At 48.7% G+C, this 70,875-nt stretch overlaps 1 protein-coding gene and 2 pseudogenes across 7 annotated transcripts; 2 read left to right on the forward strand and 1 right to left on the reverse strand.

The window, feature by feature from the left end:
* The first annotated feature begins 2,487 nt into the window (after positions 1-2,487).
* HNF1B (HNF1 homeobox B) lies at positions 2,488-58,324 on the forward strand. 7 transcript variants are annotated; one of them, XM_072779574.1, is made up of 9 exons: positions 2,518-3,655; positions 8,172-8,371; positions 13,150-13,336; positions 15,280-15,515; positions 35,041-35,201; positions 41,890-42,022; positions 45,860-46,054; positions 48,765-48,883; positions 57,372-58,324. In XM_072779574.1, the coding sequence occupies exons 1-9, from the start codon at positions 3,312-3,314 to the stop codon at positions 57,390-57,392; spliced, it is 1,596 nt and encodes a 531-aa protein (XP_072635675.1). In that variant the 5' UTR covers positions 2,518-3,311; the 3' UTR covers positions 57,393-58,324. The 7 variants fall into 7 exon arrangements, 6 of the variants coding, with proteins under 6 accessions (XP_072635677.1, XP_072635676.1, XP_072635675.1 ...); XM_072779572.1 differs by having other exon boundaries at positions 2,520-3,655; positions 13,072-13,336; XM_072779573.1 differs by having other exon boundaries at positions 2,522-3,655; positions 41,887-42,022.
* Positions 58,325-61,592: 3,268 nt separating this feature from the next.
* Positions 61,593-62,110, forward strand: LOC140607467 (prefoldin subunit 1 pseudogene; annotated as a pseudogene).
* A 4,887-nt stretch (positions 62,111-66,997) lies between these two features.
* The window catches only part of LOC140605651 (protein LZIC-like), a 22,922-nt pseudogene continuing 19,044 nt past the window's right edge, over positions 66,998-70,875 (reverse strand).

Here is a 70,875-nt window from a genome sequence, read left to right on the forward strand (position 1 = left end):
AGGCTCCCTGTGGGGAGCCTGATGTAGGACTAGATCCCAGGACCCCGGGATCATGGCCTGAGCCAAAGGCAGACGCTCAAAGACTGAGCTACCCAGGTGTCCCCTCAAAGTGTCCTCTGTTTTATTTTCCGACCTTTAAAGGGAGGCGACTATATCAGTTCATCACCATTTTATCCCGGGGGGGGGGGGGAGCATAAACCCAGAGTATTTCAACTGTACTCGTTTCCCTATTTGGGAGAAATTTAACCAAAGGGTTTGAGGAGAGGAGAGAATTCATTTAATTAGCATTTATGACCCACATCCTGAATGACTGTCTGCTGAGATACTTTTCTTTTTAAACGTCCATATGGGGAGGTAGGTATTGGATCTGCTCTCAGACCTATAGTTGCCGTTACTTAGTGAGCACCCATATTATACCAGGCAGCACATTCAAGGTAGGTCTGAGCAGGAGCATTATAGGACGTTGCTGGATATAGTCAGATAAACTGAAATATGTACCTGGACACTCATGGAACGGTTTCCCTATTAAAGTAAAACTTCTTATAGGTTCACATTGTTGGATTGGGGTAGAGGGGAAAGCATAGGCTTGCTAACACCTGAATTTTGAGAGATAAGGAAGCTTGAGTCAGACTTGGCACTCAGTAGCTGGAACTACAAATCAAAGCTTTGCTGTTGCAAGGGAAGTGATTGCTGGTTTTTTAATGGGTTTTCCCAGCTAAACACAGAAACTGATCTTCATCACACTTGACTGCTTCTATCTTGAGAGCAAGTAAGAGACAGAGAAAAAGAGATTGTTCTCCAGGGGTATTTACTCTGAACACTTCATTATCCTGGTTGAGGGGAGCTTGGTAGGCAGAGAATGTTCTCCCATTGGACAGAATTGTGAGGGACAAGGATCTGCCTTATGTCACAACAAACTAAACGACAATAGGATGAAACGAAGGGCCCTCATTTCCATGAACTTATTTCCTCTTTTTCAAGGAAAGAGCCTGAGATAACGTAAACCTCCCTCAAGGCTCCCTGCACACAATCAACCCCTTCCTTCTGGCTCCCAGCACATATCCCAGGAAAGCACAGCAGACCCAGCCTTTAAAAGAGGCAGCCTCAGGATGCCTGGGTGGCTCAGTGGTTAAGCATCTGCCTTTGGCTCAGGTCAAGATTCTGTGGTGCTGGGATAGTCCTGCATCAGGATCCCCGCGGCGAGCCTGCTTCTCCCTCTGCCTATGTCTCTGCCTCTGTGTGTCTCACGAATAAATAAAATCTCAAAAAATAAAGTAGAAATAAAAGAGGCAGCCTCACTCCTTAGCAGCCAAACTTGGATCAGACACACCTGGAGCTTCAGCTCACACACACCTAGATTTGATCCAGAACCAAGTGCATGAGAACTGCTGACCTTTCCTCCCTCTCGCTGAAATTCCTCTTTTCCCAGAACTAGCCCCAACTTCCTCCTAATTGTCTTTTAAAGGTGGGAATGGTAGAATTTGATTAGAAGCTCCTTTGCAAATTCCTGCTGATTCTGAATTTTTGTCCCTAATCTCCCAGTCCCTCCAAGCCCAGCTCTGGATCCGGGATTCTGAGAAGCCGAGCCCCAGGGGGTGGGGGTGGGTAGATTTTCCCCCTGGGAACTGGCTTCCTCCCCTTCCTAGACTGAAAAGCATGAACACCAATTATTAAACCAAGGGTTTCACAGGTGGTCTCGATGGATGTATACAACGTCCCTCCCCCCTGCACTGTTGGCATCAGTATTTCACGGATGAGAAAACTGAGGCTTAGAGAGGGTCGGGGGGTCCTCTGCTCCAGGACCTATGGGTCTGTGAAAGGTGGATACTGAAAAGTCCCTTGCCCTGTTCTTCTGCGGGTCAGGGCCAGCCTGTAGGTCCAGGGGCTCCGGAGGCCTCCTCTTCCCCCACTGCGCCCCGAGGAGATGCAGGTGAAACTCCCAGGGAGCTGAAAGGTTCTGACTTCCTTCCTGACTCGGGCCAAGGTGGCAAAAAAAACAAAAACAAAAAACAAAAAACAAAAAACAAAAACAAAAAAACAACCACCTCCGTTCCCTCAGCGGCTTCGTGGGCGCCCGCTCCCTCCCGCCACTGCTGCGGTGACCTCGCGTCGCTGAGCGCCGTCCTTGGCCCCGGGAGCCGCGGCGTCCTGGAGCTGCGAATAAGCCAGAAGGCAGCGGGCCGGGGACACGCGGCTCCAGCCAGCCAGCCAGCTGCAGGCCGCGCTCCGCTTTCACTTGTTCGCAGGGAGGCCCGGCAATTGTAGTTCTGCCGGGAAAGCGGAGGCGCTTTGATATTCTGGGTTTAAACAGGAGAGCGCGGCCCAGGCGGCCAGCTCCCCCGCGGCCCGGCCGGCCAGGTGCCAGTGCAGCCCCGGCTGCTGGGGGAGCTCAGCTTTGGCTACTCCCCTGACCATAAATTAGTGGACGCCTCCTCCCAAAGGTTCTCCAGGCCTTTTCTCGCTCGCCTACGCTCTAGGGGCCAGCAGTTCTGCAAATCCAAACCTCCAGATTCGTCTGGTGAGGGCCTGGGGTCTGCAGAACAGTAGCCCGGATCGAACTAAATGGGGTCGCAGCGATCCACACTCACCCCGCCTGACACCCCCGCTCCCCCTGAGTCTCCGCGCCCATTCCCCAGGGGTCAGCTTCTCCTCGCCTGGCTGGCTCTCCCTGCCCACCACCTGCGTCGGCTGGGATGCGTCAGAAAGCCTCTACTCTTCTTATCCTCCTCTATCTCCTTCTTCCCGGGGCACCCCAACGTCCTCCAGCTCTCACCTGCACCCCCGAAGTGCAGTTTCTTCTCTACAGACTAAAAGTGGACTCGCGGCGGGTGGAAAAGCCCCGGAGCCTCCCGCACTAGGCTGCGAGCTACTTGCTTACCAAGTCCAAAGGTCAGCTAAAGTTTGGCTGATAAAGAGAATCAGTACAAGAAGATCTTCAGCCCCCCAGCGTGAGTACCATGGACCCTGGCAAGCCCCGCTCCCGGCCCGGGTCTCCAGCTCTCCACGTCTGCCCCTCACGCTCTCCCTCTCTCGCTTTTCCCCCCTCCCCACGACCATTTGCATCTTGCCGAAAGCCGGGCCCTCCCCACTAATTTGCATATCTTATATGGCCTAATGGTGGCGATCATGGCAAGTTAGAAGTTTTCTGACTCCTCTCGGAGGAGACTCCGGGACCCCGGGGAGTAACAGGTGTCTGGAGGCTGAAGGGTGGAGGGGTTCCTGGACTTGGGGTTCGCTCGTGCAACTCCCCTCCACCCTCCTCTCTCGCACTCACCCACCCCCTCACCCCCTTTTTCTTCTGTCCTTGGAAAATGGTGTCCAAGCTCACGTCGCTCCAGCAAGAACTCCTGAGCGCCCTGCTGAGCTCCGGGGTCACCAAAGAGGTGTTGGTCCAGGCCTTAGAGGAGTTGCTGCCATCCCCGAGTTTCGGGGTGAAGCTGGAGACGCTGCCCCTGTCCCCCGGGAACGGGGCCGACCCCGACACCAAGCCAGTCTTCCATACTCTCACCAACGGCCACGCCAAGGGCCGCTTGTCTGGGGACGAGGGTTCCGAGGACGGAGACGACTATGACACCCCTCCCATCCTCAAGGAGCTGCAGGCGCTCAACACCGAGGAGGCGGCGGAGCAGCGGGCGGAGGTGGACCGGATGCTCAGGTAGGTGCGGACCAGGCTGGGGAGCGCGCGCCCCAGGCCCTGGAACCGGCGCTGTGCCTTAGCTCGGCGGCGGCCGGCCCTGTTTCCCACCGGGAGAGTCCCCCGGCGGGCGCGCCGCTTCTCTCCCAACACCTGGACCCTCCCAGTATCGCAGTCGGAGGGCCCTGAATCCCGAAGCTCCATCTACCCCTGCCCAGGCCAGCGCCCGGGACCCGAAGGGCCCTCCGGGCCTGGGAGAACCCGAGCGGCGGAGCCCTTGGCGGAAGGTGTGCGCGCGCGAGAAGGTGGAGTGGGTGCGGTGACCCCCAGGCGGCGGCCCGGGATTCGGGGCCCGGACCGTGCACGGCCCAGGAGGAGCGCTTCTCCCGCGCGCCGCCTCTCGCGTCCCGGGAAACGCGGGCCGGCCTTGGGCGCAGCGTCCTGCAGTTCTCTGCGGACCGACTGGAGGGTTCTGGGGCCCGGGTCCCGGGTCCCGGGGGCGGGGGCGGGGGCGGGGGGCGAGCCCTCTTGGCGGGCACTCGGGTCTGCAGCGCCCCTGCAAGGCCCCAGGACTATCCGGAATCCCCAGAGCGGGTTTAGGTTTGCAAAAGAAAATGTTTGAGTGTTGCAGGGCCGCGGTGGACCCGCACGGGGCAAACGGATCGCGTATCCGAGCAAGCCGGGGGCAAATTCGGCTAAGACCGCCTTCGCAGCGGATGTGGTCGCGGTCTGAGAAAGGAGGGCGTTTCCAGATGTGGCGGCCGACGACCCGGCGTCCTCGGGGGAATGCTGGCCGGCGGGCGGCTCCGGGATCCTTTGCTGGGCCTCACCGACCGGCCTAGGGCTTTGACAGCTGGTTACTGATTATCCAGGGAGCCGAGCGGTTTCCTTAGACCACACGTCGCTCCCGGTCACTTTGGGACCGAGTCCCTCGCGAGGCCTCGGACACCTGAGCGCCGAGGTTTCAGGGCAGGGGCTGGGAACCTCCAGGGGCGCCCCGACTCCGGCCGCCCCGGTCGTACGGCCGCAGCAGCAGTGCGGGGCGGGATGTGACCTTGCATTTGAATTTGCCATCTGGGGACCCAGAGGCTTACTCTCTAGCAAAGACAATCGGGGATTTCTAGATTATCCTACCCCCACCCCCACCCCCGCCCCTAAGTATTTTGCTATTCGTAGCTTTGAGGTTCTTCTCTCGCCTTCCCCGCGCGGCGGCGGCCTCTCCCCCGCCGGGGTGCGGGCGCAGGAAGGCGAGGGGTCGGCCGCGGGGCGCCCGGGGCTCCAGGGCGGCCTGGAGGCTGAGCAGGGCCGGGCGGTCCAACCGAGCCCCCGCCGCCTGCCACGGGAAGCCCGCGGGGCCAGGCCCATCCACCTGGCCGCCGGCGCCCGCCTTCCAGCGCGGGTTCTGGGAGGTTCCGCGCCGCGCGAGGCAGGACCCAGGGCCCCCTCCGCGCTGCGCGCCCCGCGCCGGGCCGGACGCAGCAGAGATGTAACATAAACGGCAGCACGTGGAGTTAGGGTGTTATTAATTTATTTCTATAAATCATCAACAGAAAGATACACAAAGAGTCGTGATTAGGTTGAAAAGAGAGGCAGGTTATTCATTGGTGAAGTTGTAAACGCAGCTTAGAGGGGGAAGAAGTCCAAAAGCCGACGTGGGTCTGCTCGCCGCTGCCCTCGCGCGCGCCGGGTGCTGCGGGGCCCCGGGGCGCTCCCCGCCAGACCCCCTGGCGCCTAGCCCGAGCTGCCCGGGCCGCCCCGGGGCCGTGCACACCTGCAGGCCCCGCCTGAGCCTCGGGCCTCGGGCCCGTGCCCTCCGCCCAGCACCTGGCTCCAGTGGGGCCGGGAGGGAGGCCAGGGGCCGAGCCCCTCACCCCGGTGGAGCGGAGCGGTAGAGACGCGGGCCGGACCCAGGGTTTTCCCCCCTCTTTGCCGGGCGGATGCCGCCTTCCCTCCCCCACCTCCCCACTTCGGGAGTGCTCAGACTTTATTAAAAGTAATTTTTCAAGAAATTGCTAGCGGTGCCCAGGTCACTGCACGGTCGGCCCCATGAGCGCGTACTCCTGAGCACTCCCCTTTCTGGCCCACCTCATTCCCCTAAAGCGGAAAGAAAAGAACAGAAGTGTCTTTTCGGGCTGCCTGGACACTAGTCTACGTCCTAGAAGGGAAGGTCGGTCGGGGACTGCGAGCTGCCCGGTGGCCCGGGGCTGCGAGGCGGGTGCGCCCGGGCGTCTGCAAAGGAAGGAAGCCCGAGTTGAGGTGCTGGAAGGAAGGCTGGGCCAGCTGTGCGGGGGTCCGGGGCTCTCCTGCTCCAGGGCGGCGAAGTCCCTGAAAAGGAGCGCGCTGGGCCCACTCCTGGCACCGGGGTCGGGCGTTTGACACCTGCGCTCGGAGGGCGCTGGCCGCTCGCATTCCTCGGGATCCGTGTGATTTGTCCGGGTTTGCAGCCTCTCAATATAATCTGTATTTTCAAATGAACAAACGGAACCAGCTCTCTGGGGTCTTCCGGGTGCATACAGGTGAATTCTGTGGTCAGAGAGCCGTAAAGGTGTAGCTACGCCATCTTACCCGACTCTTGTCATTAAATGCGGGCTGAAAGGCTTGCGAGAGTTTGTAGGGTTTCCCTGGGTGTTTCCCCCACCCCCTTTACCTTCCCAGTTGTGAAGCTAATTATTCTTTCCACAGAACCATCTACTCTTAGAACAGTATACTATTTTGTTAGGTTTCTTAGACACACGAAATGAACACACTAAAGAAATTTAAACAAGAGAAAAAGTCAAAGAATTTGTTAAACCGGTATTAACTTTGAAAATCCAAACACTTTTTTTTTTTTAACTTTCGAAGCTATTGTTTGTATCCGTTGAAAGTATTTTTCCACCCTAAAAATATCTATGGAAATATTCACCAGAAGTAAGCTTTAAAACCATCGCTGACGTTCCTACAGATGTGTGCACTACGTGGATATTTTCCATGTGTGAAACTGGATTGCGTTTTCTCATTTTTTATCTTCGTTAGTTCATTATGTTTCATTACTTGGATGTATCTTTATACATATTTCAGAAATGTATTCACATATATATAATTAATCTTAAAAGTTTGTCTTTCCCGAAAACATCTCTACCAAAGCCTGTGATCTCACGAATTTATTATCAAAGGCTTGTTAAAATAACCACAGTTATTCAAATGCCTATAAAATGTTTACTGAATTTTTAAATTCATTAAACAAAAATCAATTTTATTTGCCATATGACAGATACTATTTAGAAATGACAATTTCATTTGCAACAGTATATCTGTTTTGTCCTTTCCTTTACACATTCTTTATTGTTCCATATGAAACTAATTTTTCCCTTTATTTTTTTTCATGTTCTATCATCAGGCTGTTATATACATTAGCATATAGTAAAGAGGTGCTGGGTCTTTTTTAAAAGTTAAATATATAGCTGTATTAAACAATTATAATATGTGGTTGTATTGTATTAATGCTTTTGTTCTATGCTATGCCTCATTTTTAAAAATTTCTCATTTTAAGTTACATCTCTCACTTTTAAATCACCTATTTAATAAGCAAGAAAAGATATTGGCAAACTTGAAAACATTTTAAATAAAATTCAAAGGCCTTAGTACATTGCTGTAAAGAAGCTTTTTGCATACCTGTGTTTCTGAGAAATATAAAGTGTAAGCAAGTTCCTACCCCACACTTGAAATTTATGAGAAACATTGTCTTCCACATACATTTCTTCCCTGGTATGGTAAGGTCAGAATATAGGAAACCATGGCATTTGGGATGGTTAATATATCTTATTCAGAAATTGAAATTACTCATTTCCATTATGTTTTATCTGGGAGGTGGGGCTGTGGAGGCTTTTTTACCTTGTTTTTTTAACTTGCCTCACCTCACTGGAGCAACTCTTCACTCCGGGAGGAACATCATTGTATTCCTTAAAACTTTTCTGAAACTCTAAAAACTGTTTAACATTTGGCTGAGAAATCCTCCTTGCTTCTCAGGAGATGGACACAAATGTTTCACTCCAATTTTATAAGACAAGAAACCAAGACACCCACTCAAAAGGGGACTAATGTGGAAGAGAGTAGGATTCAGAACTGATGCTGCCCTCTGTCATTGTAGGATCAGCTAGCCCAGCCCCAAGCTAATGGCATCTCTACTTTCCAGAAGGCCTCTTGCCTTCAAGTCCCTCACTTTCCAGAAAAATGAAGGAAAGTAAAATAAAACAGGAGCTTTCCTTCTTAATGAGAGTGTTGGTAGTGCTTTCCCATCCCTGAAGATGGGAAGTCATCATCATCTTTACCCTCCTGATCTCAGATGAGAAGGACAGAGCCTACTGTATAGGAGCTTTCATCTCCCTTTTATTTAGGTTCTGTTTTGGCCTCACCTCTCTCCCAAGGATGTAGCTTGGACAGCTGGAGAAATAGGTGAAGATCAGAGTTTTGCACAAAGTTTAGGTAAAAGCCCTAAAAAGAGAATATTTCTCCCCAAGCCTCTTCCGCCAGAATCCTAACCATCTGCTTATCTGTCTAGTGAGGACCCCTGGAGGGCTGCCAAAATGATCAAGGGCTACATGCAGCAACACAACATCCCCCAGAGGGAAGTGGTCGATGTCACAGGTCTCAACCAGTCCCACCTCTCTCAGCATCTCAACAAGGGCACCCCCATGAAGACCCAGAAGCGTGCAGCCCTCTACACCTGGTACGTCCGAAAGCAACGAGAGATTCTCCGACGTAAGTGCTTTAATCCCCCTTTGACCTCAACCCAGAGTGACCTTTGCCCTAACTCTGCAACCTGTGGGACGCCTCAGTTTCCTCTTCATCAAGAAGGCCTGCGTAGCACTTGGCAAATATAAGGAAGCTGGCAGGTGGATTTGGTTATCATAGTTATTGTACAATGGGCTGACGTCTATCATTTTCTTCTCCCATGGTCCCTTACTACCCATCCAGCTGCCTCGACAAGTCCTTTAGAGTCTGCGGTGTATCTTGAATTTTCTGGTGTCTGCTTCTAATATCCTTCTCTTTGAAGCCAAGTGGGGAACAGTGGAATATTGTCCCCAAAGTAAGCCAAGCAGCTCCCCTTGATATGACTGCAGATCGGAGTTTCCAAGGAAGACATTTTGTAGCAATCGATACCCATTGATCACTCTTACTGTTCTTTTCCTCCCCTCTGCAGAGTGTACAAAATAGAAGATATTTGTATATGGAGATATATTGAGAACTCAACCCTGTTACTGGGGTGGAGGGTGTACTTGCATCCTGAAGCAATTTAAAGTGATTGCTCACATTGATCAAAATCAGTAGTTTTGAGACTTCAGCCAATGATCCTGATGATGAAGCTGCTCTGGCTAAGGCAGGACCCAGTAGAAGAGTCTGCATTTGCAATTCTGACCAATTAATAATTGTCATTCCCACTTCCATCCCCAAATTTCCATTTTGTCCCAAAATTTCTTCCACTCAGTAATAGCAAGAGATTTTTGTGTTGAAGTGTAGGGAAGTTTCAGCTGCATTTGAGTGATGTGTTGGTTTTATTTTAGGAAATTATACTTCAACATTATCCTGTAATTCTTTTGATCTGACCCTTCTCCCAGGAAAATTTTGCATGAGCTTCCACTCATCTCATATACTATCCCCTGGGTCGTGGGATCCTCTTGTCTTTGTCAAGATATTAATTTCCACCACTTTCTGGGTTGGATTTTTTTCCCTCTCACTGGAGGGCTGCTTTAAAAAATCATTCCTGTTTTCTGCCATACACTGCTCTGAAGTGATTGTTTGAGTATTTATTGTCTCAGTGTCCGTGGGCCAGAAAGGCCTTGGAAAGGAAAGTGGAAGGAAAGTTTTTGGACATCCTTCTCATGTGGTGGCTGTTCGTTAGTGCATTAAATGAATCTACAGATTAGAAGCAAAGCCTCAGCTCTTTGCTGCATAGGAGAAGAGGCCCCCTTTAAACTCTGGGTTGATTCACCATCCAAGGTGGCCACATTCTTAAGAATTTGTGTTTCTGACATGAAGCAACTCTCTGTAATTCCTGGAAGGTCTGAGAACATTCTCAGAAGCCACAGTCTCCAAAAGCCAGAGAACATGGGCCTGCTCTCACTCCAATCCAAGCCTCGTGTGGCATCTCCAGTTTGAACTGCTTCCCTGTGTTCAGTGGAAATTCTCTCAGAAAGGAGAGGAATACAGGAAAGGCCAGCTAGAAGCCATAGAAAAAGATACACGTCCCAGAAAGTTTCTCAAGATGCTTGAGAAGAGATAGTTTACAAAAATATATGACAGTCCCTGCAAGAGATTTTTAAAATTACCATTATTATCATTTTAAAGCCATACAAGACATAAACCTTAAGAAATATTCCTTCATTCTGTAAATATTATTTGAACACCTATTAGGTGCCAAACACTATTCTGGGCTGTGAGATGCACAGGCTTTTTCTACAAGTACTTACCACCTAATGGGGGAGATGACATGTTTGAGTAAATAATGACAGCTGCTTTCTAAGAGCTGTTATAAAGATGTACACAAGAGGCAGCAGAGGAATTGCTAAATGGCCTGAAGAGATCACAGAGGGCTTCTTAGAGGAGGGAACGTTGGAACCAATTCTTGAAGGATGAATACAAGACACTCAAGCATGGGATAAAAATTAGCAAGTGAGATGGAATGTGTAGGAGAAAGGGGGGGAGAATTTTAAAAGAGGACATAAATTTTCTCGAAAAACTAAAAATGGTAATATCAGTGATAATATTTGTGGGCCCATCTATACATAGAGAATCTGCTTGTCCAAGCTGGCTCCCGAGCCTATAAAGAGGTTGCTGAAACCAGCTTCTCCAAGTTAATTTTTGTAGGCAGCAAATGTTTTCTGTCTCCCTGCTTCCCTCTGTTAATCTAGAAGGTGAGGAGAGGTGGTGGTGGCTGGAGGATGAGACGAATTCTAGTTCTTTAAAACTTGAGGGGCTAGGACCCTGAGGTGGGCAGAACCTGGATATTTCCAGGCACCTACAGTCAAGTCATCCTGGCCTATCCTGGTATATGCTGGGTCCTGAACATCATGCAGGCTGCCTCGTCGGAGGGCGGCCAGCAGACAGAGGCAGCCTTGCACTCCAGGCAGCCATGAGTGAGCCTCACACCCACCACAGACAGAACCTGAGTCAGTTTTTTGTTTGTTTGTTTGTTTGTTTGTTTGTTTGTTTTTAGTCAGTTTTATTACCTTCACCCAAGTCAGACTTTTAAGGTTTTGTGGATGTATTGTTTGGCTTTGGTTTTTAGCAAGAAGTGATGCATAGGCTGCTGATAAGTAGCCCCAGTGTCTGTAGGCTGGGCCCATGTCTGGCCTGTGCCCCACATCCATGTGACTTTGGGCAAGTCACATAACCAGTGTGAACCTCAATCAGCTATAAGATGGAGAAGACAATACTTCTTGCATGGAGAGGGTGTGAGAATTAGATGGAAGGATATGGTCAGGGGACCTTGTATGATACCTCCCCTCGGTATAGGTTCATTGTCATTACAGAGCCTCATGTGGGTCCTGGGTCCTTGGGATTATCCATAAAGCTTTGGCTCTTACTCAGGGTGATGCCACAGGGAGGAGGGAAGACCCTGAGACAGACCTCCTCTGAGCAGGGAGCTTCTTTCTCTCCCTCTTACTGTCCCTAAGATAACTGTAGGAGCTGGTGGCCATGGAGACCAAATGACATAAGACGTGTGAAAGCACTTTGAAAAACATGGCCTCCCTAGGAATTTGGGTCCCCATCATCATCCTGACTAAAAGTAGATGTTCTGAAAGACTACTGAATGAGTACTAGGTTTTCATCCGGTCCCATCCCACAGGCAGGGAAGCTGCAAGAGGGAGCAGTTAGGTGACACGGCTGGGGTCCTCCATTAGTCAACTGAAGCAGTGGCTTCCTGCCAATAGATCTAGAAGAGACTGTCTCAGGATATCTAAAAGAGTTGTTGGGAATCAGTGAACACAGAGCCGTAAGTGGCCTGAGAATCATCCAAATCGAAGGCCCCAGTGACATAGTCCATCCGTCAAGGAGACTGCTTAGAATTTGGCCCATCAGCAACCAGTTCACACAAAGCCCAGCACCGCCTGTAACTGAGTCCTCAGTCCAGGCTGGTTAGAGGCCCACTGTTTGAGGATGGACCAAAGTGGAAATGGATCTTAAGATTGGTAGTAAGTTCCCCATCACTGGAGGTCCCTGTGGTAGGGTGTCATAGAGGGGATTCCAGCATTAAATAGTGGCCCAACTATGAACCTTGGAGAATTTTGGATCAAGTTGCCTCTGAGACCTGTAGGAGTAACTCCAAGAACCAAGAAAGAAAAACATCAAGGTCCAGAAGATAGGAACCAGGAGTTAGGAAATGAAGTTGCTATGTGTCCTTGCTCAGCAAGGTGGTTGGCCTCTATGCTTATTCATCTGTAAAATGGAACTAATGACTCTAAACCCTGCTTTGTGTAGATACAAGGAAGACAATAACAAAGTTCTCTTATCCCACAAGTAAATATCAGATCTCATTTAAACCATATGAGCTAGGGTATCCCCACAGGGTGAACTGCCACCTTTCTTCCATTCGTTCAACAAAAAATATATTGAGGGTCACTATATACCTGGATCCTGGGAATTGGAAGGACAGGGAGCAGCACTTCATCTACATTTACTTTTGTCCAACTCATGAAATGCCATTGCTAGAAAGGTCCTGTGTTTGCAGTCTTCTGCATTTGCCATCTTTCAGAAGTGTAGGCAAATCTGTAAGACCTTTCCCTCACCAGCTGTTCCCCTCATAAATGAACCCCCTGGATACACATACACACACACACACACACACACACACACACACACACCATTGCCTTTGAAGTTATCTGAAACCAGAGAGCTTCTTTTCTTTCTATTATAAAACTTCACTTATATTTATTTCAAAGTAATAGTGAACAGGTTTTGGGTCTTGGGTGTTTCTAAGAACATAACATCATAATGTAGATACCTAGGATACATGAGGAGAGAGGGGAAGTGGGGAGAGCCTATTTTAGTCTCTAAATATTTTGTCTAAGTGAAAATTTACCTTTGAGCCTTTACCTCTAGACCCAAGACATGGTTGAGCTCATCCTCTTGGACACCAAAATGCAAGAGTTCAGGATTCCAGAGGGTTGCTTCATGTCTGAGGGCCAGTGAGCCAACGAAAACACGTTGCCACTAAAACAATGGTTGGCCACATTTGAGCTCCTTCAAACAGAGAAAAGGGTTGGCTTTGGTGGAGCAAACTGAGGTGGGCAGTGAGGGGACCTGTGGTGGGCTTTCCCCCTCTGTACTCGCACACACATACAACAACTGCCGATGGCAAAACTTAGGGGAGGGGAATAACGGTGTTTTTGTCTGTCTGTCTGTCTGTCTGCCAAGTGAAGGCTACAGACCCTATCAAATCTACTCCTTTCTCTTTTCAGAATTCAACCAGACAGTCCAGAGTTCTGGAAATATGACAGACAAAAGCAGTCAGGATCAGCTGCTGTTTCTCTTTCCAGAGTTCAGTCAACAGAGCCAGGGGCCTGGGCAGTCCGATGACGCCTGCTCTGAGCCCGCCAACAAGAAGATGCGTCGCAACCGGTTCAAATGGGGGCCCGCATCCCAGCAAATCTTGTACCAGGCCTACGACCGGCAAAAGAACCCCAGCAAGGAAGAGAGGGAGGCCTTAGTGGAGGAGTGCAACAGGTAACACCACCAGAAGCTCACTTGAGCAGGTGGGCAAGCACATGGACCTGAAATCCATCCCTTCAATCCAGGGATACTGACGTACTGGTTATCCAGCTAAGTGTGGCTACAGCAGGGTTTCCCAAAGTGTGTTCTATGGCACCCTGACATCAAGTTTTTTTTTTTTTAAAGATTTTATTTATTTATTCATGAGAGACATACACAGAGAGAGAGGCAGAGACACAGGCAGAGGGAGAAACAGGCTTCATGCAGGGAGCCCGACACGGAACTCGATCCCGGGTGTCCAGGATCAGGCCCTGGGCTGAAGGCGGCGCTAAACCGCTGAGCCACCTGGGCTGCCCCTGACTTCAAATTATTAACAAATAAGTTTGAGAAATACCAGGTGCATGCTTCCTCTTGGAGAGTCATGACGTATATTAGCATATTAAAGACTCTGAGGAGACCTAGAGTCTAGAAACTTTCTTAGCTTTATTGATTGTTAGGCATGGAATCTTTTTTTCTGGGGGGATACTTATACTATGAACTGTTATTGAAGGCAAGATACTTTGGAGAAGCCTGATTTAAAATATGATGCCAGTGGAAATAGCATCATATGTTTGACTTCCGTGTAGACCAGGAAGAAACCGTCCCTTGGTCATAGACTGGCTCTGGCTTTGACCAATCATTGTACAACCATTGATCCAAAAGGAAACTTGACAGAAAAGAACTGGTCAGATCTATCCAATCCATTCTGCTCACACTGCTTATTGTTCTTTTAGTATCTGAACAACTATATGTAATTTTAAAGAAAAGTATTAGAAATCCTTCAGATATCTTTTTTTCCCCTCTTCATTCCTGCCGTCTTCCCTGGCTCCAGCATTGTCTTTGACTTGTTGCAAAGCCTGATCTTAAAAAAAAATAAAGCAAAGGAGGTGCCTGGGGGTGCTCAGGGAGTTAAGCGTCCACCTCTTAATTTTGGCTCAGGGTCATGAGATCGAGACCCATGTCAGGCTCCTTGCTGGGTGTGGAGCCTGCTTGAGGTTCTCACTCTCCCACTCCTCTGCCCCTCCTGCTTTGCTTGTGGGAAGGCTTGTACACATGCATGTGCCGCCCCTCACCCTCAGAAAATAAATAAACAAAAAAATAAAAAGTCTCTGGCCAAGACCTATGGGCTATCTGTCCATCTCTGGGCTAGATTGGCTCTGACAACAGAAGGATATTGGAGATGATACATAGATAGATAGATAGATAGATAGATAGATAGATAGATAGATAGATGTTGGCTAGGGAGGTGAGGCCAGGAAAGGACATGTCACAGAGTCCCCAAGCTGTGCTCTGTCCCATTGCTAATGAGAAGCCCCCCAGCTCCCAGTGGTGTCTGAGTCCCTCTCACACCTGACACTGGGGTTTTACCAGCAATGAAGATACCTCTGTGTATCTTCCTTTCACCTCACCCAGCCTGTCCTCTGAAGAGGATTCCTGTGGCACAGATAAGGAATGTGGTTTCCCTGGCACCCTTTTGGGGGGTATCCAAACCCCAAACAACCAGAAGTCCCTCTGAAGGGATTCAGACAGAGCTAGTGAAGAACTTCACCTTTTGTAGGTTGAGAAGAGATTAATAGCAACATAAGGTGTCAAGAAGCCCAGTCTGGACCTTCTCTCTGCATTACCTGCCTCTTGACTGCTCTCTTCTTGTCAGGAGCCACACCAGAGGCCTCAGCCCCTCACTACTGGGGCCATAGAGCCCGTGTGGCCCTTGTGTTTGGCCCCTCACTCCAGCCATGTCATCAGGGAACTACTAGGCGAGACTTCTCTCAGGACAGGCTTTTCCCCAGGCCCCAACTCTGTCCTTGGCCTCTTTGCCCTCCTGAGCAACACCACTGAGATTGTGTGTCTGGGGCCAAACACCAGCAAGCCTCCCCCTGGCCACCCTCACTCACCCTCTCCCCCCTGTCCATCCTCAGGGCAGAGTGTTTGCAGCGAGGTGTCTCCCCTTCCAAAGCCCACGGCCTGGGCTCCAACCTGGTCACTGAGGTCCGTGTCTACAACTGGTTTGCAAACCGCAGGAAGGAGGAGGCATTCCGGCAGAAGCTGGCCATGGATGCCTACAGCTCCAACCAGACGCACAATCTGAACCCCCTGCTCTCCCATGGCTCTCCCCACCACCAGCCCAGCACCTCTCCTCCAAATAAACTGTCAGGTAAGCCCGGCCCAGGCCCCACTGCCTCGGCAACCCGACCATCCTGTTTCTCCCCACAGGGCTCATCTGGGTCAGGATTTTTCAGAGGGGGAAATGGTGGGATGGTGCTAGGGATGGCCCCCTCCTATTGCCAGAATGTTCTGGTGAAAATAGTGTGTGGTCGTGGTCACATTTCCTCTGAGTCCTTGCTCAGCTTTCAGGGAGCCTCTCTCCCCAGGCTTCTCTAGTTGCTCTCTTCTCCCTGTGTGGCTGCTGACTCAGCAAGTCAGTGCAATTGTCAGTTTAGACGGAGAGGTTGCCTTATTAACATGCCAGGTCCAAACTGCAGGCAGAGGGGTCACCTCCACCCCACCCACAACCCACCCCACGGCTCTGTCCAGCCTCAGCAGGAAGAGCCCAGAGGTCTCTGGGGAAGGGCCACTCTATTGACAGTCTTTGCTTGTTGGCTTCAGTGCTCTTCCAGAGTTAGAAGTCAGTCACTTAAAATCTTTGCGGTGATGAGCTGGCCAAAACTGATCGAGTACCTATGGTGTGCTACTGTGTGCTGGGCCCCAGCCTGGATTAGGTGTCTCTGCTGTGGGGTGTGGGCTTGTCAGGATGGAAGCCTACATCTTCACTGTGGGAAAACACCCCTAGATGCTGAGTAGTGCATCGGGCATAGTCTGAGGGTGAGCACTTCTCCCCCCAGGGCTTTGCCCTTTCTGGAAAGCTGGCTTCCCAGAATGGGTATGCTTGTTGAGGCTGGCTTGGTGCCCGTGTAGGAGTATGGCATGGTCTCCCACCTGCTCTGGGGAAGGGCTCGCAAAAGGAGAACCAAGTCCCATTTGCAACTCAGGGTTCCGAAGCCTGTTGCCCTCCTTGCCTGCTGGTTGCTCTTCTGCCGGGAGAGGCCTGAGGTCGGAAGCTGGCCTAATTATTGGGGGACCCAGGCTGAGCATTTGTTCCACACTGTGTTCCCACAGCGTGACTGCTTTCAGGGTCTCTGGGAGTCTGAAACTGTCCAGCATGAAGCATGGGTCAGGGCTGGATCCCACTCCCACAGAAGGGAAGGGCTCAGCCACATGGGGAGAAAGTTCAGGTTATTCTTGAGAGGCAGAGAAGCCCCCAACAATCACTAGCCTGTTGGCAGAATAACTCCGTTTCTTCTTGGAAATTCAAAACAGGGTTCTGAAGGCAGTGGTGAACGGTTCAGAGCAGGACTGGGGCACTTGCCGCCCGCGGTGATCCACGGAGCTGGATCTGGAGCTGCGGGGGGGCGTGGCTGGGGCAAGGGGCATTATTGAGAAGACAATGGCTATTGTGCTGGGACCTGTGATCTCCACACCAAAGTCAGGGAGCCTGTAAGCCAAACAAAGACCAGGCAGCTTTCTGACAAGCTGGGGTTGTGGTGAGGTCACCACGGGGTCGTTAGCACAGGCCTTCTGTATACCGACAGGAGACCCACAGAGGGGCTGGAGGAGCAGAGGCAGGTAGTGGAAACTGAGCGAGTGGGTGCAAAATACAGCTTGAGAGCCATCTGATCGGAGTCTGGGAAGGCATGGCCCCCTTGAAGTGAGTTTTCAGGGGTCCATTCCATGATTTTAAAACTCATGGAATGCTAGAACTGGGAGGAGCTTCAAAGAAGGAAACTGAGGCCCAAAAGAAGCAATGACTTGCCAAAGGTAACAGTGATGGTGGCTGATGTGGCTAGAACTCAGGCCTGCTGACCCCCGCTCAGTGCAGCATGGATGCTTTTGTGTCCGAGCCCACAGGAGCTTCTTGTCTCCTTGGGAAGACATCGTGCTGGCACGGAGGGCCCAGGACCATCTAGGGCCCAAGGCTGTCTTCTGGGGCTTCATGGGTCTTTGTAGAGACTCGAATTTATGGAGCAATAATTATGGGACACTGCATATGTTCAGTGGCTGCCTTCCCCTCTGCCTGAATTTCTACTCGGGGCTCATCAAGATAGTCCTTGTCCCCATCCGGAGAGTGGATTCTCCAGACTCGGCTTTGAATCCTGCACCTAGCCAGCCAGGTTGATCGCTGTAACTACAGCATGACCCAGTCACAACGCTTCTCCCGGTCTGGCTTTCCCGTCTGTAAAACAAAGCAACAGGACCTACCTCATCAGGCCCACGTGAGGATTAAATGAGAGAATGTGTAAACACCATCTTTCCCAATAAGCTGTGACGACTATTATTATTGCTCTCGTTATTACGAGCAGCAGCAGAAAGAAAGGCAGCAGAAATCTATTTCCTTCTAACTTTCACACCCTGGGGCATTATCCCCAAGAGGTGATGACATATTCCCCGGGCCCAGGACTGGCCTGGGCCCTGGGGTGCAGGGTGCTGGGAGGAGTGACTGTTGTCCCCTCTCAGGCCCCCAGGTGGGCTCCTAGGGAATGCACCCAGGGCTAGGCAGACAGCAGGCTGGAGCCCCACACTCGGGATGGTGCACTTCTATCATGGGTCCTGCGACCAAGATACGGTCTCTAGCCAAGCCCAAGATGTACCTGGATGCAGAAAACAAAAAGAGCTCTGTGATGGCCAAGGAGAGTGCAATACCCAGAGTCAGCATTGGCACCAGCACCCTCTAAGGCTAAGTCGGGGAAACGAGTACCCAGGCCCGTTCCCTCACACTCCCTCCGCTCCGCACACAGCCTCTGAGCCTGGAGGACCAGAGTCACCTTAGAGACAAATCTTTCCCTTGAACCTTCTTCCTGGAGAGGAGAGCATCCCGTCTCTAACGAGCCCCTTCTCTCCCAGCCACTCTCGGGGCGTTGTGGCCCACTCGCCCACAGTGACCACAGTGTGACCCTGGCGCTGGAATGTCCGGCACAATAGGAGTGGCAGGAGGAACACTTTGCCTCTGTCAGCGGCTGATTGGTTACAAGGCGTCCTACAAACACACCGTCAGCAGAATCAGCTGTTTTCAGCGCTGCCCCTCCCGGCTTTACAATCACACACCAGCATGCAGCCCGGGGTTGTCATGGCTTTGTCTCCCTTATGCATGCTTAATTGACAATTAAGTTGGGGCTTTGAACCAGCCTGGCTGCCGCTGATGGGCCTTCATCTTTCCAGTGAGTGTCACAGGGGCACCCTTTGTTTGCTCTTCTTGGGGGCCTGAAGTTACTGTAGCAGGCTGCAGGCAGCCATTTATCTTCAGCCTGGAAGGCCTTTATCTGCGCCACCCCCCCATTCCAGCTCTGGCCAGCAGGAGCTGTCCCTGGTTATAGGCCCCATGACAGCCCATTCTCAGGCCATTGAGTCCACCCGGAGTGATGGCCCCTACCTCCATTCTGGAGCGGAATCAAGAGAAAGGCCCCCAAAAGGTCAGAGAGCAGGGCTATGGCGAGGAAGGAGACTGGTTGGAGACAGGTGCTTGTATTGATTGGCCCAGGGAGGAGAAGAAGGAAGTTGGCGTGGAATGGAAGTGGGGGTAGCCTTGGCCCAAGCCTCGGGATCCAGCCGCGTGAGCCACGCGGCCTTGCTCACCCTACCCTTTACTCCGGTCTGCCGCAAACTCACCTAGCCACCCTGTGCCAGCCAGGGAGGGGCAGCAGGTCTTCATCAGCCTTCACCCACCCCACACATAGTGTCCTCACTCTCGTATCATCTTTTGAGGAAGAGATTGAGGCTCATTGTTCCGGAAAGAATGAGAGGCATAGAGGTGAGAGGAAGCCCTTCCAGAAGAATCTTTGGCTACCCTGACCTACAGCCTCCTTAAGTGGGGACATTTATTTCTATGGCTGCTTACTTCTGCTTCTCTTCAAACTCTATTCCCCCCTCTCCAAGCCCAGTGGATTTGATTGCCCTGACAGACCAGAGCTTGAAACCCAGAGAATCCTGCCGCCCATGTCCCCCTTGGCCCCTTTCACATGTCCTTCCAAGTCACCCACAAGAATCTAAGCCAGGGTTATAGACAAACCAAACTCTGGGCCAGGATATCTGTGTGGTTCCTGCTGTTTTCCCTGATGCTGAAATCTGGAGGACCCCCAGGATGTCTCCAAGGTGCCCCATGGAAGCGTCAGAGCTACGCATGAATAACTATAACGTCCAGTGTTGATTCAGTATTTCCCAAGTCCCAGGCCCTGGGCTGAGCAACCCACATACATCATCTTATTTAATCCTCATGGCAACTTTGTAAGGGTAGAAACCTGTGTCCCTGTACCCCCACTCTACGATCAAGGAAGGGGAGAGATTTAGAATGCACATGATTTGCCCAAGTTCATGTAGTTAGTAGGTGGCAGAGACAGGTTTTGAACTGTCACATGCTGACCATCTCTCTGCTTTAGGCAGATGCTAAGAACATTGCAGGCATGGAAACCAACACAGACACACAATACCCCCACAATCCCTTCTTCTGCCACATTCTTATTGCTCCCCTCTGAATGACAAAAAGGCCAAGGATGGGGGTCTCGAAGTCTGGCTAGTTTACTGCTTCCCCTCCCCCCTTCCCCCCCACCAACTGTTGCCCCTGACCAAGGAAGCTTCTGCACCCTGCCCAGGAGAGAAATTCAAGCCTCCTCTTTCACGACCCCATCCCCATCTGGGCAGGGATTTGAACTGCCCTTGCAGTCGGCACTGTCTGGGGCACTAAATGCCTTAACAACTTAATGGGGCTTCAGAGACAGCAAAGGCACCTCAGCTCACCTCTGGAGCTCCGCCCCCTCCCTGGGCCGCAGACGAGGGGCGGGGGTTTATGAGGGCGGCTGTAAAAATATTCATCTCCACGGCAAAGGTCCCCATAGTAAATAAACCCTATTGTCCCTAAGTAGCAGATTATTTCAGTTTAGAAAAGAAACAAGTCCTGCCTTGAAACATCTGGTATTTTCGGAAATGCTTTTGTACTGGCTTGGAGTTCAGCCTTATACCGGGCTCCAGTGTTCCCCTTCCTAAGGACTTTATCTGACAGCCATTTATTTTATCTGCTAAATTTGAAGGTCATTTTATCTTATGGTACCACCCTATCGGCTGCCACTAGATTGAGGAAGACAATCAGGATATTAATGAGATTAAGAGGCCCAGCCTTCAGAGGATTCTGCTGGCAACCTCCTCCTGATAGTGGACCAACCCTGGTCTGCATACAAAGAAACCTGGCTGGTGGGGCTCAGAGGCTCTGCACAAAAGGGCCAGGAGATACTGGAGTGCTATCGCTCTAGGCAGCCCCGTTGGCCATGCCTAATCCCCCTGAAGGACCCTTAGATGATTCAAGGACTCCTTGTTGCCTCCAGTCAGCTCTGAGGAGGAAGGAAGCTGCCTGCAAGCACAGAGCCCCAGCCAGCAGGTTCCTGAAGAAGTGCCCTTGGAATCTGTTTGTTGAAGGTTTTTTTTTTTTTTTTTAAGATTTTATTTATTTGAATGAGAGAGAGCACAAGCAGGAGGAGCAGCAGGCAGAGGGAGAGGGAGAAGCAGACTCCCTGCTGAGCAGGGAGCCCTATGTGAGGCTGAGGCTCGAGGCTTGACCCCAAGACTCAGATCATGAGCTGAGCCAAAGGCAGATGCTTAACCAGCTGGGCCACCCAGGTGCCCCTGTTTGTTGCAGGTTTGATGGGAACTGACAGGAACTTGGAGGGAATTAAGTACCAAAGGTGAGGAGAGCGCCCAAAATCTGTGCAAGGGTTTTCGAAGTGAACTTCTTGATGGGAAGGCACAAGATCTGGCATTTTGCCTCTACCCACTTTTCAAGGAGAAGTACAAGCACAAATGGGGAAGATATATCTATATGAATGAAACAGCCCCAAAATAACATCAAATGAAGCATTGCGGTTGTGGTTATCATCCTAGTGGTCATGGAAACTGTTGTTATTGGGGTTAGCAAACTTCTGTAAAGAGCCAGGTAGTAAATATCTTAGGCTTTTTAGGCCATAGAGTCTTCTTTTTCCTACTTGACTCTGCCTTTGTAGAATAAAAGCAGCCATGGACCATATGTAAATGAGTGAATGTCGCTGTCTTCCGGTAAAACCTTATTTATGGGACTGAAATTTGAATTTCCAATAATTTTCAAACATCACAAAATAGTCTTTTTTCCCCCAAGCATTAAAAAATGTAAAAACCAAGCTGAGCTAATGGGTCCTACAAAAACAGGCTGCTTTGGCCTGTGGGCCACAGTTTGCTGACCCCTCACTCTAAGATAACGGTTCCCAAACCTTGGCACACTTTAGAATCAACTAGGGAGCTTCTAAGAATCCCAATGCCCAGGCTGTTCCATAGACGCCTGACCATCAATAACCATGACATGTAAGACACACTGAAGATCATCTGGGGAAATGCTTTCATGAATCCAGTGGGCATAGCAACAAAATCATAGCTGTGCAGGCAGACCACTATTCCAGCCTCAACTGGCCACTCATTAGCTGTGTGACCCTGGGCAAATCTCTGGGATCACTAAGCCCCAGTTTCTCAATTTGTAAAATGGGGACACCAACTCATGCAGGTGCTACAAGGATTAAATGAGATAATGTATGTAAAGCGCCCTGGATATAGCAGGTGCTCACAGATGATAGCTATTACCATTCCTTACAGAGCCTTATTTGGGGGGCTTCCCCCCCCCTTTCCCCTCCATTCCTCTTGGAGCTTTCTTTCAATGCTGACTTTTAGAGAATTTGAGCGTTTCCAATGGATACTCATCTTGGTGTTTGCAGCAGACTAAGGCTGGCTTCTGGTAGCATATTGAGTGTAAGGCCCTTTGTCATTCTTCCAGTGAGGCCTGCCCTGTGACATGCATAACACATTTCCAGTGCCATATCCAGTACTCTAGGCATTTAGTGCAAATGCACTAAATGGTGAGAGCGGGGAAGTGCCAAGAATTGTGGGGAGGGGTGGGGGCTCATGACCATGTAGCAGGAGGTCAGGTTCATAAGATGACCCTGAATTTCCTGGAGGGCATTTTTCACCTTTAATTTAAGGAGGCGTGAGCACCCTGCTTGTTAGTAATTAGCCCTGGGAACCTGCCAATTAGAGGGGGGTGTGGCCCATTCTTGGTGTAAGCCCAATCTGAGAGGCTTAATGGCCTTTGTTCTTAGGAGGGAAGCTCCCCCAAACCTCAAGCAAAAAGAGTAGGAAGGGGAGGGTGAGCACAACCCCTGCGATGAATGTGGGAAAACCTCAGAAGCTCCAAGGGCTGATTTCCTGGAAGCTACTTCCCTCAACCTGTGAGCCTCCGTCCGCCTTACACCTCTTCCTGTTGCCCTCTGCTCTGGCTGCAGCAGCCCCACAAAGGCACAACTGTATGGGTTTAGCCATGTAGGTGTCAACCAACCATCTCTACTGCTTTCAGGAAGTCAAGAACCAACTTTCTTAGGACCCATAGTCGTGTCCTTCCCAGGTTGGAGGAACACCATGCAGATATCTTTTAGGGTTTAATGACTCTCCAGAGGGAAGTCTGCATCTCCTGAGGCAAGCTGGTTATAAGTAACCCCGTACCTGGACCATGCTCAGAAGGGTGTATCTGGGGGGTAGCACCCCAGACAGGCTAGGGCTTAATCTGTGGTTCTTTTACCATCCGGTGGTTAGTCTCTTTGAACCTCAATGTCTTCATCTATGAAATAGGGATCATAATACCTATCTCCTGAGGGCTGTCAAGAGGCTGAAGTATGGTCACTGGCCCAATGCCAAAGCACAGTGCCTGACAAGGAAGGTCTTGAGGCATTGGCTCAGGAGCCCTCAGAGCCTTGAGAGGGAGGAAGGGCTTTGGGTTTCCCTGGGTTCTTAACGGGGGTGTGGCTTGCAGTTTCACCCTGGAAGTTTCCCTTTATAGGAATTCTGCTTCTCATTTGAGACATCAGAAACCATGAAATCCAAGAATTGGCAAGACCTGTGTTTCTCACCTCTCCTTCTTAGGCCACATAAAAGGCATCTAGGGAACGCATTAAAAACACCTGTGTCTCCCCTACCCACACTTTTTTAGAATCAAAACCTGGCATGGGGGGGTGGGGTCAGGCCCAGGAACTTACAACAAGTCCCTAAGAGATTTGGAGGTACGGCCAGGGCTAGCTACCACTAGGCTAGATGGAACAGGAGGGTCCTACAGGGGTTGATGATTATCCCGATGGCCCTCTGCTGAACCAGGAGAGGTAAGGCAGCTGAGGGAAGGGCTCTGGACTCAGCTTCAGGAAATCAGAGCCGGGAACGAGCAGAGGTGACCTTGGGCCAATCACTTAACTTCTCAGGGATTCTGGCAAATGAGGGCATTGGACCTTTCAGCTCTGGCAGGTTATTATTTGGAGATTGTGTGTAGTAGCAAGTCTTGGGGCCTGGGACTCTGCTGCTTGAAGTAGCAGAGGGAGGTTGGCCATTGTGATATCTTATTGTTAAGTTCATCATCTGTCTCTCTCATCGCTCCTTCCCCACTTCAGGAACTGTGTGCTGTTACAATCCTTCCACCTTTATTAGGGACCATTAGAGCTTTACAGCACCAGCAGATTGGGTGGGGCCAGTCACAATAAACAGATTTATAATGGGTGTAAATGAGACACCTATCGCTGCTAGAGGTTAACACTTTCAGGGCCTTTGAGTGGCAGCTTGCATGCCCAGGCCTTCTGGCCCTGACCACTGCAGGGAGCCTCTTCCTGGTCAGCACCTATTGGACCAGGTTGGTGATAAAGCCCAGTAAGTTCTTGCTCAGTAAACCTCTGAATGACATCTCCCATTCGTGTAACGTCGATTTGCACAGTGGGCACAAAATAGCTGCTTAATTTATCTCAAGATGGTTTACAAATGGAAACAGAACAAGCCACCGCCCCCTTCTGGAGAATCCTACTGCCAAGTGAAGTCTAGGGTTTGCATCCCTAAGTGGCAAAGAAAGAGAAACCAAGTAAGTCAGTTCTCTCTGTGAGGAAAGTAGTTCCTCAAGTCTCTAGAACTGTGTATGCATTCTGAATGGTGGAATTCCAGGCTGTACCAATATCTAAGCCCAAACGCTTTCTTCACCACACTGTCTCCAGTCGCACAGCTGGCGCCTGGCACATGGTAGACGTCCCATGGATCTGAGCACTGATGAGATCTATTATAGACGGCTTCTTGTCCAAAAGCTTAATGCACAAATCTGCTGTTTTATAATCTGCCATTCAGTTTTAGAGTTAAACTGAGCAGGGAATTTGTTTCATTTTACATAACATAGTATATGTTATTATTTAAAGCATATGTTCCCTTTTCTGGACATACTATCATCCTGCTCTGCCTTCATTGAGGCTGCTTAACCAAAATAACACGGCAGCGCACATACACACAACCTCCAACGTTAAACGCTACCAGGAAGTTTTCAAAGAGCGTAATATTATCCATTCTCCCTTAATGTTCTGGTTTAGTTTCTAGTAGTTTCGTTTACTAGCTTCATCTAGTCTACTGGTTTTTTTTTTTTAATTTTTATTTATTTATGATAGTCACACACACACACACACAGAGAGGCAGAGACACAGGCAGAGGGAGAAGCAGGCTCCATGCACCGGGAGCCTGATGTGGGATTCGATCCCGGGTCTCCAGGATCGCGCCCTAGGCCAAAGACAGGCGCCAAACTGCTGCGCCACCCAGGGATCCCCTAGTCTACTGGTTTAATTTAGTTCTACTAGTTAGCTGAATGTTCTACAAGATTAGTTCTTATAATCTCCTGCCAGCATCCCTTGGGCAAGAAAAGAGTGAGAATGGCTCTTCCTGAGTTTCTGTTGAGTCACCTGAGGTCTAGAAAAGGACTTTTTGCAGTTCGGAGTCATTTGGTGAGATGGCTCTAAGCAGCCACTGTCCTCTGGTAGTGCTCCCTGAGCACTTTGCTAGTGCAGCTGTTCAGTGGAAGCCAGGAACCATCCATCCTCCAAAGCCTCAGTGCCTGGCACCTGGTGCTGCCTGGGACCAGCATCCATGAGCTGATGACCCATGGCTATCTGTCATGATGATGGGGATAGTGATGAGGCTGCTGCCGGAGCTGCCCCAGCGACAGCGATGAAGAGGCTGGGGTCTGGCCAGGCAAACGCCCATAACAAGGCAGCTCTGATGCTTGCCAGGCCTCAAAGGATCTTCTCCCTGGGTGTCACTTCCCAGCAGGGCCCTGCTTATGAATAGGTCGCAGTGGAAAACCTCTCCTTTCTAAGGCAATTTTATGAGCCCTTCAGTCACAATACAGATGTCTGTGTTTAGAACCTTACTTTTGTGTGGACACCCAGTGGCTCAGTCTGCTGATGGCTTTATAGCCTTCCCCCGTTGCCCAGACCCACTAGAAGCATCATCATTCTCCTTGCCAGCCAAGCCCAGGGGCCTTTGTTGCAGCCACATTACCCCACCTCGCAAAGGCTGCCTCTGAGAAAAGAGACCCCAGGAGCCAGACCGTGGCCGGGCTCCGTCTGTCCCTAAAGCCTTTAGGCCTAACGATGCCCGCCATTAACCCTTCTTGGGTTTCCTTCAACTTCCTTTAGAGAAAAAGGCATTTAAGTGACTCATGTTGCCATGGTAAATTCCCATTAATTAATCCTTCCCCAAAGTCGACCCGATGAGCCCCAAACTGGGATCCAACAGGGTGAGTCTAAATTTGGGGCTCCCACCCACAGCCCCAAACCTTTAGAATTGGTCAGCCTGTGCTCGTGGAAGCACCCATTCCTATCCCCCTTAAAGCACCTTTGGAAATGGGTGTTCTGCTTAGGCTTCAGAAGTCAGGAAGGCATAGGCTCCCCACAGGGACCCATTTTACACCAGGTAAAGTGCTGCCCAAGACCCCTGCTGCTTCATCTGTAATACCCTGCCCTGCACCCACCTCGGGCCTGCAAACACCAAGTCGCCCAAAGTGTCAGTGCTGTTTCTACCTTGATAACGTTTTACTCTTTCTCCTTCTCCCTTCCTTAAGAGGCTGGCCTCCCACTAACCTCAGCAAAGCCAGGAGACCTAGAGGAGACATGTATACACCACTGCCACTTCTCCACCGCTCTGCTCAACAGACTGATAGTGTGGAGTCCAGTCAGAGTTGAAAGTGTAGGTCATTTGTTCATCAGCTGCTCATCCCATCGGTATTTACGGAGTGCCTACATGAGCTAGGTTCAGGGTACCTGGGGGGCTCAGTCAGTTAAGCGTCTGCCTTGGGCTCAGGTCATGATTGTAAGGTCCTGGGATTGAGCCCTGTGTCAGGCTCCCTGCTCAGTGGGGAGCCTACTTTTCCCTCTCCCTCTGCCCCTCCCCACCATTCTCTCTCTCTCTCTCTCTCAAATAAAAATAAAATCTTTATTTTTTTAATTAGTTTTTCTTTTTAAAGATTTTATTTATTTATTCATGAGAGTCAGAGAAAGAGGCAGAGACATAGGCAGAGGGAGAAGCAGGCTCTCTGCAGGAGCCTGATGTGGCACTTGATCCCGGACCCTGGGATCACACCCTAAGTCAAAGGCAGATGCTCCACTGCTGAGCCACCCAGGCATCCCAAAAATAAAATAGATAAATAAATAAAAATAAATGGGTGAGGCTCTGTGGGAGGCGCTGAGGACACAGTGGAGAAGGCAGGAGAGGTCCTGCCCTCATTGGGATTATAGTCCAGTGAGACACAGAGCCAAGCAACAAGTAAAATCATTTCAAACCATCAGTGGGTCACAATGGAGGTTCAACATACCTGGAATCGGTTTGGGGCTTCTGGGGAAGAGAAAGAAGGATCAGCTTTGGAATACTACTGGCTTGTAGGAGACCCTTAGCAAGAGGTAGTAAGAATAACCTCTTCCTCTTCGAACCTCAGTTTTCCATTCTGTCAAATGGGCTTTCCATGACACACAGAGAGCAAATCGTGTAAAGCACTCGCAGAGGTGAGGACTTCTCAAGTTCTCAAGTGCCAGCCTGGGTTCTTTCACATGTAGCCGCGGCCTCCCTGGCTGAAGTGCTCATTGCAAATCATCTGATGTTTGCCTGTAGAGACTGGCTCTCGGGTAAGGACCAGGCGTGGTGGCTGGGGCGGACCTTGTAGGGAGGAAAGGCAGAGTTTCTCTTGCCCTTCTACCTCCACACATGTGTGATTTTCTCAGGCACCTTGTGCATGTTAGCTTCTGTTTCCCAGCCAAGATGCTTTTGATGGAAGATGACTTTTTTTTCCCTCTTCTTCTCTTGGCTACATTTGCTTTGATTTTTATAAGAAAACCAGTTTGTGGGCTTCCCTTAAGTATCACTCAACTTTTACTCCTTGAGCTCAAGAATGTTTACCGTCCCCACAGGCCTGTCTGTGTTTCTCCTCTTATGAACTGGCCTTCTCACTAAGTCACCTCAGGTAGAAAGCAATGTGGAATTGAAACCGGCCCAGTGTTTAAACTGCTTTCATCTTGCATCAGCTTTTTCCTCTCAGGCTTTCAGATTTTTAATCTCCTAAACTCTTTGCAAACATTAATCTTTATCCCCAGAGAGGAGGCAATCTAAGGCCTGGCAGTGGTCCCGTGTCACCGATGAGGATGCTGAGGTAGCAGTGCCATCTCCTTCATTTAAAGCTTTTGGTTCTGGGTTCCCAGTTGCAAGCCAGGGAAGGGTACACATTCTTTTATCCCAGATGAGTGTCTTAGAAGTTTCCTAGACTGAATCATTTGTATCTCTGCCTCTTTCCTCAAGAAAGCGACTCCTGGGGATCCCTGGGTGGCTCAGCGGGTTAGCACCTGCCTTCAGCCTGGGGCATGATCCTGGAGATCCGGGATCGAGTCCTGTGTCGGGCTCCCTGCATGGAGCCTGCTTCTCCCTCTGCCTGTGTCTCTGCCTCTGTGTGTGTGTGTGTGTGTGTGTGTGTGTGTGTGTGTGTGTCTTTCATGAATGAATAAATAAAAATCTGTTTTAAAAATAAAAAAAAAAAAGAAAGAAAGTGACTCCTCTATGGGAAAAGGGGCAGTGGGTTTCAGAGAATGCATTACGATAGGGTCCATCAGGACTGACCTAATTCCTCCTGGTCCCCTCCCTGGCCCTGTGTTTTGGCATCGTCGGAAAGACAGGTCTGTCTGCCCATAATTGATGGACAGAGTTGTTTCCTTTTCTCCTTCACACGCTCCCTCATGCCTGGGCTTAAATTCCCAGTTTCTAGACCCAACAGGGTTGGGCTGTGCTCTGCATGAGGTTAGAAACACAGGGGAAGAATGTGTGTGCCAGAGCTCTGGCTAGTTGAGTAATGTTTACTCTGTTGGTGGCTGGGACGCTCATTCGTGCTGGCAGAGGTCCATCAGCCGGAGGAACATTCCTGCATTATCAGGGATGGGAGATTGGCTTTGAAATGTCAAGGGTGAAAGGCATCCCACCAGATTCTGGGTGCAACTCACAGACCCCAGTAAAAAGGACCCCCTGGCTTCAGAGCCTAAGGCCACATGGGGCCAAGCTGAGCCTCATGCTGCCGAGGAGGCAACACCTCCCTCTTCCCACTTACTATATAAAAAGAGTGACTCTGGTCATGCTCTCCTGGCTGACATTGCTCTACTATTTGCCTAGCTTTTTCTCTTCCTGGAAAACCCGGTGCTTCTCTAACCTTATTCGTTCATCATTCTGGCTTCCAAGGAAGGAAGATCCATATGCCCATCTTGTAGATAAAAATACCAAGACCCAGGGCAGCCCAGGTGGCTCAGCAGTTTAGTGCCACCTTCAGCCCAGGGCATGGTCCTGGAGACCCAGGATCGAGTCCCATGTCGGGCTCCCTGCATGGAGCCTGCTTCTCCCTCTGCCTGTGTCTCTGCCTCTCTCTCTCTCTGTGTTGCTCATGAATAGATAAATAAATAAATCTTAAAAAAAAAAAAAAAAAAAAAAACAAGACCCAGAAGTTGACTGGCCCAGAATCATCAAGACAGAGAGACAGAAAGAGAAAGAGAGAGAATATTAGTTTCAAATGTCCAGATGCTGATTGACTTCTGGAATTGTGGAATTCTGGCTGTTTTTAGAAGTGCTAAGAGAGTTGTAGTTCTCAGCCCCAGAAGAACAAGTTTCTGAAAAATCCCTGTGGTTAGCAGGTCCTCTCCTGGGTCCTCCTGCATGGCAGTTGTGTCTGTCTTTTGAACACAGGTGCACAGTCAGTTCTATAGAACCTGACATTTACATCATAAAAACCACCATGCTCTGTAAAGTCACGCAATAAAAACCATGGGGTTTATGGGGGAAAAATGGGGTTAAAGGCACCCTACTCAAAACTTCTTCAGTGACACCCTTTAAAAAGATAAGAATCTAATAAAAACATTAGCAGAGTTATATACCTGTTAAATAGTTAGGAAATGCATAAATGCCATACAATAATAAATACGGCATTTTACCTTGAACAAGTCCTGAAGTTTGCCTGCGGAAGCAGATGTCCAAAGGGCTACAGCTTGTGAGTTAACATGAAGTAGGGCGGAGGACTGTTGGAAATTGGAGGGAAAGCTATAACTCCAGATGTGGATGGACATGGCATATAGCACATGCAGGGAACTGATGGTAGCTGATAGCTGGTAGATGCTTGAAGAGTATGTGTACGTGTGCACACGTGCATGCACACTAGTGTGTTTAATGTTTTCCTGTGTGACTCTGCTCAGCTGGGTGCAAGTTTATGAATTCCTCAAATGTGAAGTTCATGATATGCTCAGATTATTCCATAATGTATCAATAGATTTAGAACAGATCTACACTTAATACCAGTTGCTGCAGGGCTGGCTGTATTTTCTCCTTCTTCCAGAAGGGATGATCCGTTGCTCTAGAGCTTGGATGCTCAAAGCAGCTGCAGGCTCATTCCTTCTTTCAGTAAATATTCACAGTCCCAGGCTCTGTGTTAGCCTCTGAGGATGCAACAATGAGTAAAAAGCCATCCCTTCCTTTAAGAGGGAAAGAAAAGTATCCTATCATAGGAACATTATAGGGCTGAGTGACCAACTCCTGTTGTAAGGGTCTCAACTGCATGTAAAATACAAAAGGGCAAAGCAGATAACTACCAGATGAATCAAGGAAAGCTTCGTAGAGGAGGTGACATTTAGCCCTCTTAAAAAGATGTAAAGGGAAGAACTTTCCAGGCAGAGGGAACAGCAGAAGGGTCTCAGCTGCATGTAAAATACAAAAGGGCAAAGTAGATGACTATAAGGATGAATCAAGGAGAGCTTCACAGAAGAGGTAAAACTTAGCCCTCTTAAAAAGATGGAGAAGAAGAGAAGAGCTTTCCAGGCAGAGGGGACAGCAGAAGCCAAGGCACTGAGGCAGGAGATGGCAGGTGCCCTGACACGGCTGTATGGGATGTCATGTGAAATGATGCAAATAAGGGGCTGCAGTCACAGAAGCCTAATCCTGCTGATCTTTGCTAGTGGGGCTTTTCCAGAAGGCAGTGAGGGGCCATGATAGGTTTCCAAACAGGGCAGGGACATGGTGCAAGTTTGTTTTAGAAAGAAATCCCAAGCTGCAGCAGTGTGAAGAGTGCCCTGGAGAGGTGGATGCTGGTGCAGGAAGCAGAATGTGGAGATGCTGGCTTCTGGAACCATGAGCTTTGTTCATGTTTTGATACTTCTGACCAGTCATATTGGATAGAAATTGGATGAGTTGTCTCTGTCCCACATGCCATCAGGAATTCAGAAAGAGCCCCAAAATACAAAGGCGTAGGAACAGGTGAAATAGGTCAGCGCCTCACAAGGATCTCAGGAATGTCTCTAGATTCTAACTGGGATGACTTTTGCTACTGGACACACTTGCTATGGTTCCTGAGACCAGTGATGGGGACATGGCCAATGAATACCTTGAGCGAAGAAGTGAGTGCAAGGTACAAGGTCACCTTCTGGATTATCATATCTCCTATGGGGCCCTCTGAGGCTGTTATTAACCTGGCATCTTTGGTTGGTCAGTATTAAACCAGAGCCCTTGTGGTATATTTGTGTTCAAAGCTTATAGGGGTGAAAGAAGAAAGGAAGAGGTCATTCCACCTTCCTAGCACAGTACCTGGCATGTAATAAATGCTCAATAAAGTTTTGTGAACTCAGCCTTCCTGAAAATGTCTTTAAGACAAAGACAATACCAAAGTAGAAGGAAGTGAGGTATCTTGAACAACTGTTCTATGCCAAGCATGTTCTGGGGACTTTCACATCCCTTAAATCATTCATCTTCTTCCCAGTGACCTGAGGGACAGAAATTGCTAACTGCAAAGAAACCGAAGCTCGGGGAGGTTGAGTAGCTTCCCCAAGGTCACACAACTAATATGTGGTAGAGCCAGGATTTAAACCCAGGTTGCCTGATTCCAGAGCCTCCTCCACTTTCCTTCTCTGAAGCGCTCTTCTGAGTTTGTGAAATACACAAGGACCTGGCCTCTCTTTCCTCTAATGAGAACACCTATTCTTGGTGGATTGCCAGCAGATATCTTGTGATACACCTTCCACCTCCACACCCCCTTTAAGGTGGCTGCCTGGGTCCAGAGTGATTGCCAAACTCCTGGTGAGAGGAGCACTGGTGGGCAAGGTTACAGGCGAATCTGGAGCTGGTGAGCAGCCCCCTGCCTCGCTCCCACCACACTCAACAGTGATAACAGCTCCCTCCTAAAGCGGGCAGTCCTCTGGCTCAGTGATGAGGAAGTTGGAGTTCACCCAGTACACTGATGGCAAAGCTGAGATCACACAGGGATCTCCTAGCCCCCAGCCCGATGCTCTCCCTTAGCCAGAGGTCTAGGCTCATCAGTCCTTAAACAGAGCAGCCCCACCCTTACATTTCTCGTAGAATGAAGTTCTGCTGGGGTAGAAAACAAGGTTTGAAAACCACAGCAGCCGTGGGCTACACTGCCTGGGTTCTAACAAATGGCTCCTGCCCCTCATCTGCCAGGCTCCCTCCTAAAAAAGGCTTTTGTTTCCTGCGGATATCCTTGGTTAATTATTTTTAAATAAATAATTATGTAGCCTGCAGTAGGGGAGAAGCCTTCCCGTGACCCATATTTGATCATCAGAGGACTGGCCGTCTCCCTCCGGCCAAATTAAATAGGCTAAAACCAGAGTCTGTTTGACTTGAGGCTGAATCGATGGTGGAGACAGGCTGGGAGGTGAACACACACCTAACTCCCAGCGTTATCACCGCTCTCTCAGGAGCAGAGCATCTTGGGGAGGTAAATAGCTGGCCAGGGAGTCAGAGAAAGCAGGAGAAAACAGGGTGAAGTCCAGTCCCTTCAAAAGGAAAGAATGAGTGGGGCAGGGGCCAGGCCTGCCTCCCAAGTTGCTTCCAAGGCAAAACATCAGTGCTTCCACAAGGTAGGATTCTTTGGGAACTATTCTTCACGAACGGGTCACTCCATTCAGTACTTAGAGTCTGCCCTAAGTTGTCTAGAATCCTAGAGTCTTAGGGCAAATACCCTGGGGTCCATCTCCATACTAACTCCCTCTCTACCTAGCATTACCATTTATTTAGCATTATGCTAGGGAATTTATAGATATTTTCTCTTACCTCAAAATAGCCCTGTTAAGGAAGCATTCCCTCCATCGCATGAGATATAGCTATGGCACAAGATCACACATCTCCTAAGGGCAAAGTCAGGATTCGAGCCTGAGTTTGGCTAGCTTCTGAGCCAAACTCAGCTCCTGAGCAGTCTCCTCTTTGTGCCCCCTTGTCAGAAAATCCTTCCTGTTACTGACTAAATCTGCCTCCCTCTTTTCCTTTGGATCTGTTCTGCCTCCCAAGCTCATAAGGCACACATCTTTCTTCTTCTCCATAACAACACTGTGAGCTAGCTGTTGGACACCTCCTGCCAGGAGCTCAGTGGGAAATGTGACTGAAAAAAAAAAAAAAAAAAAGAATCTCAGGTGATCCATCGAGATGAAGTAGAAGGGGGTAAATTGGAGACCTTGGGGCCGCAGATAACATGTGGAGAAACATGGGCAGGGCTGCTCAGGGGGTGTTGGTTTGGAGGCAGGGAAGCCTTTCCTCCTTTTAGCTTCATAGTTCCCGTTCCTCCCAAAATGCAGTGCCCTAGACCAAGAGCTACTATATATGCCAATGCTGTCCCACTGCCACTACCACCCCCACCAGCAGCCCCTAGACTCAGGATGAGCCAACCACAGATAGAAGAAGGCATAAAGCCACTCTGAGTCAAGCAGATTGCTCTCAAGGGTTAGAGCTTTGCCTTGGCACTTGTCTGTTTCCTTCCCGGCCCTCTGAAGCTCTTGGTCCTATCAGCTTTGGGTGACGTCCTTTGGGCCATGCCAAGAAAACTGGCTTGGTCTGCTCTTGGCAAGCTTCATCTTAGTGATTTGGAAGTTGCCGGTTATGGTGGCTTGTGTGGCCCCTGGGGAGGAGTGGGGGTGTTGTAGCTTCATCTGGCGGGCAGGGCTCCAGGGGGAGCAGGAAGCAGAGCAGCAGGAAACAGACCAATAGAATCAGGATACTTCATACAACGAGGGTGAATGTGAGGAAAGCTGGCAAATGGAAAAGTGCAGCTGGCCCATCTCTCCAAACAATTGCATGCCTAGAGCATTTGGTCTCATCCCTTTGCAGGAAGAAACAAGGTCCCTTAAACCCTTGTATCGAATCCCAAGTGAAAAGCAAGAGCATGGTCTTTGCAGGCTTTGAGCTTAGGGTGAGATGTCCCAGTGATCCCCAGCTCTGTCTTTGGCTGTTTCAGGGGGCACATTCAGCGGGACTTTGACTCTAAGCGAAGGAGACAGGCTCTTTGCACCTCCCCCCCCCCTTGGCTTCCTTCAATAGGCTACTTTTTGCTTAGCATTTGCCCTTTCCTGAGTGCAGACCTCTGTTTTGGTTCCTGAGCGAGAAGGAGGGTCAGAGCCTTGAGGCCATAAACATGTGTGGTTCTCCCCTCCCTTGCAGACCAAACTGCAGTGGTTTACTAAAGCATCCACACCCGGCCTGCATGTGCTGCCTGCCCTACCCTGGCACACGCGCCTTCCCCTGGGCCCTGGAAGTCAGCCAAATGGGACCCCATCAGAGGAATGTGAGTTGCAGAGCCAAAGACTCCCAGCTGCAGCCCCATCCCTGTCCTGCTCTGCCCTTGTCCCCTCAGGGCCTCTCAGGCTCAGCCAAAACCATGGTGCACAGAGACTTGATGCCTTTTGCTATCGCTCTTGCAGGGGACCTTGGGCAAGGGTAGATATGGGTCTTTGTAGAATGGGTCTACTCACACTTTGCAGCCCCACATTGCCAAGAGATGCCAGGGAAACATTTCTAGAAGGCATTTCAAAGAATAAAAGAAATACTCTAGCCAGGAAGAGAGGGCCAATCTCAGCCCCTAAAACCTGAAAGAACCATGCTAAAGCAACAACAATCAGAATCCTTTCATTTGTTCTCCTTCTTCCCTCCCTTCCTTCCTTCCTTCTCTCCCTCCCTCCCTCCTTCCTTCCCTTGACAGATATATTTTGAGGAGTAACCAAGTGCCAAGGTACTAGGGCTTTAGTAACAGACAAAACAAAACAGATAAAAACGTCCTGCCCTCGTGGAGCTTACATTCTGGAATCAAAGTGGAGGCCAGGCCACCTTTACCCTAGAGAAAGATGGCCAGTGTTTCTTGTAGGTAGACAGGGGAGGAAGAAGGCAACTTGGTATTCTCATTATCCGCCCTCACAAACAAGGGGAGCGAGCCAGAGTTCCAAGTCCCCGGGGGCACTCATGTCTGCTGTTGGGTCTGGGTTGTTTTGCAGGAGTGCGCTACAGCCAGCAGGGAAGCAATGAGGTCACTTCCTCCTCAACAATCAGCCACCATGGCAACAGCGCCATGGTGACCAGCCAGTCTGTTTTACAGCAAGTCTCCCCAGCCAGTCTGGACCCTGGCCACAATCTCCTCTCACCTGATGGTAAAATGGTGAGTACACCTGGGCCATTGTAGCTGTGGAGCTGATAAGATAAGAGGCAAAACAAACACAACTTCTCACAAGGCCTGCCTCAAACAATGAGCCATTGTAGCCCCATAGGGGAAGATGGGGGCTGTCCAGAGTTGGAACGGAAAGGTAGAACCAGTGACCCAGCCTTTGGAGGGTGGAAGAGGTGTTCAGTTTGAACCTAGCCAATAAATCTGACAGAGTTCTGCTCTCGTTTTATTGATTGAATGCCTCATAAAGGAGCAAGCCGGGTGGGACACTGTTTGTTTTGGGGGTGCCAATGACATTTGTGTTGATAAAATGTTCATTCATACCCCCACCACTAAGGCCTCCAAAGCCAGTTTTTTCACCTTAGAGAACACTTCACTTTGAAACAAGCCCCCTCTTTCTTTTTACCACCCCCTGGTCCTAGCAAGGAGAGAAATCAAGTCAGGACTTAGGAGGTGGCAGGAGGTGGAGAGAGGCTTCTTGAACTGGACATCCAATGGCAAGTCAGTGAAGAGCACAGCACAGAATGGCAGGTGGGGTGGGGCAATGCTTGCAGGGTGAGCGAGAAACACCGACTTTGAAGTGCCAGTGAACAGGGTTCAAATCCTAGCTCAGGCACTTAATAGCTGTGTAGCCTTGGGCAGGTTACGGAACTACTCTAGGTCTCTCTTTCTCAACTATAAAATGGGCGTAGTAACAATACAGTTGTTGGGGGAACAAATGGGCTAACGAGGGGAAAAACTTGGCACGGTGTTAAATATTCAAGAAATGATAGCGGTGGTGGTGTTATGTTACTGTCAGTGTTACTCTCTTTAAATGAAGTTTTCTGTGGTCACCACAGCCTACGCCCAGATGTAAATTTAGCACACTCGATGAGGAATAGACTCTTTGAACATTCAAGGCTCTAATTCCCTAGGCACACAAGTGCAGGGGAGCGCAGCGGGTGAGAGAGACAGGCATTACGACACTAGGGAGGGCAGGAAATGGAAAACTTTATTCTTTGGGTCATGCTCTGTGTTTCAGTGGGGGAGGAGCTGCAGGTTCCTGGCTTTCACACTCAAGGTGGAGCTGCACACATTCCCTCAAGTTGTCTGACCCAGAGGCAGGTGGGGGCCAGAGCAGGGGGGTGGGGGGGGAAGGGGAACAGGGAGCAGATGCCATTTCAGCTCTTGACGTGTGTGCTGTGTAGGCAACATAGGAATGGTAAGTCACAGGTGATTGAGTTCCCATATCCCTGGAGGGAAAACAAAGTGTAGTTTCCAAGGGGAGCGCTAGCCCAGGTAGTAGTCTGTGCAAATGAGCTACTCTCCCCCTTGCCCCTTCATAGGGGTGTGTGCAAACGAAAAGGTGCTCCTGGGGAGGCCTGTTGTAGTCTCCTTGCCCTTCCCATCATCCCCTATGCTTCTTCTTCATGAAGAACAGTCTGTGTGGCTACCTTGAAAGAGGCACAGGCAAATCTTCATGAGTCACTTTGAGACCCCAACAGGTTAGGGCTAAGGATTGCCCAACGGGATCCCCATAAGAGGGGAATCTTATGGAAGAGGTCTTGACTTAGTCTTGCCAAGTCTCCACTCCTCTTGCTGGAAGGTTCTTCGGGTTTCCCTTTGGATCCTGCTGCTCTTTCTCCTAAGAGGCGAGTGGCCTCACCCCAAGCCAGAGCTGCTCCAAAAGCAGCTCACAGACATGCTTTTCACTTCCTGTTCTGCTCAGCAGTGCCCTAATGGGCAGTAGATTATTGGATTGATGATTGACCAAGAGAGCACACCTCAACGTTAGCAAACACCTGGGAGCTTGTTTGCAGGGACTGGCTTTTTACTAGGCTCCAACACCCTGGCTCATATGTGATGTCACTGTTACTGGATGCCCCAATGCAAGAATATGTTCTCTGTTAATATATAACAGGCCCATCACAGATTGCGGTCCACCAAGGCAAGAGCAGAATATGGTTAAAAATAATGCAAGCAAGAGAACCAGTATGTCCACGTCTTGGGCTCTGCTGTTTATCAGCGATAGGATGGATGTGGCTTAACTTCAGCTTCCTCATCTATAAAATGGGGAATAATAATGCCTGCATCATGGGGTTGGTGTGAGGATGGCTTGTAGCACTGCTGTTCTTTGAGTAAGCCTTACAGAGTGCAAGGAGTAACAGTCTCTTGTGTATTGACTTTTGGTAGGATGTGAATTCAAAATCTTCCCCAGGGGAAAAAAAAAAAAAAAAAATCTTCCCCAGGGATTAGTTTTGGAAATATTGCTGATCCATTGAGTTTCCTTTGCACTGTCTATTCCCTCTTCCATACCCAACTGCATAGACAAAAAGCTGGATAGATTTAGGGTTGCAGTTTGTGTGTGTTGAACATTGCGGGTTTTTTTTAAAGCACGTACTAGGGGGCACCTGGAGGGGCGCAGTCAGTTAAACATCAGATTCTTGGTTTCAGCTCAGGTCACAATCTTGGAGTTGTGGGATTGAGCCCCACATCGGGCTCTGTGCTCAGCGCATAGAGTTTGCTTATCCCTCTCCTTCTGCTTCTCCCCCCTGCTCACACACTCTGTCTCTCTCACTCTCAAGTAAATAAATACAATCTTAAAGCACAGACTAAGGTGCCTGGCTGGCTCAGTAGGTAGAGCATATGGCTCTTGGTCTCAGGGTAGTGAGTTCGAGCCCCACATTAGGCATAGAGTTTACTTGATAAAAAATAATAATAAATATTAAAAAGCACATACTGGATACTTTCACAGTTTCAAAGCAGTATAGCCTACCAGTGAAGAGCTCAGGCCTTGGAGGCAGATGGCCTGCTTTTAAGACCAATACTACTTTTTTTTTTTTTTTTTTTAAGATTTTATTTACTTATTCATGAGAGGCACAGAGAGAGAGAGAGGCAGAGACACAGGCAGAGGGAGAAGCAGGCTCCACGCAGTGAGTCTGATGTGGGACTTGATCCCAGGTCTCCAGGATCAGGCCCTGGGCTGAAGGCAGCACTTAACCACTGAGCCACCCGGGCTGCCCCACCAATACTATTTCTTGAGCACATTTCTTAACTTCCCCCAACTTCAGTTTCCATGTCCACAATGTAGGGATAATAAAACCAACCTCATAGCTTGTAGGCAGTAAAGCACTGGGCATAGGCAACAGTACCGCAAATGGCAGCATTCATATAATTCAAACTCAGCAAATTACCATGTTAGAATCACAACTGGTGTCCTTGGCAGCCCCTGGCTTCCTTCAGTCCTGGAGGCAAATAGAAAATACTGGTTGTGTTTTAGAGTGGGAAGGAACCTGACCAAGGTTATCCAAAAATGGTAAGTGGAAGAGGTTTGAATTCCAGCAAAACTTGGTTTGAATTCTGGCTCCCTCACTCACTAGTCAATTGACATAGAGCTGGTCTCTCAACTCTTTGGAGGATCAGTCTCTTAGTTGGTAATGTAGGAGCAGTGGTGATAATGCCCTTCCTACTTGGGTCATTATCTAGTGAGGACAATCAGTAGAAGTAGAAGCACTTTAATGCCATTGCACATTGAAGTTGTTTTTATAATTGGCATCTGCGTTTCTCTTTCACCATTAAAATCAAACATTGATACGTTAGAGATTACCGTCACTTCATTGACTTTCTCCAAAGGACTACATTACCCAAGGGAAGTCTGGAGGCAGGTTACTGAATTTTTTTTTTTTTTTAATGACTCTGACATTTTAAAAAACAAGTCTAGCAAACAGGCTGGTTCTCTCTTGTTTGATGTGGTCAGAATTCCTTCTTGGTCATGTGACACATCCCCCAACAGATTTCTGATACCCGTTTTAAAAACACAAACAAACCTGTTTCGTTTTTTTTTTTTTCCTTCCTTTCTTTTTCAAATTAACCTTGGAAGCTGTGGGGTTGACCAGAAGGTCAGAGTGGGAGATAATGTCTTACCTGGGTGCTGGTGTGAGACTTATTAATTTGACAAGCTCTGGGAGGAGGGCAAATGGACTACTCAGACATGAATGTATGTATCCTAACCCTAAAGTCCCTCCCAGTGGTCCTGATACCATCAAGAATGTCTGGAGTAGTTCAGAACGACAGGAGATATCTCTCTTCCTTCCTCCCCACCTCTCCCTTCTCTCTGTCTCTCTCTTTAAGATTATATTTTTGAGTAATCTCTATACCCAACATGGTGCTCGAACCCACAACCCCAAGATCAAGAGTCACATGCTCCACTGACTTAGCCACCCAGGTGCCCTGAGACATCCTTTCTTAAAAATAATTTTTAAACTATAATAGTAAGTAAACTACTTTGTCACCAAAAGAGTGTGTGTGTGTGTGTGTGTGTGTGTGTGTGTGCATATGTGTGTGTGTAAAACTGATAGCTCCTTATAATTAATGGGGAACCTTTGGAAGCATTTCTGAAAACAACAATCAAAGTAAGCACATCTATGACAGCTGTTATTGTTTAATACCATTTAGAAAGTTCTGACCAATGCAATAAGACCTGTACATATATTAGTACTAGCAAGGAAGAGACCTTATCAGTATGTGTGCTTGTGATGCCATTATACACTTGGAAACGTGGAGAAAATCAAAAAGGAAAAGACACTATTAGGAATAAATAAAAGGATTTGATCACTAATAAAAGAATTCAGGGAATCCCTGGGTGGCTCAGCAGTTTGGTGCCTGCCTTCGGCCCAGGGCGTAATCCTGGAGACCCGGGATCAAGTCCCATATCAGGTTCCCTGCATGGAGCCTGCTTCTCCCTCTGCCTGTGTCTCTGCTTCTCTCTCTCTCTGTGTCTTTCATGAATAAATAAATAAAATCTTAAAAATAAATAAATAAATAAGTTAATTAATTAAATAAAATAAAAGGATTCAAAGTGGCTATGTGTGATGTAAACACATTAAAATTTGTAGCTTTCTCTTACTAATCTGTCATTAAAATATAATGGTGCAACAGAATGCGGGCACCTGGAGCCCAGGGCTTATTTTTAATAGCTTTGTCTTTACAATATCAGCACCTTGATAAAAAGAAAAAAGTTTTTTAATGGTTAGTGGAGATTTGGAAAAGACAGAGAAGCCCAGTGATGGCTGATCTCCCCCAACCCACAGTAATAATTGCCTGGGTATGGAAAGGCCCTCTATAAAAGCCAAGAACTTGACTTCTAGAGTCAGACCTCAGTTAGATATACCACTTGCTGAGTTATTGGATCTTAGGCAATATCTGTATCTTCTCTGAGCCTTGGCTTTTCTATCAGTGAAATGGTGATATATCTACCTGATACCATATCTACCTGATGCAGATCTACTGTGAAGTGTCTGCCTCATGGAAGTACAGTGAGGTTTGTCAGGTAATGTCTGAGAGGCTAAGTACTTAATGGAGCCTGTAGTCAGAGAGCTTTCCTGTGCTTCTTCCCTAGTCCCTTATCTGCTCTCACTAGCGCAGACTTCAGGCATTATTTTTAGCAAACACATGTCTTTTTTTATATATAAATTTATTTTTTATTGGTGTTCAATTTTCTAACATATAGAATAACACCCAGTGCTCATCCCGTCAAGTGCCCACCTCAGTGCCCGTCACTCAGTCACCCCCACCCCCCGCCCACCTCCCCTTCCACCACCCCTAGTTCATTTCCCAGAGTTAGGAGTCTTTCATGTTCTGTCTCCCTTTCTGATATTTCCCACTTATTTTTTCTCCTTTCCTCTTTATTCCCTTTCACTACTTTTTATATTCCCCAAATGAATGAGACCATATAATGTTTGTCCTTCTCCGATTGACTTATTTCACTCAGCATAATACCCTCCAGTTCCATCCACGTCGAAGCAAATGGTGGGTATATGTCGTTTCTAATGGCTGAGTAATATTCCATTGTATACATAGACCACATCTTCTTTATCCATTCATCTTTTGATGGACACTGAGGGTCCTTCCACAGTTTGGCTATTGTGGCCATTGCTGCTATAAACATCGGGGTGCAGGTGTCCTGGCGTTTCATTGCATCTGTATCTTTGGGGTAAATCCCCAGCAGTGCAATTGCTGGGTCGTAGGGCAGCTCTATTTTTAACTCTTTGAGGAACCTCCACACAGTTTTCCAGAGTGGCTGCACCAGTTCACATTCCCACCAACAGTGCAGGAGGGTTCCCCTTTCTCCACATGCTCTCCAACATTTGTGGTTTCCCGCCTTGTTAATTTTCCCCATTCTCACTGGTGTGAGGTGGTATCTCATTGTGGTTTTGATTTGTATTTCCCTGATGGCAAGTGATGCGGAGCATTTTCTCATGTGCGTGTTGGCCATGTCTATGTCTTCCTCTGTGAGATTTCTGTTCATGTCTTTTGCCCATTTCATGATTGGATTGAGCAAACACATGTCTTGAGCACCAATAATACAGAAGGCATACAGCAGAATGGAGGATACTTCCAAATTGAGCAAGTGACAGTCCTACGATACCCAGAAACCCAAGAAGTCCTAAGCGCAGGCACATAACTCAAAGATAGTCAATAAATGGAAGTACCATAAGGGGAGGGATTATTGTGTATTTTACTTCTCTGTCTTCAGCGCCTAGAACTGTGCCTGAGCCTCAGTGAATTATTGTTTAATGAATCAATGAGTGGGTGGCTGGGTGAATTAGCTGTGCCAAGAAATTGCTGAGCCACATCGTTTTGAATGCTGTTCTTTGCAGTCCAGAGTCCACTCATGTTCCACTTGTTTTTCTCTCTCCAGCAGATCTCCGTCTCAGGAGGTGGTCTGCCACCTGTCAGCACCTTGACGAATATACACAGCCTGTCCCATCATAACCCTCAGCAATCTCAAAACCTCATCATGACCCCCCTGTCTGGAGTCATGGCCATTGCACAAAGTAAGCTCCATTGTTGGTCAGAAAACCTGGGGGGCAGGGGGGGGGGGGAAGTGTGGGAAGGGAGCCAGCCTTATTCTTAAAAAGGTTGATAGAAGACCCCCTTCAAACTCACCTGCCACTCGTAGACTTGATTTCACTTGTTTTTGTTCCTTATCTCTCTTCTCAACAATATTTCGACTGCTCAGCCTAAAGAAAGAGAAAATGATGGAGTCACATTGAGTCTTGGTCACGGCTCACCAGCTGGGCATTCGGGGGCAAATCATTAAGCTTACTGGGGTTCAGTTTCCTCATCTGTAAAATGGGTTGCTGAGGTGATCAAATAACAGGGCATAAGGACATGCTTATGAATCTATGTAAAGCATGAGTATGTGTAATATCAGAGCTTATACCTTTGTCTTGTGTTCATTTTTACCTCTAAGGATGTGATAGATTTTCTAGGAAGTTGTGCTGATGTTTATATTGGTTGGAGATGGAGCCATGATAGGCTTCCTTCTAAAGAGGTCACAGGATGCCTCTTTGGTCAGTGGTGACAGTACAGCGAGAGGGAACTCCGAGGCAAACTGTTGTAGCATCTCAGTCTTTAAGGAGAAACACACCTGAAGACTAGGGATGGATCGGGTCCTTCCAACCCTAGGAGGCTCTCGTTCCACAGCAAGCCTGTAGCTCTCACAGACGGGCCAGGTCAGGGCACAGGAAGGCGGAGGGAGCTACGCCTGGGGGTGCCTCTCTCAGAGTTCTTTTTTTTTTTTAAGATTTTATTTATTTATTCATGGGAGACACAGAGAGAAAGGTCGAGACACAAGCAGAGGGAGAAGGAGGCAGATGCTCAACAATCAGCCGCCCAGGTGCCCCTGCCTCTCTCAGAATACTCTAATGTCCATGAGTATTCAGTATGTTTTCGGCTTCATCTTGACAGCTCAGGCCAAGTCATCAACGTGACCCTGGGAAGTATTCCCCAGAAGTCTCAGGAGAGATCTGAGGGTGGCACGTTGCCATCTTTCTTTCAATCTGATATCATCCTCTTGTCCTTGGGACCTCCCTGTATCGAGTGCCTGTATACTGACCTTCTCTTTATTTTGTTCCTGCATTTTCCTATTTCATTCTCTCTCCCTAAATCAGCTCTAGCTGAGGTAGCAACTCAGATCACTTCTGAGGAGGATGGCGTATGTGCTCTTGGAGTGCAAAACAGGGCTAGGCCCTTGGAGGCATGCAGCTTTACTGAGCATGTGTAGTTCTCACTGTATTCTCAATTGCTCAGAAGTAGGTGCACTCTGCACCTTTTTTTTTTTTTCAAAGAGATATGGGAATAGAGAAGCTTTTAGAGGACTCACAAAATAAAAAACTATTTTAAACTTACTGCCTTTTCACAGGAATATGGTAACCATACTAACACCAGGGTTTGAGAATGAGATAGGATACGTAAAACCAGCTTGCTTGCCTTCTAGAAGATTTGGTTAAAAGACACATGGGTAAGATATGGCACCTCTTTATTTCCACAACCAAAAAGATACACAAACCATTCCACTTACCTTCTTTCTTCCCACATCAAACTTTAGCTGATACACACACACACACACACACACACACACACACTCCTTATCTTTTTCTTAGGCACTAGCTGAACTAAATAGCTTTCCCAGGAGCTATTCCATATTTTTCAATGTTGTTCCTCGTAATTTCTTCCAACCCATACTCCTCTACCTTCTTGCTGTATTCTTAATCTCCTATTGCAAATGGGCAGCACCAGAGTGGCCATTGCCTTTGGAAGGGTGTGTGTGTGATGCATGCATGTGTGTGTGTGTGTGTGTGTGTGCATGTGTGTGTGCTTGGAGTTGGGGGGAGCATGAAGAATGGTGAGGATCAGAAAACTTGGCTGAGACATGTGGTCCTGCCCTGTGGAGTGGCAAGCTAAAGAATTGCTTGCAGGCATCCTCTATGGCCAGTCTTGTCTCATTGAGTCTGAGGGTCCTGCTCGGGCCCATGGAGGCCCACAGAGAATATGATAACAAAGTCCTTGGCACTGCTGACTCCTCCTCATTCTCTATTCACCTACTGGACTGGACAATAAGCTTCTCAGGCAGGAATCTGTGCCTAGTGCCCAGAAAACAGGTGAAAAGGCCAAGAGTCACACTCCGTGGGAGCTAGAATGACATCAGTGGCTCTCGATCCTGGAATTGAGGCACGGCAGCATCATAGACTGTGTTGAAAATAAGATTCCTGGGCCTCACCTCCAAAGGTTCTGACTCATTAAGTCTTGGGTGAGGCGGAGGAATGTATATTTCTTAAAGAGTTCCCCCAGATGATTCTACAGCACAGGCAGGTTTCAGAACTGTGCCCTCAAATGTCATCCACTCTTGACAGGGTAATTTGCTTTTCTGGGCAGAGATTTCCCAAAAGAGCAGCAGTAGTGGGCTCCTGGGGAAGCAGCAAGTCCGTGGGGCCTCTCAAGGAGACTGAGACCACAGCAGAAGGTAGGGGAGGGAAACAGGATATTAGGGTATCAGGTGAGACTCGAGCTTGGGGACCTGAGCCCCTGGGGAGTGGGAGATAGTGCTGGTCTGAGGGGGATCAGAGGACCCGGCCCCAGCACCCCACCAAGAGAGCCAGGAGGGGGCTTATTCTCCTTTCACTTCTGCTCAGGGGTCTCACCTTTGAGGTTTCTGATAACAGTATCAGCTACAGCCCTGAGTAAGCAATGGCTGAGGTCTTTGTGCTATCTCTAGAGGACTTCCCTCAAACCCACTTCTGGAACCTTCTCCATTTCAGGAAAGGCTCTCTAGGTATCTCACACACCCTTGTCCGAAAGAGACCTTTTTCTGGATTTTCTTCATCATTCCATCCTGCCCCCCGTTTCACAGAAGCAAGGTCAAGGGAACATTGGCAGCTCTGGGGAAAAGGTTGGAGTGTCTTGCCCCTGATGCTCTCATCCCCACTCCCACCCTGGCTTGGCTGTCTCCCCCAGATTCCTGCCCAGGGAGCACATGGAGTGGGGGATTGGGGGACCAGGGACCTAGTCTCTGCAATGCAGGCCCTGTTCTGAAGAGGCCTTGGGATGTAGAAACAGAACAGTACCACAGAGGCCTCACATCTCCAGAATAGAAAGATGCCAAGAGTTGCTGTCAACTGCCAACCTTCAACTTACATCTTCCTCCTCCCAGCACCTGGACCTTTGAATGCCACAAACCCTGTGCCGCCAGAAAAAGACATGTCTGCTCCACAGACTGGCCTAGGTCTGGTATTTTTCCCCCTCTCTGCTCTAGTCAAGAGGATGAGCACCTGACCTCTGCCAAGGTCTTTGCACAAGTCTACTAAATGAGGGGCTTCTGACTTCATACTCCTCAGACTGTGCAGGTGGTTTGGGGTTTTTTTTTTGTTTTGGTTTGGTTTTTAATGACAATGTGAGTTCCTGAACACTGCTGCCCTCTGCTGGACAGACAGGTCTGAGCAATAATCTGTGCCTGAGAGGGGCTGCCTTTAACTGCCCCTGGGGCACCCAGGCAGGCCTCTCTCTGCCAGTCAGGCCTGGAGGGAGTGGATGAGTTAGAGGCAGGTTTCCCAGGGCCCCAGCCACCTAAAGGGAGCCAAGTTTGGGAGGAACCACTCAGATCTGTGTAAGCCCATTTCCATTCACATCTTACTGTGGAACATAAGCAAGTCCATCTTTCCGAGCCTCTGTTTCTTTGTAGAATGGATCTATAAAATCATTTCCCATGCAGTCTCTCACGGGAGGCCCAGCCGTGCCTGGCACACAGCAGGGCTCAGTCAGTGACCATATCCGGCCTCTCACTTCTCCCTATCCCCAAAGCCACCTCTGATCTTTCCTTTTTGCTCCCACAGGCCTCAACACCTCCCAAGCACAGAGCGTCCCCGTCATCAACAGTGTGGCCGGCAGCCTGGCAGCCCTTCAGCCTGTCCAGTTCTCCCAGCAGCTGCACAGCCCTCACCAGCAGCCCCTCATGCAGCAGAGTCCCGGCAGCCACATGACCCAGCAGCCCTTCATGGCAGCCGTGACTCAGCTGCAGAACTCCCACAGTAAGGAGGCGGGTGTGGGGTACGGAGAGTGGGGGTGGGCATCACCAAGGGCCCTAAGCAGCCCACCTCTGCCCTCTCTGGATCTGTACTTGCTCAGAAGTGTACTGATTTGATCACTTTGTTATCAACCCACATAGTTTCTCAACATGACTTTGTGTGGCTGTGCCTTTCCTAGACCTACCCTCTACCTCCAACATTCCTGGGAGAGGTTGGAAGAGGACAGTTGAGGCCTATGTGTAAAGGGGAGTTGGAGATAGCAGGGGTAGCCCATGTGTGGAACACATGCCATCCCACTCTGGCACCCATGGATGGGCTCACCAGTCAACCACAGCGCCTTTTCCCCATAAGCCTTAACTTGGCCTTTTCAATCTAAAATCCCAAGCAGCCATTACCAAATGACAAGAGTAGGCATGCAGTTTGCATTCCCTGAAATTGAAGAGTCTTCTAGATTCCCCATGCTGTCCAATTTACATACCCCAAATATCTCTAATGGAAAAACATGGATATAGGTGGAAAGTACCATGTGCACGCCATCTTGGATAAGGAATATTAGTGCTTCTGCACTCCCTACCCCACCTGGCCCCCAGGCTAGTTCTCATATCCTATTTCTACAACTACTCCCAAGTCCTATCTTTCAACCAGTTTCCCACCCACCCCCAGCCTCCATCCTGAGCCCCAGGTCAGGATCCAGCCCCTGGCCTACAAGTCTGGGGAAAAATCACAGCAGGCACAATCCCACAGGAACACAAAGGAGTCTCTGGAATAGAGCGATCATCTTGGAGTCAGACACACCTAGATTTAAATCCTGGCTCGGAAGCTTACCACCTGTGTAGCCATTGGTAAAGTTACTTAGTCACTCAATTGCCTCATCCATAAAATGGAATGTAGAGTGATTATGGAGATGAAATAAATAACATAGAGTGATTATGGGGATGAAATAAGAATGGGTATGAACCGTGTTTGGTAAACCTAAGAGTTAGAGAAATGCAAGTGATGATTTATTAAGGGACTTTTTAATAGGACGAGGCAGGAATGGGGAAGAGGATTTTTGTTTCTCCCCTGGCTGCCTTAGAGCTGTGAGTCTGAGGCAGAGCAGCCAAGTTCAGCCTTCTTCTATCCTCAGGGCTCTCTCCCCGCCTCAGGCCTGAGGAGCTGGTTTCTAAACATCATCTCGCATTCCAATCACATATTTTGTGGCTTCTGAAAAAATCTGCCATAACCTGTAGCAGCGTCTGGGACCACGTGTACCTACTTTCCTTTCTCTCAGGGCCCCTACTTGTTCCTGCCCCCTCACCTGGGCAGGATTCCTCAGGGGCCAGGCCCAGGTGAGACTGTCAGAGAGAGGTCCCCAGGGACTTTGGACCACCGAGGCCCAGCTGGGGGCCCCAGGACCAGGCAATAACCAGCCTCCCTCCACAGAAAGGACAAGATAGGGTAGCAGGGCATGACCTTTACCCCATTCCCTACTAGAGGATGCTATGGTAGAAGAGGCTGGTCTCTCCCTCAGGGCCAAGCATCCACATGCTTCTGTTAGTTGGTCTTGTGACTTGGAATTTATATGAATCTAATGGATAAATCATGAGTCCAAAGATTCTAGACTTGGTAAAGAATACTGGAAAAACTAAAAAATGGATCACATGCTCCTGGAGGTTTTATTTGAATCTAGTCTCCGTTTATCTACCATCCTTCCTAGTGATGTCATAAAATGACATACGATGTCATTTTAGTGCAAACTGGAACAACCCAGAATTATTCAATTATACCCGTGTCTAATTATAATGATTAATTTATAATTGCTTGCATAAGACCTGGTGCTTGAATCACAGCAGATATGATAAGCTTATGCTGACCAGCTCGTTTATGTTCGCTAGCTACTTAGAACTTTTTTTTTAATTATTTATTTATTTATTCATGAGACACACACAGAGAGAGAGGTAGAGACACAGGCAGAGGGAGAAGCAGGCTCCATGCAGGGAGCCCGATGTGGGACTCGATCCCGGGAGTCCAGGATCACGCCCTGGGCCGAAGGCAGACTCTTTAACCGCTGAGCCACCCAGGCATCCCATACTTAGAACTTTTTTTGACTTAAAATCTCCAATGCACCACTTGTGCCTAATGGCCACTTGTTGATGCCCAGGCATCTAACATTGACTTGAAAGTCAGGAGAACAGAAGCACCATCTACTACTATATTTTTTTTTAATTTTTATTTATTTATTTATGATAGTCACACAGAGAGAGAGAGAGAGAGGCAGAGACACAGGCAGAGGGAGAAGCAGGCTCCATGCACCGGGAGCCCAACGTGGGATTCGATCCCGGGTCTCCAGGATCGCGCCCTGGGCCAAAGGCAGGCACTAAACCGCTGCGCCACCCGGGGATCCCCATCCACTACTATATACAAGACACTATGCAAAGCTGTTTATGTATTTGGTACAAAGTACTTTACACATGATGTTTTCTAATCCTACAATAGGTATCATTCCCAATTTACAGATAAGGAAATTGAGGTTAAGCAACTTAATTGAGGAGCCAGGATTTAAACACATGGCTATTCTTTTTACCGCATCCTGCTGCCTTCCAAAACCACCAGCGCCACATCCCCTTTTACCTGCCTGGGGACACAGGAGCTATGGTGTGGGATGGGGGGTCTATAGCTGTGTATACACCTGTGTGATCTACACCTTGTCTTTGCCTTCACTCTGTCTCTCCAGTGTATACACACAAGCAGGAACCCCCCCAGTATTCCCATACCTCCCGGTTTCCATCTGCGATGGTGGTCACGGATACCAGCAGCATCAGTACGCTTACCAACATGTCTTCCAGTAAACAGGTAATGCCAGTGGGATGGGGAGGGGGCAATGTCTGAGGCTATTGATGTGCAGAGAGAGTGTGGAGCCTGGCCCTTCCCAGGTGCCTCATTACTTGCTAAAGGAATCCCTGGGGTCAGAGGGCAAAGATGGTGGGCCACCGGCTAAAGGGACTTACTGCTCACCCCAACTTCCCCCAACAAGACCACTAAATAACCAGAGCTTAATAAATCACTGGAGACTGGATTACACAGAGCCTTGAGGTATTGAGACTGAATCGTCCCCCATGGACTGATCGGTGATCCATGGAAAAGATGTTTCCAAGGGCAACTTGGGAAAGCCACACCCTCTGTAGGGTTTCATGCTTTGCAAGAGGGATCTCTGAGGGCTTTCTACAAGTTAGTCAGTGGAAAGGACGAGTAGGGAGTCAGGGTCCTGAGGACAACTCCCCCCTCCAGGACCATGCTGGACCCAGAATGCTCTAAGTTCCAGAGAATGACCCAATTCTACCAAACCATGGAGATTCCCCAGTAGGCAGCCTGGCCTTCCAGGGGCCTGCGTTGACCTGGTGTTTTATTAAAAAAATTTAGAATTGACTTCCTGGTGCACTAAAAGTGGGAAATCCAGAGGCTCAGTCACCCTTCCGGCAGATGGCTAGTTCCCACCTCCATGAAGAGCTGATGGAGTAGTAAAGACAGTCAAAGACAAGGCTCGTCCCTGCAGCTTGGACAGCTGGACTGTCATGGGACACCATGAATTAGGAAACAGGGTGAGACATCTGAACACGCCTGGCGATTCCAGAATAATACAATGGGACCTTTTAGGAGCTGGGGTCTACGCAGTGTGAGAACCATGTGGCCTCTATATTGATTACTAGATAAGTAGGTGACAACCTTGAACTTCATATCAGAGCCTCTCACAGGATTTGGTCTTGTCAATGGTCTTTTTTCCATCTGAGTCCTGTGAACCATACATTCTCCACCACCACGTGCTGCTAGCAGGTTCTTTCATGGGCTCAGGTTCTCTCTTCTTCCCTTTGCCCACATCTCCTCCTGGTTTCTCAGCATTGTAGAGCAGGTAGGTTCTGTGCCTGGTTTTGCCACTTGTTTGGTGATCTTGATCTCTCTGAGCCCTCATTTCTTCACTTTTAAAATGACAGTCATAACATCTACTTGTTCTGAGGATTTGATGAGGTCGTGCAGATTAAGTGCCTGGCATGTCTTGGGTTTGTGCATGTGCACTCATGAACACACACACACACACACACACACACACACACACACACGGCCTGGGCAGCTGGGCTTTGGAGTAGAGGGGAGAGGGAGAGGTGTGTGGGACCTGCTTTGCCACTCTTCTCTCATCCAATGGAAGATGAAAGGACACCTCCCCCCATGACTCTGCCCTTCGACTCCTGTGCGATTTCCCACTCTTTGTAGTGAGCAGGGAAAACATTTATCTATGCTCACAAATCTCAGTCAGGGGGGCATTCAGGCGCAGCAGCCCTGCTTGGGAATACCTTCCCCTTTGAAAGGTTTATCAATCCATCTGCCGCTTGGTCAGCCCTAGACAGGGTTCTGATTAATTATTCCTGTCTTTCCCAAGTTGACTTTGATGCTTGCTTGTTGAAACAAGCCCTCTGAATTCAGGAAATGGTTTCTTAATCGAAATACTTCAAGATGCTCTCTGAGACTCGGCCCTGGCCCCCAGATGGCTTCTCCCCTCCACTGGACAGAGTGGCCAGCCGACCTTGAAGCTTCATGAACAGCCCTCCGGAACCACCATGAAGTTGTCCCTATGTCCCTGGGCGGTTCAGGAGTCTAGCAGTAGACTCATTTCTGGGATGAAGAGAAGGGTGATTACACTTAGGATAAAACTATTCACGGGGCACTTTATGTTTAAATTATTTTCTTTTTATTGCCACTTCCTTCATACAGAGGGAGAAACTGAGGCTCAGAGAGGGAGAGTGACCTGCCTAAGATCTCACAGGTGGTCAGTTCTAGAGCTGGACCTTCAGATCCTGGGCTTTGGCTCTAAATCCTGGGCTCCTTCCACTTAAACAATACTTACCTTCCACCCTCCATCTCTAACATACCCACCACATTTACCACTTTTGTGGTCCTAATGCTCAGGAACAAGAGTAATATTCAGCCCTACAGAAGTGTTCCAGTCAGGAAACTTTCTTCCTCCAAACTGAAGGAGGAGAGGAATGGGAGAGCAGAATGAAGTCAAGTGAGATTAAAGCGGCTGCCTCCCAACCCAAAGAACTGAGGTGAAGAAATTCGTGCTAACCCTGTCCCTATGGCAAAGGGTCAGAAAGGAGTTCTGAAAGAGACCTGGTAGCAAGTCTGCTTTCTCTTTGTTTTAAAGTATTATCTTCCAAAAGGAGTTTCAAGACTTTTGCTGGGAATCCAGGGGCACATGGTGTGAGAAGAGGAGGATTCCTTGGTCATCTGTGTTGGAGGAACAGCTGGGTTAAATGGCTGGGTTAAACAGTTACACACCATAAGGCGAGGCTTCTCTGAATCTTTCCTATGCTAATGTGCACGGCAAATGGGGCCATGACTGTGCACAGATGCTCCATGCCAAGGGACACATCCTCCTGGATGATGCTTCTTGAGAGGCATCACAGAGTGCTAGGAAAAGCCGGCGGCCTTGGCCTTGCATTAATCCCTGTTCCTTCCCCAAACCCTCATGTGACCTTGGGCAGTTAATTCACCCTGTGAGACCACCTCTGCATCTCTCATGGGGAAAATCCAACCCCCACCTCATAGGATGTTAACAGTGCCTGAGAGAGGGGCTGGTACATGGTCAAGTGCTGCCTCCCTCCCTCTTTCTCCTTTCCATCTGTGATCCCTTAGGAGTTACCTTCTATTGACTCCTTCAGAATTTAACTCCTTGCTTGGTCTACATGGGGCCAGAGGGGATTCCATCAATAAAATTTCTCCAGATCAGAACCATCTCTGAAACACATCCATCCCACTTCTTCAGCCTAGGCTCCAGATGCCTGCTTCCTATTTTTATGCTGATTCACAGATGTGCTCTCACCCACTCCCAGGAAAAAAAGCAAATAGTGCAGGGACTTCTCAGAGCACCAGAGACCTCTGTGCTTAGCCAAATGCCTGGGCTATAGTAGACATTCAGTAAATATGAATGAATGAATGAAGAATGAATGAATGAATGAATTATTCAGAACTAGCATTTTTTGAGTGCCTCCCATTTGCAAAGCAACACTCCAGGTGCTTCGGCATTCTTACCTTTCCTGGCTACCCTTCCCACCCATTCTCCATTCTGCAAGGTAGATATTTTTTATGCCGACCTTCCTGAGCAAAACAGGTTCAGAGGTGGGGAGGCATCTGGCCAAATTCACACAGATGATAAATCTGGAGCTGGACTTACAGACTAGTCTTCTCACTCCAAATCCAGTCAACAACGCTCACCTTCTAATATCCATTTTTCAGCATTCAGAAAAATGACCCAGGGTAATGCAGGCATAAGGCTAAATAAAGCCAGGATTTGAACTTGTATCTGATCCCAGTGTTTCCATTGTCAGGACAGACATATGACCCAGGGCCTTGTGGATCACATTTCAGGAACCTCAGGCTGGAACTTTGTCACCTGCAGCTCCTGCCTCTGTCCTTTCCAGAACTGCTGCCTCCCCCTCCTCTTCAACCTTGGGTGCCGGCAAGTTACCATCTGAGTGGGTCTGTGCCTGAGCTCCTATAAGACAATGCCCCGCCAGTCTGGAAAAAAAAAACACAGCAAGCACTGACATGGGTTAGAGCAAGTGTGGGCAGGCTGCGTGCCGAATCCTGTTTCCACAACCTCTGCACCCACTTCCTAGTTTAGAGAGAGGTCAGGAGAGGCTCCCCCCCCAGCCAGCAGTCACTCATCAGGGGTGCTGACAAGAAGGAGGCAGACAGCCTCTTAGAAATCCCCAGCAGCTTCCCCCTATTCCAGCCTTCTCCACTGCTGGTCAGGCAGGACAGTGTGATGTTTAATAAGAGCACCAACTGGGCAGTTATGCAGACCCAGGCCTACTATCCTACCACTTTTTCCTGTGTGACCTCAGGGGAAAGTCCTAGCCTCTCTGAGCTTCAGGTTCCTCACTTGTAATACGAGAATAATGATTCCTCTTCTGTGGAGGTCACTGAAAGGAACAAATGCGGTAAGTCTTGTGAGTTCCCAGGTTGGTGCTTGGCTTGAAACACATAGCCCCACATGGCAGCTGGGGCAAACATGGCTTCCCCTGCTGGCCACACTGAGTGTGTCTCAAGCTCAGGAAGGAAGATTGTAAATGGGAAAGGGCATTTATTTCCCCGTGGTCACACGTGGAAGGTAGAAAGGAGTAAAGGAAGTAAAACTTCCTTGTGTTTAGGAGCACAGACTTTTCTCCTGTGAGACTCTGGGCAAGTTGCTTACAATCTGTCTAGGCCTCAGTTCCCTCATCTGTAAAACTAGAAGGATAACTATTACACTTTATTTATGTGTTTGTTTATTATTTTATTTGAGAGGAAGAGAAAGATGAGGGAAGAGTAGAGGGAGAGGGAGAGGGAGAAGCTTCAGCAGGCTCCACACCCAGTGTAGAGCCCAACATGGGGCTTGATCTCACAACCCTGAGATCATGACCTGAGCCAAAATCAAGAGTTGGATGCTTAACCGACGAGCCACCCAGGCACCCCATCATTATTTTTAATTAACAGAGCCATATTAATCTTTTAAGATTTTATTTATTTATTCATGAGAGACACAGAGAGAAAGAGAGAGGCAGAGTCACAGGCAGAGGGAGAAGCAGGCTCCATGCAGGGAGCCCAATGTGGGACTCGATCCCTGGTCTCCAGGACCAGGCCCTGGGCCAAAGGTGGCGCTAAACCACTGAGCCACCCGGGCTGCCCCAGCCATATTAATCTTAATAATAATAGCGTGAGTTATCTGTAATGTCTCTACTTCCCCAGCCCCAATTCTGTCTTGAGGCTATTCCTGATAGGAGCATTTGTCCTCACATGGCATTGAAACCTCTCCTGTCCTGCTCACTAGTACCATTATGTTGCCAAACCCAGTGGGTACTTTCCGATCTCTGCCCCTGACATAGCTAATCATTCCCTCCTTTTTGCACTTGGATTTGGGGGCAGTACCCTTTTCTGGTTCTCCCCACTGTGGCACTCCTCATTACCATAGCTGGCAGCTTGTCTTCCCAACGTTTAGTTATTGGAAGGTCCTATAGCTCATTCTCTGTTGTGTTCACTCCTGGGTGATCTCCTCCAATCCCATGGCTTTGAATCAAGTGTACATACTGATGGATCCAGTAGTTCTTTTTTTTTTTTTTTAGGTTTTATTTATTTATTCATGAAAGAAACAGGCAGAGGGAGAACTAGCCTCCCTGCAGGGAGTCCGATGCCAGGACCCCAGGATCATGACCTGAGCCAAAGGCAGATAGTCAACCAATGAGCCACCCAGATGCCCCGATCCGGTAGTTCTGTCTCCAGTATAGACCCCTCCCTTGAGTGCCCATTCACAAATCTAGTGCATCTTTGGCACGGACGTGTACATGCCTAATATATTCGACAAGCTCCGCTAAAGTAGGAACTCTTCATTTTGCCCCTATTTCTCCCTACTCAAACTGCTTCTCTATTTCCAAAAATGATACTAGTTGTTCAGAGGAGATACCTTAGAGTCTCCTTGATTCTTCTCTGCACACCCTACAACCAGTCTGCGGATAAATTCCACTAGGGATCCTGCAAAATGCATCCCATATCTGAGCACTTTTCACCACCCCATCAGTCTAGCCCCTTCCCTCACTCCCTACAGTGGTCACAACTTCCCACTCTCACTCTCACTCCGGCCCCATGATGGCAGTTATGGTCTGCTTGCTACACAGTAGCCAGAATTATCTCTTAAAAGAGGAAACCAAAAATACACACACACCCTGCATCAAAACTCTCCAGTAGCTAACCATTCCAACAAAGCCAAAACAGCAGCTTCCAAGGCCCAGTGTGATCAGCCTCCTGCCAACCCTGCGCTTCTCACCTCCCTCCTCTTCTCCGTCTTCCAGTCTGCTTCAGTGGAACTGCATTTGTGGTCTTTTTTAGCCCGGAACACCCCGTAATGCATATCTTTGCCTGGTTGCTCCCACATCTCATTTAGCTCAAATGTTACCACCTCAAGGAAGCCCCTCCTGATTGCCCTCTGTAAATCATTCCCTTTTCCTTCAAATCAGCCTAACCTGTTATCATGCTTATTTTTCTACAGAGCATTCATCTCCATCTGAAATTTTATTTTATAGACATATGTACATATATATACATATATATGCTCACACATGTGTATACAAACATATATATTCATTTACATACTATTCAAAAACTCTGTGAGGATAGGGACAGGATCTTAGTCATGGCTGCAACTTCAGTGCCTGAAACAGTGCTAAGCGTATAGAAAGCATTCAAAAATGTGTTCAATAAAGGAATGATCATTACCTGCTTCAAAGGGTTGGTGTGCGAATCCAATACAAGGATGTGTGTAAAGCCCTTTCTTGGCATGGTGCCTGGCACACCGTCGGACCTCCATGAATGTTGGCCCTAAACATATATAATAAGCCCTCTTGAACCAAGGACGTCCTTACTACCACCCCTTTCAGAGGGAAGGTGGGCAGGATTCCCGTGGAGCTGGGTATGCTGGGCCTTGGTTCCGAGGGACCACAGCGCACCCCTTATCAACTGTTTGTGTTTAGACTCTGAAGGGGACAAATAATTCGAGTTCCTTTGACAACATTTAGAGCTCTGCCACCATTTTATTATGTGAGCAAACATTTGATAGCTGGGAAGCCCATCCCTAATGACAGGTCATAGAATCTCGCTGGCGTCTCCTTATCTGCCCTTCTTGTTTGCGCTTCTATTGAAACCTGCAAGGTCACAAGCCATTTCTCTCTCCTCACCTGAAATCTGAAAATTGGAAAAAGGCTGATAGTGGGAAGTCAAGAGACTCAAAAGTGGGGGTGGGTGGCGGGAGGAAGAGGAGGCAAAGGGTATCAGAGGACCCTGACCGGGGCCTCAAGAATTTCAAAGGGTCAGAGCCTGTCCCCTCTAATGAATGTGCAGCTCAATCATGCTCTGAAGAGGGTTCATAGACCAGACCCTGTATAGCCCGGTGCTAATTCTGAGCACTTCTCGTGTGTCGGCTCACCTGACCCCTCAACAACCTCCATTTTATGGGTGAGAACACTGAGGCACAGAGAGGGTGCCTTGACTAAGAACACAAAGCTAATGGAAGACTGTTCACCTCAGAACATGTTAGAAAGAACACGTGCCAGAGGGCACCCAGAACCAGTTTGAATCTGTCTCTATGCTGCCTGAGTTCTGCAAACCTTGGACAATTCACTCTCTTTGAGCTGGTCTTCCTAATCTGTAAAATGGGCATGATGGCAGCCTCATACAGGATTATGGGTGGGAGCACTGATTCACGAGATAAGCATGGGATAATAGGCCTTTAGTAGTAATGATAGGCGTGTGTGTGTGCAAATGTGCGCACGCGCACCACACACATGACCATGCATGTGGGCTTCTGAGTGTTTCAGGAAGAGTCTTCGGAGAGAGAGCCATTAAAGCCAAAAAGCAGAACTTTCTCCTTAAATGCCAAAACAGGTGAAAGGGAAGGAAGAAGCTAGGAAAGCAGAAAGGGCCTCTCTGGAGGGAAAAGGCTAGGAATAATGTTCCATGACAGCTGAAATGAATGAGGCCCAGGGCTCTGGCAGGAGAGGCTGCCCCAGGACGGAGGGTGTGGCTCCTCTGGGAGGGTTTCTCCATCCATCCTGGAGACTCCTGACCCCCACCCCCAGCTCCCCGGGGAAGCCTGGCATCAGAGGCCTTCAGCCTAGATTTTTTGCCTTACTTGGAGCAAGCCTATAGAAAACATTTGCAATTTCCCACACTTCTTCCCCAATATGTTGTGTGAGCAAGCGATGATTTTCTCAGGTGCTTCATAGCCTGTTGCTCAGGTAGTTCAGTAGCACTGGTACAATCTGGGAGCTGATTAGAAACACAGGTGCCAAGGCCCACCTCAAGCCCACTTGGTCGGAATCCACATGTTTCACAGGCTGTTGGGGACCCATAGATCCATTAAAGTCTGGGGATCGGTGGCCCGGGGGGACCCCTGTCCTTAGATGTGTTAAGAAAAGGACGCTTACTTCCACGAGAGGCAAGAGCTCCCTCCCTTACAAGTTGCAACCCCATGGAGCACACGGTAAGCCCCACGATCGCAGAAAGAGGAGCTTGACTTGAGGATAAAGCTCAGTGAGCTGTGACTCTTTCAAGGGCCGCAGCAGTTCACCTCTGTGTCCTGAAGTGGCCGGGAAACCTGGCTCGTGAGTTCTCCTACGGGGAGCATGCTTCAGGACCACCATGGGACACCGGCGGGCCCTTGGCTGGCCGAGTGGGGCCTCAGCTCCCCCAGAGAAGCCAAACGAGTGGCATCATCCCTGCTCTCTGCACAGCTGAGCTCTCTCTCCTCTCTCTACAGTGCCCCCTCCAAGCCTGGTGATGCCCACTCACTGCTCACTTTGTGCACGGCAACAAGGACCCCATTTTCCGCGCCGTCACCCTCCGGGCCGCTGTCACAGAAAAGCCCTGGGGCCTGACAGGCACCTCTGAGAGGTCCCTGCCTACCTGACATCCCGCTGGCGCCTCAGACAAGGACAATGCGCTCGGAGGCACAGCCCAGAGGGCAGCTTCCCTTCCCTTCTATGCAGTATTGTCGCCACACCTCTCCGAGATGTCAGGTACTGCCACTCGGCCTCCGGGTAGCAGACAAGAAGCCACGGAGGCGGAAGAGAGAAAGCTGTCGTGTCTACACTGTACTCCTTCATCGAACAAACTGATGCGAAAAACTTGAATCTGTTACTGAAATGAGGAGGACACATGCTATTGAACTGAGCCACACATTCTGTAAATATCAGCAGCCTCCTGTCCCCCCCCCAGCCCCCCCCAGCTGATTGTGAGATTTCTTTTGAAGAAGTAAAATTTCTCCAATGGGTGTAAACTATAACCTACCGTATGTAATTAAGTGCAATTGCCCCTCCATTCCCCTTCCCCCCTACCCTGTATATACCACTAAAGTGTCTATTAGTTCTCTTTGTAAAGACCAGAGTTGGATTTTCAAAGTGATTATTCCCCCTCACCCTTTTCCCCCCATGGAGAAATATCCCGGGTTGGAAGTGAAGCCTCCTGTCCCTTTCCCTTGGGCCTGGACACACACAGGACGGTCTGGGGCTGACTGCCAGCTCACTCCAATCTCCTGTCATTCAGACACATCTCTGGATCCAGGAGGGGCTGAACCTAGGGCCAGAGTAATATCCTAGCTTCCGGTGGGGGCCCGGGGTTCAGCCCCAAGGCAGGAAAACCGGCTGCTGGATAGCGCAAGGAAAGAGGACCCTTTCAGAGCGCCCTCCATTAAAACAGTTTATTTTATCACTGCCCAGAGTCTCCTATTTCTGTCTCTGATGTTTCCTCTTCCACGATTCCTCCAAGAAACCCTGGCCCTGTTTCCCCGTGGACTTTTCCATTTCTTCCACTGGGCTCGTGGCTGTCTCAGTGTCTTGGTGCCGGCTGTACTGCTAAGGTAAGGAGAGTTGCTTCCCCCAGCCACACTCCACAAGGCCCTCCGAGGAGCTCTGACCAGAGCAGGAGGCAACACCTTTGTCTTCCCCATCACTCACAGGAATGGAGGAATAAAACCAGCTCTTGGTAATAGGTAAAAAGCAGGAAAAATAGAAACCCTGTGGGTGTGTAACTTTATTGGCCTCATTTGAAGTGTTAACCTCAACCTTTCCTTCCTTCTACAGAGCTGTTAGTCACTAGGAGAATGGGCTCCTATGAGTGTTGCCTCCTGCCAGGGTCTCCCCCTCAGCAAGGGTGCTAATGAACACAAAGAGTCCAAAAGGTGAAAGGCCAAAGGCCTGGACTCTCCACCAGCAGGGGCTTTACCACAAATAATCCAGTGTGGACTTTGGGAAGGAGGATGTACCTGTCAGCTTTGCCGTCTCCTCTTGAACAGCATAGACCTATCAGCAGCATGTGGTTTCTTGCTTCTAGTCTGAGCATTTCCCAGGCAAGGTGTGAGCAAGGGAATTATGCTGAGCAAACCCCAAGAAACAGGTTTTTCAAAATCCTAATGTAGTAGAAGATGCACCTCACAATGAGCTGTGCAGACTTATGGAGTACTGACTCTACTATGTGCCCAGGACCGGGGTGGCTAGATAGGAAATGCTGACTTCCTTTGGTTCCTGGCTCCCCTGGATAATGTAAGTGGAGCTGAAGTGGTCAAAAGAAAATTCATGATTGGGTTGAGAGGAGTGGAGGCCAAGACCAAGCACCCCATGTCAGGAGAGGCCAAGTTCCCCTGTCTCTAGCTGAGATGTCCTATTGGATTGATTTGTGTGAGCTCTAGGAAGAGAAGGGAATATAGGCCTCAAGCCCTAGCTTTCACTGGAACCCTCTATCTGGACTCACACTGTTGCTGGGCCAGCAAGTATCTGCCTTTGATAGATTTTAGTTTTGCATTGTTGCAATAACCCTGAGAACCCAGAAGGTCTTATTCATCCAAGAGGCAGAGCTGGAGGCTAAAGGGACCAAGGATGGATGGGTTGGAAGTCTTCAGGGACTTTTCCTAACCAAACCCTATATAAACCAAGACACTTAGGAGACAACCCTGGCAAGGTTAGCACTTCTGCTCTGAATCAAGCAGGGACATCCTAGACTGGCTCTACTAGGGGAAGGGGGTCACCATGTAGGGGTCATTTGGAATTACCCACTCTGCAGATTCACTTGCAACTAAAAATCCCCATTCTTCTCCAGAACCCTATGGATTGACATTTCCAGGGTCTCTCTTTTCACCTGGAGCCCAGACTAACAACACACAGATGGACCTGTTTTTCCCATGACCTGCTGTCATTTTCCAGGGCAAGCTCTGAGGAAGCAGATTGCATTGTAACACCCATGGATAAGGAATGAAATCACGAAGACCTGCCTTACAGCCTATTAACCTTTTCCATGCCACATGGTGGAAGATTCCCCAGCAGAGGCAGAGATAACTGGAGTGTTAGCTGCTAGATTCCAGCGGATAAGCACACAATGCAGACACCCAGGGAATCTGAGCTCTTGGCCCACAGCTGGGTGGCAAGTCTTTGATATTCCTTTTGAAGCCACAATACCTTGAATAGAATCTCCAACTCCAGCACTTAACCCCATCTTCATTGTCCTCCTACCTAAAATTGAGTGATGATAACAGTACCTGCTGTATAAGGTTGTTTGAGGAGTAAATGATTTAATAGGTGTGAACCTATTAATAGAAGTGAACCTGCTGCATTGCGAGAATTCTATCAACCCACAGTGACTTCTCACGCAGTCGTCTGGGCTTTGTTGCGATTTCTGGATAACCTCATCACAAATATGATGCTTGGTAAAGAAAACGGCCAAACTACTGGTAAACTGGTGTTCATATCTATGATATATGGCAAATCCAGCAGGGCACCAAGGATGAGTCAGGGAGGGAGGTCTGAGGAGAGGTGAGAATCTTGGCTGAGGTGAGTCTTTGTCTCCCAGGGGAAATAAGAAGGTAAAATGCAGTGACCTTGCAGAAAGTGTGAGAGCCAGGAGACCCAGACCAGAGCTGGAAGTGCCCCTGCAGGCGGGTGGGAGCCATGGAGGAGGAGTGCCCAGAGCAAGGAATGGGGTGGATCTGGAGGAAGCAAGAGCAAACTTCTTCCCAAGGAAAATCAGGACTGATGTGTCCCCTTTGAATTAGGAATTAATTCAAACACCATCAAAATCTGCGCCGGGTTATGATTGCCAATGCGGTGACATATGACATATCCACATTTTAATACTTCAGACACACCCCAATAGCGACAAACAGGCTGAATATTCATGAGAAGCTGCAATCCGCTCAACCCAAATGCCTATAAAGCCTACCCCTCCCTCTCCATCCCTCCCTCCCTTCCCCATTGCCTCCCCCTCCTCTCCCCTCCCTCTCTTCCCCCCTCTCTCTGCCCCCAATTCTGGTACAGAGGTCATCTTGGCTAGGCAAATACTAGATTGTCAGCCAAGATTTATAACATGATCCTACTTTTTAAATGAATCTTTGGGGTATGCAGGACTTCACACACGCTTGAGTGACCATATTTTCCTGGATGTATGTACAGTGCTGTGCGCATGTATAGAGAGGAAACACGTTCTGAGGGAGAGCAGAGCAAAGCAAACAAGTGTCGGGGGGGTAACATCAAAAGCAGGAATCATCAAAGTGGTTTCACACAGTCCTCATATGTATGTTTATGCCAACAGGTCACACGACACAAACACATGATATTTCTTTGCAGTCTCCACATATTTAATTTTCTTACCTACTGTTACATTCCCAAAAGGCAGGTTCCTTTTCTATGTCCTATTGTCCAGACAACCTTAATAAGCCAATTATATTAAATTATTCTCAATTAGGAAAGGGATAAAGAGAGAGGGCTATTTTTTTTTTTAAAGACAAAAAAAAAAATCCCCATATAAGGAAAGTGTGCCTGATTTCTTGAGCGATTGTAAGAACTTCTGCGTATCCCCTTTGCTTTTGGAAACACCATCTAGTCCAAAATAATGCTTCGCATTTATTTATTCAAGAAATATTTACTGACACCTATAATGTGCCAGGCACCATTGCTCTAGACACTGAAGGTACATCAGTGAACCAAATAAATAAAAATTCTTCCCCTTCTTGGGGCATCTGGCTGGCTCAGTTGGTGGAGCACGTGACTTGATCTCAGCATCGTGAGTTTGAGCCCCACTTTGGGTGTAGAGATTAATTAAAAAAAAAAAAAAAAAAGAGGCAGGCGCACTGAGTGAACCGAGATGGCAGCTCCCGTGGATCTGGAGTTGAAGAAGGCCTTCACAGAACTTCACGCCAAAGTTACTGACACTCAACAGAAGGTGAAGCTTGCAGACATACACATTGAACAGCTAAACAGAACGAAAAAGCACACACATCTTACAGATACAGAGATTATGACTTTGGTAGATGAGACTAACATGTATGAAGGTGTAGGAAGAATGTTTATTCTCAGTCCAAGGAGGTAATTCACAATCAACTGTTAGAGAAACAGAAAATAGCAGAAGAAAAAATTAAAGAACTAGAACAGAAAAAAATCCTACCTGGAGCAGAGTGTGAAGGAAGCTGAGGACAACATCCGGGAGATGCTGATGGCATGAAGGGCACAGTAGGAAATCTCCAGCCGAAGCTTCCAGCCCCCTCCCATTCCTGGCAAGGGCAGGTGGGGGGCCCATGTGGAGAAACTTCTCTTCTGCCCTGGTGGACTTTTTATTTGGATGATCTCATAACCCTGTGTTTTCTACTTCACCATGATTCCCTTTCAGACCCCAGTTCTGTATTTTTTATCCTGGCTCTGTCTGCTACCCCTGTCCAGAACACTCTTCTCCCCTGGGGGTGAGTCACAAACTCCCAGGAGAAGGAGATGGGAGCCATACAGATAGGGGAGCTCTGCCCAAGCCTAACTAGTTATGCTCCTTAGACCAATAAAAGGCATGTGTCCCCCCCCCAAAAAAAAAGACAAACAGGGGAGACAAGCACTAACTGTGAATGTATGTGTGATGACAAAACTATCTATGAAAAATCCAACAGGGAGGCTAGAGTTGCTGGAGCTGAGAGACACGGAGAACAGTGGGTCAGGAGGAGAGCAGGCTGTGGGACAAGACGGAAAATGACAGAAGGACCAAGGGACTTGTCACCATCTGAAGGGACTGCTGAGCTGCCGTGAGGACCTGGTTTTTACTCCAAGGGAGCTGGGAGCCTGCAGAGAGTTATGTACAGAGCAGGGACAAGATTTAACTTATGTTTTCCGGGGGGGGGGGGGGGTGTCCCTCTGGCAGCTGAGTTGTGGGGAGGGACCAAGAGTGATAGCAGAAAACCATCAGAAGACATGGCTGTCATCGGCCTGAGACCACGGGCGGCGGTGGAGGTGAAGAGAGGCAGTCTGATTGCGGGTGTCCTCTAAAGAGAGAGGATTTGGAGGCACCTAATTTCCCAGTGGTTTTCATGCAGAGAGTGAGAAAGAAAGACGTTGCAAGTTTGGGGGCCTGAACAAAGTAGGAAATAGAAATTGATGTTGTAGAAAGTGAAAAACAGAGTTGCTAGAGCACGGACTCTATGTCAGATATTCTTTAAAGTGGCACTTTAGGAAGCAACTTGGTAGGAGCTCATGCCATCATCCTGCTATTAGCGTAGCCCTGATGTGATGTCGGAGCTCTCTGAGGGAGGGCGACAATACCATGACATCCAATCATTCAGCCAACAGCATGTTTATTGAGTAATTACTATGTACTACATAGTCTTCTAGACATAGGGAGAAAAGCCATTTCAAAAGGCCACTTTGGGGACACCTGGGTGGCTCATTCGGTTGGGTGTTCAACTCTTAATTTTGGTTCAGGTCATGATCTCAGGGTTGTGAGATCAAGCCCCACATTGGGCTCCCTGTCAGCGGGGGTTCTGCTTCTCCCCTCCCTCTGCCCCTCCTACCTACCCTTGCTCTCTCTCAAATAAACAAAATTTTTTAAAAATTCATGATTATTTCACAATATATATAAATCAAATTACATGCTGCATGCCTTAAACTTACACACTTTTTTATGCCAATTATTTATTGACAAAACTGGCAGGGAAAAAATCATTATATTTGTAAAACACATTGCCTTGCCCAGGAAACATGAATGGTAAGGAGAAAGGTGATAGTTTCTTAATCTTTAGGACATCTACTTTCAAGAGGAGCCATACTTTGGAGAAGTTTGAATTAATAAGTAAATGAAAAACTTAAACGTGTTGCTCACGTTTGTATTAAGGAAGCAGAACAACAGGCTACCACTGTAGTTAGGGTTAACCATTCATCCACTTCTTTGTTCATCTAGTAAATATTTGCTGCTACTGTATAAAGTTGTGGTTAAGAGCTCAGGCTGGAGAGCAATACAAATCTAAGTTCAAATCCTGGCTTTGCCATTTACTAGATGTGTGATCTTGGGAAGTCTACTTAGCCTCTCTGTCTCTATATCTGAAAATAATGTTGTCATAATGATGAAAGAAGATGCAAGGTACATGAAGCCCTTTGCCTGGTGTATTATGACCCGATTACTGTTAATTATTGGCATCCAGTCCTTCCGGGACTACCACTTGAGAAAACATGATGGGCCCCAACTCCACTGTCACTGACTGTCTTCCCCCTGTTCTAGGAGAACAGGGACTTGGTTTTTGTTCACTATTTGGGCCCCATCGTTTGGTACCTGGCATATATGAGGTACTCAGTAAATATTTTTTGAATGAATGAGTGTGTGTACGTATGTCATGGAGTTTACTAGTCAAATATCTGGAAAATGACCCACAGAATACCTACCACCACCACTATCTCAAACTCCTCAGACTTCAAAGGAAGGAGCAAGTCATTGTTATTACTATTTTTTTCTAAGATTTTATTTATTTAAGAGAGAGCACATGCATGGTGGGGAGGGGCAAAGGGAGAGGGAAAGAGAGAATCTCCAGCAGACTCCCTGCTGAATGTGGAGCCTGATGCGGGGCTCAATCCCATGACCCTGAGATCATGACCTGAGCTGAAACCAAAAGTCAGATGCCCAACCGACTAAGCCACCCAGGTGCCCCCTCGTTGTTATTACTTTTATAAATGGGGATATGAAGAGAAGAAATAGATAAAAGTGGAGGTCCTAGGTAATGTCTTATGGCTAGTATAGTTCTAGGGCTAATTAGACCATCTTGGAACCCATTCTGCCTCCTGAGCAGAAGGAAACCAACAACAGATCACTTCTAACTCAAGAAGGAAAACCAACAACAGATCACTTCTAACTACCCATGGACTCAATCTCTATACCCCATCTGCAAATATTCCTATCATCCACAGGAAGATGTCCAGATTGCAATCTTCTCAAGGAGAGAACCCCTAGGCTATACCTATCTTCACCAGCCCAACCCAGGTCTTCATTCCCTTAAATGTGTTCTCTGTGTTTTCATTATGCAAAACATCTAAGTATGGTAGAGAGGCATGTAATAGATTCCCATTCACTCATTCATTCAACAAACCTCTTTTGCACATTGACTTTGAGCCGGTTTAGTGTGGTGGGTACTAGGGGTTCCAAGATGCCCTGAGGGAGTTCCCAGCTTGGCTGGGGAGACAGACAAATTAGCAGGTGATTGCAATGCAGTGTGTAGGTGTTAGAGTGGTAGGACAATGGAAGCAATTCTGTTTAGATAGAAATCAAAGAAGGTTCTTTGAAAGACACTTGAACTACGTCATAAAGAATGAGTGACAGTTCACCAGGCAGAGGGGGAGTGGGGAAGACTTTCCACGTCGAGGGACCACAACAAGCCAAATGAATGTACAAATCAATGAGCTTCCATTGTTGTTTCAGCCCAAACCTTCTTCTGTGTTCTGCATGCCGGGGACCCCTGCCTGAACTTCTCTTGCCCTGCTTCTATAAATCATGATCAGACACAGTGAAATATGTTCTCCAGGCTGCAGGGTCCTCGGGTCAAGGTAATGGGTCACTAGTCAGCTAGTGCCTCCAAGGAGTAGACCAGAGTCTGAGAATCAAGTATGTGGGCCCCACATCTCAGATGAGTGGAGGGAAGACATGGGGTAAGGCATGTGATGTTTACGTTCAGAAACTGCAAAGCCACTAGCTTGCAAAGTGTCATTACGTCTGCAGGTGGAGGGTAATTTTCTTGTTACTCAAGGACTCTTGATCGGGCTCAGAATGGTCTCTGGGGAATTGCTTTATGACCCAGAGCCAGGCAGCGATAGATAGGAGATGTGGTTTGCTGGGCAGAAGTTTACAAGGCAGGAAATTGCTTCACTGGGCACAACCATTCATAAGAAACACCTCTGGGAAAAGGAGACTAGGCTCTTGGCAGGTCTGCCCATGGCCATTTGTTTACATCAGCAACAGCCCAGTGTTCCTGGTTACACAATGTGGCAGCGTCACTTTGAGTGGGGGATCTTTGCCCCATGAAAGAATAAACACATTCCTCACTCGCAATGGAATTAGCAGACCTCACAGACTTTTCAGGGACTCTCCTGGAGGCCTTAATGTCATAGCAAGGTGACTCTAAACAAACTTAGCCCAAATTTGGTTGAATTCCCCTATAAATGGCAGTGCAGGTTCAGATGAAGATACTCCAAAGGTGAAGGGTAGAAAAATGTGACAGTCTTTTGTCAGGAAGTTGCCAAAGCCACTCTGGGTTTCTCAGGAACAATCCAGTCGCTGGTGTAGGGGTCATTGGTCAGTCTTTGGGGGAGGAGGAGATGGAACTATGTGTTGTTTGGACGCATTCCAAAGCCCATGTTTCCATTGTCCCACCAGCTCAGAGCTGAGTCTCGGAGTCCAGAGCTGTTCTGCACTAGAGACATCAGATCCACACATGTCATGGGGAGGAAAGATAAGGGGCAGTGGCCAGTGTCTCCAGAACCATGGGGGTCTGTCTGGCAAGTTCTGGAGGCCTCCAACCCAGCACTGCTCATTAGAATTAAGAGTCACACCCTTGGCCCTACTCCTTCCTGCCCCATTGGTAGCCACATCTCGGTCTCGTGCTGGCCAGGTGAGCTTCAAGGGGTGCTTCGCTTCTCTGAGGCCTCAGGTTCTGTCTCTGTGAAATGGGGAACTTAACATGCCACTTAGATTCACAGCTCTAAAGTGAGGATCCAGTGAGACTCTGAATTTTGTCACAAACGTGTTCGCACACCTAGGGTTTAGTGTACCGTCCTGGGGCAGTTTGGCAAGTGGGCGAACTTGGAGAGGAATTTTGTTTTATGTTTTTTACCTTCATATGAGAAGTTGCAGATGGTGAGGTGAATCCACCGTTACTTCTGAGTTAGTACAGAACCTGTTGTTTGTGTATTTACGCTTCTGGACAGAACATTCCAGGGCAGGAGCAGCCGGCAGCAGAAGGCCCTGGGCCTGCTCTGCCTGAGTTTCTTTCACTTCCCTGGAGAATATTTGTTTAATTCTGTCTGCCATTGGTAAGTTCTTTTTTTGTAGTTTCATGGTTTTACCAACACAAATACGACATGCACATAAGCTGTCTCTTCATTTTCTTCACTGTGCAGCCTGGCATTGGGATTGGTGACTGACGGCCAGCTCAGCTGCTCTTTCCACAGTGGCCTTGCGGTTCTTGGAGGAGACTTTGTAAGCAATCTCTGCACAGTAAGATTTGTTGTACATCAGCAACACTTCAAGCTCTTTGACACTGTGGACTGGGAACTTCAGAAGCCACTGGGCAGCATGTGCCTTGTTTTCTTGTCGCTTCTGAAAGCATTGCTGGGCATCAAGATCTGGCCCTTGAGTCTTCTGTGCACCCTACGGTCAGTGCCTCTGGTTTCCACCAGTTGGGCTTACTTTTAACTTATCAGTCTGACTGGTGCCAGATGAACTTCTTGGTCCTATTTTTAACAATCTTGGGCTTCTCCAGAGGCCTGAGGGCAGCCATGATGCCAAGTAGCGGATGACTGTCACCTCTGCAGGCAGCGCCGAGGAAGAGAACAGAAGGTGGCACGTAAGGGGTTTCCATTTGCAAGTTCTAAAGGGGCCAAGGCCATGTCCCTCTTGGTCATCATTCTAGTTTCAGTATCTCATATGAATGAGTAAACACATGTGTGAATGCATGAATGAATAAATAAATGGGTTGCATTTTCTAAAATCTGAAAACCAGGGGCACCTGAGTGGCTCAGGGTTAAGCATCTGCCTTTGGTTCAGGTTGTGATCCCAGAGTCCTGGGATTGAATCCCACATCGGGCTCCCTGCATGGAGCCTACTTCTCCCTCTGCCTATGTCTCTGCCTCTCTCTCTCTGTGTCTCTCATGAATAAATAAATAAAATCTTTAAAAATAAACAAAATAAAATCTGAAAACCATTGATATACTGAAACCATAACAAACCCACAGTGGATTACCCAGCTTCTACCTCAACAGATAAGCAGCAACCCTGATTCCCAGTTTCCTTGTACAGATGGAACAGCTGTGTCAGGGAAAGAAAGGTGGGGTACAGTGGTAAAGCCCACTAGGGCAGCCACAAGGACGACTCTTACCCCTTTAGGTGATTAGTTCCTGAAGTATCCACTTTAGTAGTTGTCTTCAAGCCCCTCAGGATCTTGTGCTTCTGTTGGCCTGCCCTGCCCATTCTGTGTGAAGGAGACTGAAAAAAGGGTTAGAGCCACTGTCCCTAGACATTTGGGGAATAGTGTTACAGACCACCTGACCTCCAAACCCTGCCAGAGGAACTAGGATAAGCCTAGAGGGGAAGGGATGATCCTGTGGGTCACCCTGGAGGAATGTGTGGCCAGGGCAGCAAGGGACAGACTTAGAGGAGCACTTAGGTATCAAGGGCATGGCCATGCAAGTATGTTAGAGACCTGCTTCAGGATGGTTCTTGTGCCAGTGTATGGATCTGATGTTCTAAAAGTCATGCTTCTCAAACTGTGGCATAGGGCAGTGAGCCAGGGGGTCCAAGAGGCCACAAGAAAAATAGCTCATCTTCCTGGAACATCAGTTTTCTTCAGAAACAAGTCATGTTAACTGCATTTTTATATAAAAGCAAATGCATGAGCATGATGCAAAATTTGCACATATTTTTAAGATAAAATATGAAGCGGGGGATCCTGGGTGGCTCAGCAGTTTAGCGCCTGCCTTCAGCCCAGGACATGATCCTGGAGTCCTGGGATCGAGTCCCACGTCGGGCTCCCTGCGTGGAGCCTGCTTCTCCCTCTGCCTAAGTCTCTGCCTCTCTCTCTCTCTGTGTCTCTCATGAATAAATAAATAAAATCTTTTTTAAAAAGATAAAATATGAGGCTTCAAATAAATCTCCTGTTTTTTTTTTAAATTTATTCATGAGAGACACACAGAGAGAGGCAGAGACACAGCCAGAGGGAGAAGCAGGGTCCCTGCGGGGAGTCTGATGTGGGACTTGATCTCAGGACCCTGGGATCACAACCTGAGCCAAAGGCAGATGCTCAACCGCTGAGCCACCCAAGTATCCCAAAGAAGTCTCCTGTTTGCAGTGACCTAAAACCCCCGGCCCCTTGAGAAGCACGAATTCACTCTTCTCTGCCGTTAATGATACTTTAGTTTCCTAAAACTTAATGATACTTTAGTTTCCTGGCCTGAAAGAGCCGTGCGGAAAACACCACCGTGACAATACTCTTACCACCTGTGCGTGATGCCAGACCCCCACTCCATGCAGAGAAGGTGCCCTTGATGAGACAATGGCATTGGTACAACAACGGCCTCTCACATCATCTGGGCTGACCGTCGGATTCAAGAGATCAGCCAGCTGTCCTTCTCCCAGGTTCCTGGAGACATTAATCCCCTGTCTGAGAAGAGGTGTTACACTCCTATTATCATTTGCTGTTTTTCTGGTGGCCTGCATAGCGCTCAGCACAGATGAGCCACTCGGTTAAAACCTGAACTCCAGACAGACACCTGCACCTCCTCCTTCCTTCCCCCTGGGGGCGGTGGCAGCTCTGGCCTCAGATCCCCTGGGCGCCCAAACCAAACAGCAAGGCCATGGCTGACAAGTGCAGCTCCAGTCACCATGAGGCCAAGGCAAGTTTTACTTCCTCTGTTCCCAGGCTAACGGCTTAAGAAATTCATTCCAAATAGAGACACAACATTTTTACTTCTATTCACATCTTTAAAAAGATTTTATTTATTCATGAGAGACACAGAGAGATAGGCAGAGATATAGGCAGAGAGAGAAGTAGGCTTCCTGCAGAGAGCCCGAGGCAGGACTCGATCCCAGAACTCCGGGATCATAACCTGAGCCCAAGGCAGACGCTCAACCACTGAGCCACCCAGGTGCTGTTTTATTCACATTTTTTAAGGTGACACAGGGAAAAGCGGGACAGGGAGATAGCCAGTGAGTTAACAGCTCTACTCTGAATATGCAGAGATCCACAGTGAACGGGATCTGGGTCCGAGGTTATCTGCTGTAAGTTTATTCTGTCAAATTTGGTTGCCAAAGCAGACTCCCTGGGGCCTCCAGCTCCAGCTCCCTCCTGTGACCGCCTGGCAAGTGAAGCTCCTCTGGGTCTCTCTGACTCCAGCATAAGCCCCTGAAATTGGGAATGATGTCTAACTAATCTTCGTGCCCCCTACCGCTTAGTTGGGTCTTTGCACATAAAACACCTCGGTAAGTATTTCCTGGTGATGACTATGACAGCAATTTACCACATAGGAGTTGTTTACCGATGAGTTGTATTCTGTGCAGTCTGCTGGGCATGGGATTAAATGACTAATAAGAAACCCTCTCTTCCCTCAAGGGGCTTGTGGCTTAGCAGGAAGTCACCCTCCCAGACAGTACAAGTGCTGCATGCTCTCTAGCCTGCAGACCCAGAGGCTAATGTGGTGACTTTCCCTGCTAAGCCACAAGTGGGGGCTTGGCCTCCCCCAGCTGAAATCATGGGGGAACCAAAGGGAGGGTGGCATCAAAAGGGTCCTTCCACAATCAGGAATGCCCAGAGTGGGTGGGCCGGAGGATGACCTCCCCATCACCCTGTAGGAAAGTAAGGCCGGGCTAACACCTGTTAAGACAGGTCACTCCCATTTGCCCATTGTCCCGTGTTTGCAGAGGAGGAGCAGAGAACTCCGGGAAGGAAGGGGATGGGTCACAACCAGGTGAGCCTCCTTTCTGTGGCACCACAAGCATGGCACGGAGATAGGGCGGCCGTCCTAGAAGGATTTACAACTCCAGATTTCCAGGTCTTATCGCAAAGAAGCTCTTTCTCAATCGTGACATTGAAGGGAGGGCAGGGGGGCGGTAGGTAGGGACAGGGGACAGGTCAGGGCAGCATGGGGAGGGGGGAATCTAGAAGTGTGTGCATCTGGTTGTGCCAGATAGAGGAGTTCAGGAGGGACAGAGAGCAGGAGCCAGGAGAGAGGTGAGGGGTGGGGTAAGCTGTTCATGGCTGACATTGTATGGGG

This window comes from Canis lupus, chromosome 16 (assembly GCF_048164855.1).
Source record: "Canis lupus baileyi chromosome 16, mCanLup2.hap1, whole genome shotgun sequence".
In the NCBI taxonomy this organism is placed as follows: Eukaryota; Metazoa; Chordata; class Mammalia; order Carnivora; family Canidae; genus Canis; species Canis lupus.

What these genes read in the sequence shown, in the direction of transcription:
- HNF1B (XM_072779570.1), top strand. Translation starts at nt 3,312, where the DNA reads ATGGTGTCCAAGCTCACGTCGCTCCAGCAAGAACTCCTGAGCGCCCTG. An exon ending in GCAACGAGAGATTCTCCGAC is followed by an intron (nt 8,372 to 13,071) that starts GTAAGTGCTTTA and finishes TTCTCTTTTCAG; the next exon opens with AATTCAACCAGACAGTCCAG. An exon ending in TTAGTGGAGGAGTGCAACAG is followed by an intron (nt 13,337 to 15,279) that starts GTAACACCACCA and finishes GTCCATCCTCAG; the next exon opens with GGCAGAGTGTTTGCAGCGAG.